This window comes from Coffea arabica, chromosome 10c, assembly GCF_036785885.1.
Source record: "Coffea arabica cultivar ET-39 chromosome 10c, Coffea Arabica ET-39 HiFi, whole genome shotgun sequence".
Classification (NCBI taxonomy): Eukaryota; Viridiplantae; Streptophyta; class Magnoliopsida; order Gentianales; family Rubiaceae; genus Coffea; species Coffea arabica.
The window spans coordinates 48033706-48105794 of NC_092329.1; the positions used below are offsets into that span (position 1 = coordinate 48033706).

The 72089-nt window shown below is 33.9% G+C and overlaps 1 protein-coding gene and 1 pseudogene across 2 annotated transcripts; one reads left to right on the forward strand and one right to left on the reverse strand.

Annotated features, from left to right (window-relative positions):
* The first annotated feature begins 24401 nt into the window (after window positions 1-24401).
* Window positions 24402-29841, forward strand: LOC113713823 (IAA-amino acid hydrolase ILR1-like 6). Of its 2 annotated transcripts, XM_027237612.2 has the most exons (6): window positions 24402-25063; window positions 25894-26019; window positions 28338-28652; window positions 29035-29163; window positions 29269-29388; window positions 29501-29841. In XM_027237612.2, exons 1-6 carry the CDS (start codon window positions 24524-24526, stop codon window positions 29519-29521), a joined length of 1251 nt encoding a protein of 416 aa, XP_027093413.1. In that variant the 5' UTR covers window positions 24402-24523; the 3' UTR covers window positions 29522-29841. The 2 variants fall into 2 exon arrangements, with proteins under 2 accessions (XP_027093413.1, XP_027093412.1); XM_027237611.2 differs by having other exon boundaries at window positions 29269-29841.
* A 21684-nt stretch (window positions 29842-51525) lies between these two features.
* LOC140015978 (MDIS1-interacting receptor like kinase 2-like) lies at window positions 51526-52438 on the reverse strand (annotated as a pseudogene).
* Between the last annotated feature and the right edge of the window lie 19651 nt (window positions 52439-72089).

Genomic DNA, 72089 nt, shown 5'->3' on the forward strand with positions numbered 1-72089 from the left:
CATTCATGAGACTAGTATATCTACTTTCAATAAAGAAAAGAATAAACTTTTATATAAGTCAAAGATTAGAAGCATTACCATGTAATGCTTACACACGTTTAATATGGTCTAAACTTTCATTTATACCCTTATTATAAAGAGTATTTAATTTTTCCTCATATAAAAAATTATGATTTCAATGGTAGTTTTGTCAATTAATTAATTATATTCCTTCCTATTTTAAAATATGAACTTAAGTTATGTTCGTAATTAGCCAATTGAAATTAATTACCAAATAACTAATCACAACATCTTAAATACCCTTTACAAAAACTAATTTTCATGAATAATATTTTCACAAAAGACCATAATTTTGATTACTTGCACACACCTAGAAGGTGTCTTATGCACTAATATAATATTAAGTACCAATCATTTATTGACTTTTGTTTTTCTTTACTTACAATTGATTATTGATTCATTTTGCATGCCCTCAAAACATTAAGTTTTAATTAAAAAAATTACTCATAATTTGGGGATTGCATCGCATATTTCATGAATTCTCACAAAAAATTTATCTACACAAATTGTAACATGAATCAAGTTAGCATAAAGTCGATTTGTTTCGTGTACTTAGAAGGCAATGGATAAGTTGGTTCCTTAAGGAATGGATTTCAAAGTTATTCATAGTGATACTTATTGTTTGATTAAGGTTAATTGGAATGAGTTAATGAATATCGTAGGCTCATTTTGTGATTAACTATTATTTAATTTTGTGATTAACTATTATTTAATAAGGAATCAATATTATCATTATTTACTCACCAATGTAATTGATATTTTTAATTATGTTAACAAATACTAGAAGAAATTGAGGAGGTGAAGAAAATTTAGAAAAAAAGAGTAGTAAGAAGGAAAAAAATGTAAACCTATATGTATATTTTTAGTTATAAAACAATCCATGGTTTCAACGCAAAAAAAAAAAACCATTACTATTAATTATTAAATAATAGTGATAGTGATTGCGAACGACTAATTTAATTTGCATGGTCAACAATCGATGATGATTAATTTATGAACTCAGTCTAATGTATTTCTATATTTACTGTTTAGTCCTTTACAAAGTCTCATGTTTTTTATTTTTTTGCTACATAGTTCACTTACTGTTGCCTGTCGGAGTCGGTTGGCTTAACTTAATTGGACCCATAAAGTTTGGACAATGGTCCCACACTGAGTTATTGTGATTGTAGGAAGGGAAGTTCCCACTTTCCAGTTTCTCCACCATAGACGCAACCTTTGATGGAACACTTTTGTCTCGGTATCTATTCTCGTAATCCTGACTCATGCATGACACAACCTTAATATTCGTAGGATTGGTCTGTTTTATTTTTGAAATCTACAGCAACACATTTTGAAAACATCCCAAAAAAAATCTAACTTATATAATCTCCAATACACCTAATAAAATTAAAAATATATATAATTTCCACCGTTCTTTCTTCTTCCACCTACCACCATCATCCAACACCGCTACTTACCCTCCTTCATCCTCCGTCACTTCTTCCATCCCTCTTCCCCTCTTCTTCTCCGCACCCCATTCCCATCCCACTAATCTCACACGATTAGATCTTGTCGCAGCCAAATCCAGATCTATATAGATCTAGTTGCGACCAAATCTGGTCACGAGAGACCTGTGAGAGGGGAACATGGTGTAGGGCAGAGGAGGGGAATGGAAGGGGGAGAAGGAGGGAAAAAGAGGGAGGGGATAGAGGAGGGAAGGGGAGGGGGTGGTGATGGCAATAGTGGTGGCAGATGGGGGTGGTGGGTGGTTCTAGTAGGGGCACCAAACAAAATTTGTAAACTATTCCAAGAAAATTTTAAAAATATCTCCCAAAATACATTTAGAATGAAAGTTTTTCATATACAATGCTATAGTATAATTTTTAAAAAACACCACCAAAAATATTTAATCCATACAAATCCCGCGAATATAAAGGGTTTATTCAAATTTAAGGTAAATTTAGAATAACTATTCCTGAAAAATCTTGAATTCTTCATTTTTAAGTTTTCATTCATTCAAAATTAATCTATAGAAGGCAATCTTAATTTGCATCATCAGTATATACTCAAAGCAATGCAAAAAGTTATTGCTTTCTTCATCATTGTTCGCGTTTTCCTTAAGCTGATATTACAAAATCTTATATTGTTAAAGTACTAAAAACTAAAACCTTTATACATTCGCATCCAGCTTCGTTCAGAATCAGTATATACTCAAAGCAATGCAATTAGTTATTGCATCATCAGTATATACTCAAAGCAATGCAAATGGTTATTGCTGTCTTCATCATTATTCGCGTTTTCCTTCACTTGATATTACAAATTCTTATGTTGTTAATGTACTAAAAACTAAAACCTGTGTATATTTACAACCAGATTTTGCTATGAGCTATTTGCATGACCTCTTAAGAGCATAATTTTTTTCTTCATTCAGAAATTTTATAGACACATGTAAAATTTACTTAAGCTGAATTATCAAAGGGAATTGTGTTTTTAGAGTTTAAATGCATTAATTTTTCTTTTGAAGAAAACAGATTTATCTTGCATCAAAATCTCAACACTAAACTCTCTAGTAACCACATAAATCCTGACATATGCTATCAGCCCAAGGCCAATGTGGGAAATGTTCACTAGAAATAGTATACAACCAGTGAGCTTAGCTCAATGGCCACCAGGAAGGGATTTAAGTCCCTCCTTGCAAAACAAATTCAAGGGAGGTGCCATAACACCCTCTTGGTCTAGACAGATCTGCATACCTACTATCCCCTGATACATAAGCTTCCGTAAACTCCCCCTTCCTGCGATTAGTTTCTCGAGTTGTTAAAGGTAGGGTTAAATACACTAAGTTCCCCTAATGTTTGGTCAAATTTGCATTTCCCCCTCTAACGTTCTTTTTGTTGCACATTGCCCCATCTATTAAGGTACATTAGTTTGACTGTTAAAAAATGTCAAAATTTTAAATTCAGTGCTTATTTCCATTTTTTTCCAATTCTTCTTCCATGGCCGAAGCATCTTCTATCACCCATATATAGTGCTGCAAATTTTCCTTTCTTTTTTTCGTCTTGGAAAAATCAACAACTAAGCACTCAAAATATTCACTTCTCTTTGAAAAAAAAATGTCACATGAGTTAATGAATTCAACATCTTGCTACTATTCAAGGTATTACTTCTCAAATTGTGAACATCAACAATAGGAGATGAGATCCAAATGTGGAGAAGAATCTCCTATATGTATATTGTCGCCAATTGAAAATTCCAGGAGGAAATAGATTTATTGGTAAACTTACTTGGTATTCTTTTTTGGTAACTATTCATGAGTTCTTTTTTAGCATACGAAATGATTTAGTTTTAGATTTTGCGATAGGTTCCAGGGGCATGTGGTTTCTTGAAGTCATTGGAATCTATTTCTAAGGACATTTTCCTTTTAAAAAAACTCTCCTCTTCATGTATTTTTCCTGCTAATTGTTAATTACGGATATTAATGTCTTTTACCTAACCTTTACTCAAGTGGAGAAAGCACAATAAAAATAATGCTAGGGTTTTTTTTTTTTTTTTTGAAAGCGAAATAACGCTAGGATAGAAAGTGCAAATCGCACCATACTTTAACTGGGGCTTAACGCATTTAACTTTAAAAGCACTAATAAACCGTTGGGTGCAGAAAAATGGGTCCAATAACCTTATCTGCTAATGGCATAAAATGCCACATTCTCCTCGCTTTAATGTTTAAAATGCAACGTTCAGCAACTATTCTGGCTGGTACAAGGGATAACTTTAACACTCATAGAAATTTTCCAAAAGATTCTTTTCAAATGTTAATAGTTTATATCACATCTGAGGTGAAAATGAGGACCAAGTGTCACTCCCCAAATACGGGTCCTTCCACCGGATTTGCAATGTGACATGCCATACCCATAAGACTTTACACCCACAAATATAAAGTATCATGGTCATAGTTTATAAAAAAAGAATTCACTAAAATTTAAAATTTACAAATACTAAACGAATACTTACCATATTTGAATCCATACATTTGCTAAACATCTTACACCATATTTCCAGAGTGAAAACGTCTATTTTTCTATCTCTCTCTTATCTTCTAAACGGGCACGGTTTTGCTTTCTTGATCTGCAAGAAAATAAAGCAATGTGGACTGAGCAATGAATATCCAGTAGATAATACTTACTCCTCTGTCGGATCATGTAATTATATACATGTTGTACACATTTGCAGATTCGATCGTGTAATACCACATGCATACAATAAATAAAAACCTTTTGACATTTTTTCTATATGTTAGATATACATATTTCATTAAGAGTGAATGGCATATATATAAATGGCCTCCGTCCAATGTGGCATTTAGTTCTGCAGGTTCTAGAAGTGACCCCCACCGAACATGGCATGGAAACATATAACATGACATGATTACATTCATAGAAATTTCTTGTAAATTATAAAACATATCAATCATACCATCTCATTTCATAGAATAGATCTCATAAAACGTACCATAGCAAAACCTTTCAAATAGGCATACAATGATCCAATTTGCATATAACAAAGTAGACTTGCATTTAAAATAAATTCATATTTGACATTTTGAAAACACATAGGGGTAAGTACCACCTACCTGAACTTACTCGCTTGAAGATATCTTAGTGTGCCTCAATTTTGTTTCAAATCTATTGTCAATAACATGTATACTGTAATTAGCTCATCTATACTATTCTTAAATTACCTATTTTTGTCCTCAGTTAGCCCTATATTATATGTCTGGACTTTTTATGAAAGTATTTAATAATTTCCAAAAATAAAAAGTTCCTCCTCTTTAGAAAGTTTCCTATTTTGGAGAGTTTCCATTTTTTTTGGAAGGTTTCCCCATTTTAGAAAGTATCTTAATTCAGTTATCTATACAAATTCATTCATTCATTTGTTTGTTTATTTTTGTAGAAAATGGCTCACATTAACTTGGATTTATTTGGCGGGTTCTAGAATTTATTAGATATTATTTAGTTAACATAATGAAATTGGGCTTTATAAAAGTTATCTTGAGTTAGACCAATTAAAATATAAGCCTTGGTAATAAAGCTTGAATTTTTTTCTAACTAAAAGTTGTATTGGGCCTTATGATTAATAATTATATATTAAGTCCACAGTAGAATATTTAAACCATAGCTATTAGGCTTAGTAAAATAAGTATATTCATTTATTTGGAAACTTAGTAGGCCCAAAATTTATTTTTAGCGCAAGTTACCATTATTTTTATTATATTGAGTTCTAAGAATAACAAAAGTTGGTCCACTAGTAATTTGGCCTGAATAGCCTCTGTTATTTAATTCCAACCATGACTATCATAGAGGAGAGCACTAGCTCGCATATATTCGGCTAAAGACATTAGGTCATTATTAAACCTGGCTCGAAACTTAATCTGAAAAGGTGATCGGGTCACCGGTTCAACTGTAAGTTGAGCGATTTAACCATAGATTGCACAATAGTTATGTTATGTAATATAATAATATATTTTAAACTATAAAAATAGTAAAAATTTTTAGTTTGTGGTTCAACTGTCGATTTTTTTTTGTTCACCGATTGAATCATCGAATCGTTAACTGGTCAACGAATTTGTTGCTTAACTAGCCGGTTTAATTAGCAACCCAGTCCGGTCTTATTACCTGTTCACCGAATTGACCAGTTCGACCGTTAAACCAGACCAGGTTTTATAACCACGCATTAGGTAGACAACTAAAAAAAATAAAAGGTTTTCTTTTTTTTTTGGGACCTTAGCAGAATTATCTTCAATCAAGGGCCAACAATAAATTTTCAGAAAAAAAAAAAAAAAAAAAGTTTCAAAGCCATCATCTTCAATTGCCTCGACCTGCGTTTTTCCCTCTCCTCCTAACATCACCAACAACTCTTCATCATTTATTTTGTTCTCAACTGGGACTTAATTCCGGTGCATGTTAGGCATTCAAATTTCATGTCTTCCAATTAAGTAGTGCAAGGTAAAACTCCAATAACCGAGACTCATCAGAACTCTGACGAACCTGAATTTGAGAGCCTTAATGGCATAAGAAATCTAGATACAAACTCTGAGGAAAGTTGTATACATTTATCTAGTCCTAAGTAAATTGTAAATAAAAATAGTCATAAAATTATAGGTTTTCCATCTTACTTGTACCGGTGGAGACGACGATGACTTGAAGTCTTTCGCTATAAATTTCTTCCATGGTCAATTCCTCTTCTTAATTGCACATCCTTTTCCTCTCTAGACTTTCTCAAGTTTTCTCTCTCCTCCCCTCTATTTATTTGATGTTTGACAGATATAGAACTCTAGATTAACTCCGGTTTCCTAATTTTTCTCCCACAATATCTACATGATAATTTGCATAATTGGTGTTTGTCTAGGCAAACAAATAAAACTAGTGCTTAATGCACACCCAATGTGTGTGTAATAAAAAAGTACATAATATTTATGATCATATATTTTAAATAAAGTTTTTATTACTGAAGCAAACTTTAATCTTTTAAATATTTTTTATAAAATAATTGTATATTGGTAGTTATAATATTTAGGGGTAGTTATGTTGAAAACATATACTTAAATAGTTAAAAGGTTAAAAAGTCATAGATAATTAAAGTAAAAGTAGTTTTATAAGGGTAAAAGTAAAAGCCCATAAAGTGACAATAAATGTTAATCCCATTGTTAATCTCAAACCCCTTCTTCAAATTTTATATATAGTATAGATAAGAATATGTTAGGTTGGTTACTTAAGTCACATAGATTGTGATTTAGTTATCAACCTCCACTATCCCTTAGTAGTTGAGATTAGGTAGGGTATTTAATATAAAATCCTAAAGAGATAAATGAAGTATTTACACTATTAGTAAAACAATATTAATTAATAATATTGATTAATTAATTGCTCTTAACAAAGAGGGGGATATAAAAAATGTTCGGGGGGTTTACACCAAGTATGTTTATTAGTTTAATAATCGGAAACTTGAAACTTCAATGGTTATTTTCTTTAAATTCAATGCTGTATTACTTCTTATGCTACGTGTGATCAATTATAAAGAATCGTACGATAGCAAAAAAAAAAAAAAAGGAAGAAAACGAAAAGTATATGAAAGTTAGAAAGTGATAGACAGAAAGAATCTACTCACATTTGTGTAAAGTAGTCTAAAACAGTTAAAGGTCATATTTACTGAATGTGTGCAGGCACTAATTAACTAGATTATTTGAGATTGACTTTTCATTTTCGCCGACAAAAACAAATTACCTCGGTTCTCACATTGTTCAGGATGGAAACAAAAAGCAATCACATGTTTCAAGAACCAGAGATATTGGATCTATTTGAATAGGAGATTATTTTTAAAAAAAATATATATTTGAAATAATACTGTTGAAATAAAGAGATGATTGAAATTTATATTTATGATACAAGCAAAACAAAATTTGAAATTTTTTTGCAATAACCAAACAAACCCTATATTCTTGTAAATGTGACATGTGGGAGGTTCTTTTTTTTTTAGGGGGGGGGGGGGGAAGGTTAATGTAATGTTGTCTACTCTAAAGTAAGATTTATGTATGACTTTTCGTGAATGCAATGTTGATGTAATCTTGTCTACCCTAAAGTAAGATTCATGTATGACGTTAGCAAGTACCACTATTTGAGAATTGAAAAAATGACATGTTTCATCATTTACATTTCGTAAAAATATTTTTTTTGTCCCTCACATTTAAAACAAAGTAAATTGGTTCTTCACATTTAAAAATCCAAGCTTTTACATCCTAGACATAAACTCTCAATTACGAATCAAACCATCTAACAACTCGGTTACAAATTTTGGAGGTAGAATTGGTAAATCACTCGCAAAAACATATTTCCAACAAATAAATTAAAGCAATTAAAAAATCTTAATTAAAACCCATTTACTTCTTCAAAAGAATGAAATAGTGCTAAATCTCTCAAGCACTAAACCCTTAGTGCAACAAAACTGAGGAATATGTCTAAAGGTTTAGTGCTTGAGAGCTTTAGCACTATTTCGTTCTTTTGAAGAAGCAAATAGGTTTTAATTAAGATTTTTTAATTACTTTAATTTATTTGTTGGAAATATGTTTTTGCGAGTGATTTGTCAATTCTACCCCGAAAATTTGTAATCAGGTTGTTAGATGGTTTGATTCACAACTGAGAGTTTATTTCTAAAATGTAAAGGCTTGGTTTTTAAATGTAAAGGACCAATTTGCTTCGTTTTAAATGTGAGGGACGAAAAAAATATTTTTATGAAATGTGAAGGAGGAAACAGATCATTTTCTCTTGAGAATTTACTAAATATTTTATATATAGATTCTGTTTTCTCGATTTGTGAGTTGTCATCCTTGTGTTGGGGCCACAGTAATGTTCTTCGTATTGGTTCAATCTTTTTTGTAAACTAGGGAGTTGAAAAACCGTGCAACCCATGGTTTTGCATATATTATAGTGCCCAAGATTATGTGTAATTATGTTAAGAATGGACTTGAATATATACATGTATGTTTGTTTTTTCAGATTAAATAGTAGGAGAATATATTGGAGGTTTAAAAAGAGTATTGTTTATTGGGAAAACAATTTCAATTTACATTGAATTTATATATATAGTGAATATGGTGTGTTTGAATTAACAAGTATTTAAATTACATAGGAATAGATTTCTAATATAATATTTGGTAAAGAATGATTAAAATAGTGTAATCACACGCTAGAGCATGCATGTATACAGCCACGGATTTAAGGGGGGGCTGGTGGGGGCTTAAGCCCCCCCCCAAGCCGCCGGAAAACCCCCTATATATAGCCTGGGTCCATCACCAAGGCAATGATGTTTGCCCCATACCTGGCACTACCAAGATTGAGAACCTCGATCAGAATATAGGAGCTTTGTCTGTAAAACTGTCCGCAGAGGAAATGGCAGAACTCGAATCTATTACTTCGGCTGGAGTCAAGGGTGAGAGATACGGGCCTGAAATCAGCACTTGGCAAAGTTCTGAAACTCCACCTTTGTCAACCTGGAAGGGCATATGACGAGCAAGTTTGGTTTGATATTTCGTGGACTTTTGTTCAGCTTTAGCTTGGAAGAGCACATGAGTGCAAGTTTGGTTCTATATATATTTCGTGAACTTTTTTTTTGGTTTAGCTGTTTAACGTCTTGTGGAGTAATCACAGGGTACAACATGTGCAGTATTTGAGTTTTGCAGTAATCACGAGGTTCCCGGGTTCTGGACATAATATAATCGAGGGCTCAAGGGCTGGCCCAAATAATTTTACTATAAAGGTGATGCAGTTGTATCTTGAACCAATTGTTCAATTTGTGGTTAGCATGTTAATTTCCTATTTTCTACTTTAATGACGACACTTGCTATTTGAACTTACATGGGATAAATCTATTACTATATAAAAAGCATGATGAGTCTTTAGTGTCCTCGATTCTATAAAAGAACGTAAATCTCAATTTACTTTTAATAAAAAAGGATGAAATTTCAATGTATGCTAACATAACTTTTATCTTTTTTTAATTGAAAATAGTTATATTTATATTGATAATTATATTTTTATTTTTGCACAAGTGACATATTGGAGCATCTTCTCATAATGTGCAACTTAGGTGGTTTGTGATGTTATAAGATATTTAATCAAAGGTTATTTTTTGTCTTAATTTTAGTTATGACTATGTTACATATTTATAAAATAGACATACCTTTATAATTAAAGTTAATATTTGATATTTTAAGATATCATATATTTAAATAAAATAAAAATTATTTTGAACATAACATATTAAGGTAATTTTGTTCGAAAAAATTTTGGCCCCCCAAGGAAAAAATCCTGGCTCCGCCACTGCATGTATAGAAACATTTTGACTAAAAAAAGTGAAAAAAGAATAATTGTGGGAAATTGCATTGATATTTAAAGGAATTATGTTTAATTAGCATGAAAAATTATACTAGTTTATTAAGAATAGGAGTTGGAATGTGCATGATCACAATGACAATTGTACCTAGGAAACAGTCAGCATGAAGTGACAACTCCTAAAAGAAAAAGCGGTACAATAAGATACAATAATATGTTCTACAGAAGAAAGACTTGCGCCAAACAAAAATGACATATTGACACCCTTCTTTAATATTTTCTCTACTTAAAAAAGCTCAGATGATAATTCAAAGGTAGTAATAATTTGCTCAAACTAAATAATTTAACAGAGAAAAGCATTATTATTTAAAAATTATAATAATAACCATCATACTATTTTTAATGAAAATTAATAAAATAACTTACTAAATTAAAAAAAGTGAAAATGAAAGCACATTCAATGAAAATGATATAAAACATAAATTATGGAAAATATTAATTCTTTACATAAAAAGAAACTAATTGTTTGTACGAAGTAATTTAATCAGAAGGATAAACATTTTATGGAAACAATCACACCCTATTTAATGATAATAAGAATAATATAAATTAAACCAAAAACAAACTAATTGTCTGTACCAAATAAATTAATCATAACGATGAACATTTTATCCAAATAATCACAGGACATCTAATTATATAATAAGAATAATATCAATGATAACTTCTTTTTTTTTTAACGTAGACATTAATTCCTTTTACAATAGAATATAATTTAATGACGAGCATAAACATTTATTCAAAACTTTACTAATCAAAGGACAAATTAATTAGATGTCCCACATAGGGCTTGATTCCTTTTAATAGGTAATTTGATGAAAAGGATAAAGATATACTAACGGCATTTAATAATAATGAAAAACACAAATACAAGATAATTAATGAGAAGCATAAATATTTATTCAAACCGTTACGGATGAAATGAGAAATATGTCCTAGACCGAAATCAATTTTTTTGTAGTAGATAATTTAATAAAAAGGATAAACATTTATTGAAGGCTTTTAATAACAAAAAAAACACGAGCATTTAATAATAAACAACAGCATTAGAATACAATACAAGATTTAATATCCCAAAAATAAGGACACAAAAGTCATTTTTAAATGAATTAATACATTTTCTTGAGCCAAGAGCCAACAACTACAATCATTTCTTGCATTTAATAATTTCTACTCAACAACACGCAAATGTATTAGATACAAACCCAACAGACATGCATCCACTAAAAATTGTAATCCTTTATTGATCAACAGCACATCATATAATTATAACCCCTCCCCCCACCAAAAAAAAAAAAAAAAAAAAAAAAGAAGAAGAAGAGGAACAGTAAGAGGACGACGAAAATTAGCTCCACGTTTCCCTTAGCAACTTTGCCTATTAGTTTGGGAAAAAAAGCTTCTGTTTTACTGCAAGATAAAGATTAAGCAGTATCTATTGAATCAAACCAATAACAAAGGCATGGTTAAAAAAAATTAGTGATGATTACACTCTAGTTTTTGCAATTATAAGAATATCTCCTGAGTTTCGATAAAATTACTCTAGTTTTCTTCTCAATTTTTTGGTTTCGAGATTTACCCTTTTTTCTAAGGTGAAAAATGACAGTCAACATGTTGGAGTTTAACACAATAAGTTGTAGCAATAGGACAAGCAAGCACCACCTAGGGAGCCAAGATGTGAAATAATTGCCTAGTCCTACCAACAAAAGTAGATAACTATATAGAGTATTATTTGAAATATTATTTGAAATAATTACTGTAGCATTTTTTGTGATGTGATGTATATGAGATAAAAAGTTGATTGAGAATATAAAAAGATGGGTTGAGAAATGTGTTTATGATGCAAGCGAAATATTATTTAGAATAATACGTGTATCCAAACAAAATCAAACAATCCAAATAGTAAGTTGATAGGTACGTATTTACGAGATTATTACATATGATGGTCCAGGAACCTCACCAGCACCTTACAAGTCACGCAAGCACCGTGTTGGAAAAGTCTCTAATGTACTAGCATTCTTCTACTAATAGTAGTATACAGTAACATCATTGAGCTTGCATTTGTAGTTATCATCAAACTAATAAATTACACGTTCTTTATCCTTTTATCAAGTGCGTGCACACGCGCGCGCACATATATACATACATAGATATATATATATATTAATTAATTATTTTTTTTATATTATCAATGTATATACTGACAAGTTTAGCTGCATGTCACATTATGATATTCATTTACGCCCGCAGGTATATGTACTGACAATATATAAAAGATTCAATCTATGAGGGCAAATATATATATATATATATATATATATATATATATATATATATATATTGTATACCTAAAGTGGCGTTTTTCTTTGGCTAGTGTCGGCACACCAATTCTTGCAAGCAGCACTAATCATGTTGAAAAGATTTGAGTTACAATCGAAATCTTTCAAACCTAGGTACAAACAAAAACTAAATTAACACAACTAGAGTTTATTCAGATTGAGAGTTCATTCAGATTGAGCCTTTCAGGAGTCGTGCAAGTTATCCTTGGCAAGGGCCACATGTTGTCGTAGACAGATCAGCCATGACCCATTCCAACCCTGTTACGCAACAAATATTCAGCAAGATTGGCCTATGGAGTGAGTACAAGTATTGATCAACTGGGGAAGAGGAGCTTTAGATGCAAGGCTAACAAGAGGGATTATTCATTATTGAGTGCATATTTTTTGAAGCAAAAACAAAAACCCAATTTCGTTCTGGAGCTATTTTAACAATTGCTGAAAGGATACAAAGTTTTAAAGAGAAGAATTATTTTCCTGGAATTGAAGTTGACCTCTCTGACAAATGTGAAATTGTTTAAACATTTTTTGATGAATAGGGAATTCCATAATTGCGTCTCCCAATTTGTGGACTCATTCAACGCTTAATAGGGACATTTTTCTTGACAGCAACTACAGCTTAATAGGGACCCACGCGCCTTTGGTGGGACAAAACATCAAAAAGACATAGAAGTAGACGCACAGCAAAAAAAAAATTATTAACACTATGACCAAGAAGCTTATAAATTTATGTAAATAATTTACTATCCAAACACGTTCGAATTCTTCTGCTTTGCATTCCAAGGCAAGGCACGGAATAAAGGCTCAAAAGTATTTTTTTGTCAGTAAAAATTTAAATATTTTCCGTTAATCGGCAAGCCGTTTAGGAAGTAGGGATAATGGTAGAGTTTTGCGAAGAACTCATTTTTTTTTTCATATTTATTTATTCTTTGCTCTAATATTGGTCCTTGTACAATGAGCAACAAGAAGGAAGAAGAATACGAAGACTATTAAGAGAGATAACAAAAAATGAACCACTTGTTTTTTGGTTCAAATTGAGGCACTAAACACGCCATTTAGAAAAAAGGACTGTTCAAAAGGATGGAGTAGTTTCACTCCAGCATGGACGGCTTTCACATACTATTCTTTTGTACGAATGGACATGAAATTGAGCGATCACGACTGTGTAAATCATTAAGTTGTGTTTCCCTTCCTATATGGTCTGGCTTGGAATGGACCTTTCACCAATAGCAGCAGAGTCATTTTTCACATGCCATATTCTTGAGACAAGGCATTAATTTTGCAGAATGTGGAGAGAACAACGTCATGCTCCAAGGCATCTGCAATTGACGCCTGCTTGCCCACTGACACAACACATTACACGCCACCACAAACTTCTGCCGTGGCCGAATTGAGCAAGACATGCATTAATTTGGTCAGATGTCAATGTACTCGCGCGCCGAAAGTTCTACAGGATTTTATACTTTAGGCTTTCTACACTCCCACATGATAAAGGTACGGCAATAATAGAGGGGGTAGACCACTGTAACATTTTAGTATTAGGACACAATATCTGAATGACCCTCAAACTATTAAATTAGTTTATTTTTAGCCTTTTAACTATTAAGTGGATACTTTTGTCTCTCGAATTTGTAAAAGAGTATATTCTTTACCGTTTTGATTAGAGATAATTTGTAAAGGGTATATTCTTTACGTGTATATGAATATCACTCGGTACTTCTAAAATTTTAAAAATATCACAGCTCCCCCTAAAACCATTTCTTTTATAGCAATATCACCTTTGTATCGTTATAATATTCTTATAATAATCACTTAACAAGAGATACTTTTTTTTCCTTTCAATTCTACCTTTTTCTATTTTCTTATATTGAATATTCTACCAATTTAATTATAATATAAGATTTACATATTTTGCCTAAACATTTTCTCTTTCATAATGTTTCGCCTAAAAATTGTTAAAGTACTTTAGATAATTTTGTCAATTCGTAGCTATGATAGTAATCAATAGCCTCATCTCACTGATATGGAAGTTATGTGATATTTCTGAAATTTTAAGGATACCAAGTGATATTATCATAAACCTTGAGGATGGTTTCTAAAATTATATCTAACCAAAAGCGTGGAGAGTATATCCTTTTATAGGTTCAAGGGGCAAAAGCACACATTTAATAGTTGGAGGGTTAAAAGTCAACTTACCATATAATTTGAAAGCCATTCGAATTTTGTGCCCTTACTATTATTATCCATCTCCCGAATTACATATGTTTTAGTTAAAAAAGAATTAAACTTCTATATAAGACATAAAACAAGGATAAACTTTTATCTTATACCTTTAGAGCACGTAATACAAGAATTGAATTATTTATCTTATATCTTAATTTTATTTATTTGTTCAATTTTTCTTTATTGAGTTTTATGAGTTAGGAGAGTGAAATTTACAGAGACAGAATTAGAGGTGAGAGAGGGGCCATTCCCCCTTACCTCCCAAGGTTTAGAAAATTAGATCTTTCTCCTTTAAGAAATTGGAGATTTTCAAAAATATTCTTAATAAGTTTAAACTTTTATCCTGGCTTAATAATATTTTATGTATTATACCTAAGTTCAAACGTGTTACAATTTGCTCCAAGCAAATTTTCTAGTTCTATCTACGAAGAGTGACGTAGATTGCTCTAAAACTTCACATGCACCCAACACCTCAACGTGAAGAAGGCTGTGCACTACTGCAACCTTGTACCATCTATATTTATATAAATTTTAAGAAGGGATTTTTAGAATGATTAAGTCAAATACTTCCAACTCCTTATTCTTTTTTTATATAGAATTTTGATTTTTTTAAATTTGTTACATATCCTTTGATACCTTTTGAGCTCAAAAGGTAAGCACTATCTCCACTTATATAGGAATTTGGTTTGAAATTTATTAATGTGAAGGTAGATCAAGAGGAAACATTACCAAATCTACTAAAAGTAAAAAAGTAAACTAGTGTGAATACCCGTGCTATGCACGGTGTTGACATAATTGAAAAAAATGAAAATAAAAGGATGAATTAAAAAAGGTTAAAAAATTGTACTAACACAATTAAAATATAATATCTGTCTAACAATAGTTTGAAATATGATAGAATGTGTATATTATTAAAAAAATTACCTTTTTTCGGAAGATAGATCCTGAAAAAATAATAGAAAATGAATGATATATGAATAAAAATGAATGTAATTAAATGTTGTTAAAATAAAATACTTACAAATATTATGCATTCGATTTGATAATCTGTATGAAGGTGCGAACACTCTTCACACCAATCAACTTTTAGTACGAAAGTTAAAATTGGTGATTTAATTAATTCTGTTGAATTTTGTGGAATGTGTATTACAAATGAAAATGCACAATCTTTGCATGAATTGATTCGTTGGTTGAACAACCTATCACCACTGTCATGAGAATTAAGTACGTGCGAAATTCAAAATTAGTGTATTTTTTTATATAGTTTATAAATAGCATTATAAAAAATAAACATATATCAAGAAATTCTACCTTCCTTTGTAATTCTCTGAGATAAGAAGCATTACAATCAAATATGAATCGTGCATGTCTGTCTTGTAGATTAAGATGCATGTTATCACTGAAATCTTTGATTTGTATGTTAACATTGTACCCGCTTGACAAATAAAATGTTATATACAATACAAAAAAAATTGTTGAAATTAAAGGTACATGAAATTAATTACCTAACAACAGTGTCGACCATGTCATTACAATATATACACACTATTTTTGAAAAACGACCTTCACATAGTTATCCACAATTTTTGCATAGTTTATAGAACATGTTTTCTATGTTAATGCTCTGAATGTAAGGAAATATTCGAAAATATTTAACTTAGTAAGAATGAAAGAAGGTATAGGTTATGATTATAAATTTAAAAAATTTGTGCAGTAATTAAATTAAATAGAGTAAGTTTACTGTACGCATGATTATATATTCGGATATCCATATTCTCTTTGAATTTTCTATCAACAATGCTTATGATGTTATAAAATTGCTTGACCTCAACCACGTAACTAACTTTCAAGCACATGTATCATTTTCAAACCTACAATTTTTTGAAATACATGTTGATAAGAGTATGAAACAACATTAAAAATTTGATGTAGTGTTATTGATGGAACTCACCAACTGCGCAGGTATCGAGCAAAATCTAAATTGTGATTGATATACAATTTGCTAGCCTCCAATTGTACAATGTGATGGTCTTGCATAGTATGGTTATATTCGCTAAAAAACTATTCAAATTATATAGATTATAAGTAAAAACATTTGATTTACCTCTAGAATTTCGTACGCAAATACCACATGCTAGTAAAATATTATTTTTTTGTAGCAGACTGATATTATAGGATTTGTAGTATATTCAATAATTTGATACTTAAATCACCGATGAGGCAAAGTTTGTCTAAATAAGCTTTACAGTGTCCTAACTCCTTGCAAAAAAAAAAAGCACTAAATAATTCTAATTGGCATCGCAAGTTACGGCAACGTGCCAGTGCCATCTAGGCCTAATTTTTTTTTTTGGTCAAAATCTAGTCCTAATTGGTTCTGCTGTTTCTTGATCATATTGTATGCTTGCGAATTAGAATTGTATTGAAATAGCATGTGAATGAGCATTTGTCTTTAATTAAGGAGTAAAAAGGATTTAAAGTATAAATAACAAACTATAAATGATTTATGAAGTAGATTTTGGGAAAGTTTTAAATATTAAATTTGATTGGTGATAGGGTTGGTTATAACCCCCTACTTTTTATGCATTAAAATAAATACAAAAATCTATAACCCACTACTTATTAAGTTCTTGGGATTTTTTTTAGGGTTAAATATAGTAAGCCCCTTAACTTTACATTTAGCTGCACTTTACCCCTCAACTTTACATTTAGTTGCACATTTGTGATTTTTTTTGAAAACGTGATTGTAATTTGCAAAACTCATTTGCAGGGGTGGTTATAGGGTTACTGTGGTGACAAATATTTCTTAATTATAAAAATGTAACATTGTATTAAAATAGCATACGAATGAGCATTTGTCTTTAATTAAGGAGTAAAAAGGATTTAAAGTATAAATAACAAACTATAAACGGTTTATGAAGTAGATAGTTGGAATGTTTTAAATTTTAAATTTGATTGGTGATAGGGTTGGTTATAACCCACTACTTTTTATGTATTAAAATAAATACAAAAATCTAAAAAAAAGAATGAGAAGTTTGGAAGTCATTGAGAGGATCTCTACTAAAAACCCCTTCTGCAATACATATAGATATAGATAATAATATTCTACCTTTCAACTTAGTAATTCTAACTAAAAGGGAAAATTATATAGAAAATAAAAAAGAAATAATATTCGTTGGTCATGGATTTGAAAAAATCAAGAATGGTACCATTCATGAAACTTAAATTATGAAATCATTAACTAAATAATATTTGGTGTTTTTATACTTTTGTATTGAATTTTTATTTTTTATGTTTTACTCGCCAAATTTACTTTATAATAGTGTAACATTGACAACATGTTAAGTTATATTTTGAATAAAAGTAAAAAAATTAGGACTCTTAGTCCAATAGATGTAAGAAATGCCAATCGCAATCACTACAAAAATGAAAATCCTAACACACACAGAGCATATTATATACACATGTATATATGTAATTCTTATAAGTATATAAGAGAAAACTATAGATTTTTTATAGTGTAATATATATCTTGAATGAAAAATTATGATATTACTTTATTCTGATTAATTAGGTAGAAGAAAGAGGAAGAAGTAGAGGAAAGGTAAATAGAGGAGGTTGGGCATGGAGAATAGAGATTGAGGGCTATCCAAGAGTTTGGGAGAACGATGAGGGGAAAGGGATAGAAATTGAGTGGCGAGAATAGGAAAGTAGAGGTAGCGAGAAGGGCATGGTGTGGAGTTAAAGAGTGATGAAAAAAGTTGAAGAAGGAAAATGAACAACAAGGTTGGGCAAAAAGAGGAGAAAAGAAAAAAGAAAATTGTGAGAATATGACATAGGTGGAAAAAAATTATAGGAAGGATGATACTATGATAGGAGGTGTGAAGGTTATAGGAGGCATCAGATGGCCAGTTAGCAGGTAAGGAGGACGGAAAGAGTAATAGTTTTTAATAGTCCTGAAAACTCTAATAAGATGTCTTACAAAGATTATTTGTAATCTATATTAAAGTCTATGAAAAACACTATTTTATAAACACTCAATATTAAAGTCTATGAAAAACACTATTTTATAAACACTCAACAATTCTAATAGTACAAGATCGGAGATAAAATTTTTCTAAAATCGAGAAAAATGAATTAGTTATAACTTATTTCTTTACATTATAATTTTGATATATGGATATAATATGATATCTTGTGTTGACTATTGCTAAATAGGTTTATAATTACTCTATCATGTAAATCATTATAAATTAAATTATTTTATTCAAATTCTTATCGTATATTGGTAGGCTATAGGTAAACAAATTTTGGTTCCAACTTATTTAAAATATTAAAATTAAGAAAGTCCATTTTGTACTCATGAAGTAAGTTTTTTTTGAACATATTATGCATACGCTTTGAGATTTTTAATCTTTTTCATATACCCTTATCATGTACTACACTGTATAAGTATATACTATTATTTTGAATTGAAATATAAATGCACAGGTTAGAATGCTAATGACTAAAAGCTATGCAATAAGAGACAAAAATACTTAATTATAAGGCCGCTCACTCATATATCTCCTGCTAACTCTTTATATTAGAGTCAAGTGGTACCTTGTGTAAATTTAAGTTTGGAATTTCAATTCCTTAACAAATTTATTAAGATTTTGGATCAATCTCGTCCTCAAAACAACTTAGAACAATCTACATCCATTACAATTTCAAGATGGAGTTTAGAGTGATTAATATGGAGGATTAGCAATCAAAATATTATCTAGGGTCTTAGATCATGCTATACTAAATGAACTTTAACGTGTAATACTATGACTTCTAGATGCGCGTTAGTAAACTCTATATCAGCTGGGGGATGATTGGATTGGATGGTAAAATGAAAGGGATTGTAAATAAAAGATTTTAAATTCAAAACATCCGACTTATAAAAAAAACTTTATATTAGCTCTTTAATAATAAGTAAATAGTACCATTTAGTAAATAAAACTAGCTTACTAAACAAAAGTTGAAGTTTATAGGGTCCTTTTTCCTAAACGCATTTTGATTTATTGATAAATTGCCCAAATAAAATTAAAGATAAACAGGTTAACATGATAATGCATGATAACCATAATAATCTAGGAAACTGCGTCTAGGTTATTCTTTTATAAAAAAATTCTAATTTCCATTTGCACAATAATTTTAGCATTAGTGCATGATTTAAAATGAGTAGAACATGAGCAAATAAAATGTTAAATGCATTGTATCTTGTTGATATATCTTTTACATGTTGGCTAATATATAAACGTGCCTTCTGTACCTGGCAGCTAATGATTCGTTGATATTTTCGTCCACGATAAAAGATTCATAGAAGATCCAGGTTCTCGATAATTGTCAGTTGTCAGGTTCTCGATATATCTTTTATCGTTTGGGGGAAAAAAAAATTGCACAAAACAACGAAAGCACTACCACAATTACAATTAGAAATCACCACGGCTCTAGAACCACAGATTCTGATTTAAAAATCAACAGTTCAAATTCTTTTGAAAGTTGGAACTTGAACCGCCCTTATACAAACGGTTATGGTTACAGTTTTTGAACTTTCAGTTCAAATCCGATTTCAATTTAGATTTTATTCCGGTTACAATTTTAGTTTCTTCCAATTATGTTTCCATTTCTTTTAGTTATGTTTAAACACTTAGGCTCTGTTTGATAAAACTGAATTCTCAATACTGAAACAATTAATTTGCTGAATATTAAGCATTGAAAAGAGATATATGAATATCTGAATCTTAATGCTGAACATATTTATACTGTTTGATAAACATTTATAACTTAATGCTTAATAAGTTAAATTGTACAATTTTGCCCTTCTATCTTTTAATCCAAAAAGAAAATAGAACATATGATTTAATTAGCTTAAAATTGTTAGGTATGAAAATGACAATATTTATTTTTAAATTAAAGTACTATAAAAGAAGAAATATATTATGGAAAAGTCCAAATATCGGTGCAAATATATTTTTAAATCAGAGTTTGATAAGAAAAGTCCAAATATAAGCAAAAGGAAGTTGCAATACAAAAGTTTTAAATTCACACCAAATTATATAGAAATTTAATTATTTCAATGGAAAAATGTTGACGCAAAACAACAAATAATCAATTGGAAATAATGAATTTGAGATCGGTGAGTACGGTAGCAATAAAAAAAATTGGGAGGAAAAAAATAACAAAATTATGAAAGAGTAGAAAGATGGAAAAAGATAAGGAGTAGACAGATGTGAGGAGCATGAAGAAATTGTAAAAAAGTCATTAAATAGGGAGAAAATAGAAGTAGAAAGGCGTTAGAAAGAGAATGTCAGGTTGTTTAATTAGATAAGGATTTTGGATAGAGAATATTAGGTTGTTTAATTAGATAAGGATTTTGAATGTAATTAACAAACAATGATAGATTTGGTAGATAAGATAAAGTAGTTGAAGTAAATCTCTTGATTCTTATCAAATTAAGCATTCAGTTATGATTCTTGTGCTGAAAAAAATATATACAAATTCAGCACTACTTAATAAGTTCAGCAGAAAAATTTTTATTTATCAAACACCCAAAACATTTGAATGTCTGAATGAATTCAGTTTCAGCATTTTTTTATGTTATTAAACAGACACTTATTGTTATAAAATTGATTCTAAAAAAATATGACAATGAATATACGCAAAAAAAGAACTTTATTGAATTATCTTGTGCAAGGAAAATAATTTATCCAACTGAATTTTAATTAGTTATAAGGTCTATGCTTACTAATGAAGTGAAAAAATGGTTTTTGGGTTAAGATTGGGACTGAAGGTGTTGGATGTTGACTATTAATAAAGAATTTTAAACTGGTCAAATAAGTTGAGACAGCAAGTATTATTTTAGGCGGTTTAAATCGGTTTGAAACCGTCGGCTCTGGTTTCGGTTTAAGTTTTTGGTGAACCTGAACTTAAGTCTTTAATCACGGATATGATTCCAATTTTGATTTCGAAAATTTGGTTCCAATTTCAATTCAACAAACTATTGATTCGATTCCGATTTAAACTTGAACTATAACCACCCCTAATTGCAATGATGTAGGTAGTTGAATAATGATTGTAAGATATTAATATAATAACACGCACAAACTCAATAAATATTGTGCCTTATGGGAAATTGTGTTTCATAATTAGTTCTTTCAATGTGATTTCAAATCAACCACATCACCACCCATAAGGAACTATCCCATGATTATCAAAATCCTGCTCCCTATACTAATTTGGGACTTACGCTTGAGATGCCTAGCACTATTAGAATAATACTTCCTTCGTCTCAATTTGATAGTTCTGTTTTCATCTCGTTTGTCCTAAATTGTAGTTCACTTTTCAATTGAAGAATGTAGTTGTATTTTAATTTTCCTAAAATACCCTTATTCAATGTGAGTTATTATTACTATAAACCTACCCCATTTAATGAGAGTTGATTCTTTTTAAACCATCAATTCAAGTTCCCATAAAGTTATACTCTAATTAATATGAGGGTATTTTAGGAAAATAGTTACCTAAATTGATTGTTTCAACAAAATGAACTACTTTTTCTTAAACTGTGTAAAAAAAAATCAGGACTGTCAAAGTGAGACGGAAGAAGCAGTACCCAAACAACTGAATGGGAGCCTCTATAATCACGAGGGGTGTGCAAACTTTAGAAAACAATTAAAAATTCGCCGATCCAATTTAAAACGAATTTCAGTAAAAGGAGGTTCGGCTAAACAAAGTATAGCCAATATATAATGTTTGTTTGGTAAAACAATTACGAGCCAAACTCTCAAAAATTCTTGTAACAGATATCTCGGGCGCGTGTTGAACAAAGGTAGAACATTTGGGGGTTATCAATTGATACAATATGATACATAGTGCGTTACTTGTACTTGATTACTTATTGTTAGACTCTTTTACTACCTGATTAGTTATAACTTGAAATGCGAATTTGGAGTTCTTGTTTATTTGAATGGTTTTTGAGAATTGAAATTATGACTTGGGATTATGAACCTGTTGTTACTGGATAAGTTTTAACTTATCTTTTTTATTATTTGTTATTGTTAGGATTGACGAATTTTAAGCCTTTGACCTTTGAATACGTTCAATGTTTATTGTAATGATGTTTTTTTTTTTTCATATTATACTTTTTGAGCTAAATTGAATGAATTTTGTGAGAAGAAAAAAAAAAAAAGAGATCTGGTTTTGGTACCACAGTTCTTTTGTAGGAAATTGAGATTTTTTTTGCTTACTACTCCCTCCGTCCCACTTTGATAGTCCTGTTTCTTTTTTCACACAGTTTAAGAAAAAGTAGTTAACTTTGTTGGACAAGTAAATTTAGATTGCTATTTTCCTAAAATACCCTCACATTAAATAGAGTACAACTTTATGGGAACTTGAATTGATGGTAAAAAAAGAATCAACTCTCATTAAATGGGGTAGGTTTATAGTAATAACAACTTGTATTGAATAAGGGTATTTTAGGAAAATGAAAATACAACTACATTCTCCAATTGGAAAGTGGACTGCAATTTGGGACAGACAAAAAAGAAAAACAGGACTATCAAAATGGGACGGAGGGAGTATTAATATTTCAAATTTGGGATATTACGGAATTATTAATTGTTTAGGTGAAATCTAGCCACTAATATCCGATTTATCAAATTAAACTTTGGACGATAATTGAATATTGAGAATCAAAATTTTCTTTTATCAAATTCTCGATTACCGGCCAATCAATACCTCCAATAGTCATTCAAATGTGTCACTGCTGATGTGGCCTAATTCGAGCATTCAAACCTATTTTTTCAAAAGAAGAAAAATTAAATTTAGAATTAGCTGTTCAACTAATTAGGATTATACAAGAGTATAGCCCAATCTAAGCGCTAATTGTTGTTTGCTATTGCATCGGCAATCAAATCACAAACGATTCAGCTCCAAAAAGTATCATATAAATGTAAGAGAAAATAATAATAATTATTGATATGTATATATATACGATAAGTTAGGTAAATATTTGGTTTGTTTGGATTTATTTTTCTGAATTTTTTGCAGAAAAATTACTGTGATGATTTGATATTTATGAGATAAAAAAGTGATTAAAAAATATATTTACAAAAAAACAAAGCAATTTTTCTTTGAAAAATAACAATCCAAACACACCCTAAGTATACTAACGGATGCCCGAAGAAAATCCAAAGTACTCTCTCCGTCCCATTTTGATAGTTCTGTTTCTTTTTTCACACAGTTTAAGAAAAAGTAGTTAACTTTATTGGAAAACTAAATTTAGATTGCTATTTTTCTAAAATACCCTCACATTAAATATGGTACAAAAAAGAATTGATTGATGGGAACTTTATGGGAACTTGAATTGATGGTAAAAAAAAAAAATCAATTTTCATTAAATGTGGTAGGTTTATAGTAAAAATTACTTACATTGAATAAGGGTATTTTACAAAAATTAAAATACAACTACATTTTTTAATTGGAAAGTGGACTATAATTTGGGACAGATGAAAAAGGAATACAGGACTATCAAAGTGGGACGGAGGGAGTATTACACTATATTAAATCAAATCACCGATTTTAAATTTAATTAAAAAAAACTCTCTCTTTTGAAGATGCTTTTCAAGTCAAAGTTTCAACCGCTTCTTCCATCCCGTAATGGTGGGTCCCAAATCTACCGCGATTCTACGCCCACTATGACAACAGCATTTTCCCAACAACGAATTCAAACACGTGACTGAGTTGGGCAAATAAAAGTCTTTTTCATTATCCCCACGTGTTCATATTCCAGTACCGCAGGAAACCCACTCCCAACCCCCCTCCCCCCAAATTTATAGTGCTTTATCTCCCAAACTCCCCTGTTTCTCTGACCCTCTTTGCACTTCTTCCTTTCTCAATCCCCTTAAAAAACTCCAACTACTGACTTATTTTACTTCATTTCGTCTCCCTTTCTTGTTTCTGAAGATGTTGAAGCTTAATATTTGTTTTTCCCCGATCTTTTTGTTGTTTGTTTATTGCATGAAAAGCTCATCATCATCAGCAGGAGCAGCAATTGGAGTTGGGATATCCAAGAACTCTCCAAATGATCACGGTGACCTGTCATATTTTGAATCAGCTCCAAAACCATGTTTCAAGAATCTAACCACAATGGAGCTGATTAAATCCCTGAATCAAACGTCTTCAACAAGGCCGCAGAGTTCCTCCTCCTCGTCATCAGAATCAGACTGTACTGTTTGGACTAAAGAGTGCTCTGAGCAGCTTCTCTGGCTTGCAAAACAGCCAGAGAGTGTAGAGTGGATTAAGTCTGTGAGGAGGAAGATCCATCAGAACCCAGAACTTGCTTTTGAGGAATATGAAACTAGTCGGCTCATTCGGGAAGAATTGAAGAAAATGGAGATTACTTACAGGTTCCCTCTAGCTACGACTGGGATTAGAGCCATGATTGGGACTGGCGGACCTCCTTTTGTAGCCATCAGGGCTGATATGGATGCTCTCCCAATTCAGGTACGTTTATTCATCCTCTCGTTTCTGCTTATACATTTTTGTTTTTAAAGAAAATTGGTTTTTTAGGTTTTCTTTAGTTAAACAACTTGCATGTCATTTCTTGTAATTTTCTCTTCTTTAACTCAAACATGTTTTTGACAAAAATCAATGCACATGCTCTGACAAAAGGAACGACACAACCTACCAATTAAGTTAACCACGGTTATTTGAGTTGTACTGAACTTTTTAGCACTTCTATCTTTCATTAAAGATGATAGTCAACTTGATCGGGGGATATTATTGATGAGTCTTGCTACGTGTAAGATTACTTTAACATGATTGTGTAAGTGGTAAAGAACTCATAAAACTTGATTAGGAGATGGCGAGTCTACTAGCTATGTATAAGATCACTTAACATGATTTTTTTTTGTGTAAGTGGTAAAAAACTTGTAAAACTTGAGGAGATAACGAGTCTTAGCATGGCCTGTGTAACTAGCAAGGAACTCCGGAAGGATTTCGAGTTTGCACTCTCATGTCATGAATGATCATAGTCAACTTGGCAAAGGATGACGGAGCAAATCACCACCATTTATATATAGTAGTACGATTTCCCGCCAAAAAGTGGATGCAATCTTATACTGGCTGGTAACAAACAATAAAAATTTGCCAAGCACGAAAGAAGTGCATAATTTATAGTCCACGATGCTGAACAAATGATCATTTCTCTGTTTGCATAAATTTGTGAATCAGTACATATTGGGCAAAAGATACCCTTATACATGACATGTTTTTGTTAGTCAACCAAAGATTACCAAATTTTTGTTTGCTGTTTGGTTTATTTCTGGCCACAGGAAGCCGTTGAATGGGAGTACAAAAGCAAAAATGCCGGCAAGATGCACGCTTGTGGACATGATGCACATGTTGCCATGCTTATTGGTGCGGCAAAGATTTTGAAGGCAAGAGAAAAGTACTTGAAGGTTTGTTTTCCTCATTTAACTTCACAAATTAATTATGTCCATCAACTACATAGTTCTTCTATATATGGTGATCATTGACAGACAGGAAAAAAAAAAAAAAAAAAAAAAACTACACAGTTCTAACTACTCAATTTCTTTCAATCATTATAGACGATTGTTGACTGACATGTTTGCGTTGCAAATCTAAAAATCCTTTGCTTATTTCAAAAGGGATTTTTTTCTTTTAACTGACTCTTCCATCTTTTCCTCCCACCTTGTGATTTTCGGTTAAATTAATATTTTTTTCACTTTAATTATCCTATATGCAAGTTGTAAAGAGCATGAAAAGTGAAAGAACTGCAATGCATCTTTTACAACAATTTGAGGCACTGCACTATCACTTTTCTCTGTATTAAATGGGGGCATAATTTGCTGCCCCTTCTGAATTTGTCATTTGGGTTTAAGGTTTTGGACGATTTTGTTTTAGGCTAAAATGTAGTCCATTGACTAGTTTTTGGCTATCATGGTAGCTTTTGCACTGGGCACCAATGCTTTGTAAATCATGCACTCCAGAGAAAAACAGGTGCCTCTGCTGCATCTTTTTAGAGATTCTGCCTGCGATTTCCTGCTTATTAGTGCTTGCTTATCATCGTCTTTTCCCTTGCTGACTCGCAATTACGCTAAGTGTTATCATACTGTCAATAGCAATTTCATGGCCCAGAAATTTTGTAGCATTTAACGTCCTCGGTATAGACAAAACAGACCAACACCCTCTACCCCCACCTGAAAATGGATGACGAGTCAGTTTAGTTTGCCTGCGGTTTTTTTAAGGTTAGAATTGTCGATAAGGTTTAGATTTCTAAGACACTGACAATGACTGGAAAATGAGTGCAGTGGACCACGGTATTGATACCATTACACCCTTTATTCCCGCCTGAAAATGGTTTAGTTCGTTGGTGGTTTTCTAAGGTTTGAATTGTCTAAGGTTTAGATTTACAAGACACTGACAATGACCGGAAAATAGGTGCAGTGGACCACAGTATTCATACCATTCAAGCAGTTCCAAGTAATTTCTGCGTAGAAGACACGACTTTGATGCAAACTTTTCATACTAGATCTAGACCAGAAATTTAAGAATGAAGGCAAGTGAAGATAAAAGCTGTGAACAGTTATTGGTTATTAAGTTCTGTACTCTTTTAAGACAGTTCATGGATGTCCTTTGATTTTGACGGATTAACAACCTGTGAGGACCAAATATGATGCGTATCTAGGAGAACCTTTTTCCACTGTATGATATCCCTTTTGAAAAATCTCAAATGGCTTTGCACTGATGTGATAAGTGCAAGAGACGTTTGCCAAAAGTTGAGGACAATATTTACCAATCCCTTAACATCCTCCCCAGTTTGTCTGATGGAACTTGTCTTAGCTTGAAAGAGAAAAATGAAAACTACTGTTCTAACAGATTTAGCCCTTGGATTATGGGCCTTTTACAGTGGTACAGTGTATGCACTATCACAACAATTGTATATACGAACATAATAGATGTATACATGAACAACACTGTAAGAAATCAACATTTTTCAGTATGGTAAGTCTCAACAGTTTAATTCAATAAGTACTGAATCTAAACCACGAATTTGACTCTGCCAATATATAGGCCTGTTATTCTTCCTTCCATCTTATTGTAATGACCAGCTGCTACACCTGTCACCGGGGCGGTCCACAAGATGATATAAGATTTGCACAACTGCATAATAACCAGTGAATTCATACGTGGGGTAGATCTAACTGTTCAATTGTATCAAAAAGCAATCTAAGGCATCCGTGGGACCATTGGACTTACAGGTGACAGGAGAAGCCCTGATCCGTAGGGAAAAGTTAATTCTTTTGGGTTGGATATTTTGTTCATTGCACTTTTTTCTTCTCTAATTCACTATTTGGAAACCTGCTCTTTCTTTTTTGCTTTTTTGAGTTGAGAAATTTTAAGAGACATCTCTAAGTCTGTACCAGAGTGTTCGACTTGTAGCTTTGGAGATTCCGATGAATTCATCCTCATATGCATTCTGAAGATGTTCAGTATGTTGTAATATCAAATTCTGCTATATAATTAACTAGATTGGAGTGGGGACTGATTTAGTTTCAAAGTCTTTCGCAGAATGTTTGATACGAAAAATTAGTTGAAACTACTCAAAACTATCAAGTCTTTAAACAGAAGGGATGAGAAGAAACTAGAAATAAACTGAATCCAATGCAAGGAAATCCTCTATCAGTTCATTCGGAAGACAATGATGGAAGACATTTCTACTTGAGCAACATATTAATAATCATAATCTATGCAGGGGACAGTGATACTGATCTTCCAGCCTGCTGAGGAAGCTGGGAATGGAGCAAAGAGAATGATAGGAGATGGGGCAATTGAAGACGTTGAAGCCATATTTGGACTTCATGTATCACATTTGCATCGATCAGGCATCATTGGATCAAGACCTGGACCTCTACTTGCAGGCTGTGGCTTCTTTAGAGCCACAATCAGCGGAAAAGAGGGTCAAGCCGGGAATCCTCATCACTCTGTCGACCCCGTGCTTGCTGCCTCAGCTATTGTAATCAGTTTACAAAACATTGTGTCCCGTGAAGCAAATCCCCTGGACTGTCAGGTGCGCGTGTATACGAAAAAAAAAAAAAAACAAACTTCAACCTACAGTCTACTTTACAGTCCTCAATTTTAGCTATTTGGTAAAAGATACCTTGGTAATTTTATCAAGATAATCAAGTACTTCCACAAAACTCAACAACGCAAGAAATGTTATGTAATGCTGCAGTCATATATCTAAAAAATGGAACAGGAAGATCCCATTAATCATTGTCGGTCAAGTAAACTGGCCATTAGACAACCTGATAACAACGGACTCCTAGAACTTCTCAAAGTAGGAACATGTGGATGAATGGTAAAAATAATCAGATGAGAACATTATTCTGATGACTATGCATAAGATGCACCAGTTGCTGATTGATTTCCGAATGCCTATCAATTTTCAGGTGGTTTCAGTAACGTCCTTTAATGCTGGGGAAGATCTAGATTCTATACCTGATACGGTCATACTTCGGGGCACTTTCAGGGCTTTCTCTAACACAAGCTTCTACCAAATCCTAGCAAGGATTAACCAGGTTTGTCATAAAGCATTGTTACTCAGATCAATTTAGCTTGCTTATGTCTTCTTGTGATCGTCCCAACAAAGAAGCTGATACTTGAATATGCATCATCCGATACAGGTCATTACAGAACAAGCCAGAGTTTTCAGATGCTCAGCAACAGTTGAGTTGTTTGAGAATGAGGATCGGATTTATCCACCAACGGTGAATGAAGAACAGATGCACGAGCACGTGAAGAAGGTCTCTATTGACCTACTAGGTCCTCAAAATTTCATGCTTGTTGAGCCAGTGATGGGTGCTGAAGATTTCTCATTCTACAACCAAGTAATCCCTTCTGCCTTCTTCTTCATAGGAATCAAGAATGAAACTTTAGGATCTATCCACACAGGGCACTCACCACATTTCATGATCGACGAAGACATCCTACCAATAGGTGCCGCAACTCATGCTGCCATCGCAGAAAGATACCTCTACGACCGAAAATTATGAAGTTAAGGAACTCTTAACTTGTGCAATAACTAAAACCTCTATTAACCGAAACTAACATTTTCTTCCTAGGAAATTAGTTAGATGAGTAGAGGGAAAGACGTTCCCCTGGTGGTCCAGATGGATCCATATTTTAATTCTTTGTTATTTGTCAATATTAACATGTTATTAATTCAGAGCAATTATCTGCTTTGTTGATTTCATTAAGAGATGGCTGAGCTCCTAATGCCTTATTTGCATCAACCTTGCAAAGTGGCACACCTTTCACTATTTATAATGGGTATATCTTTTGTTCAATGTCAGTTATCACATCTGTAAATTGAGTAAATTTTATATACAATGACAGTGTATACATTATTACGGTTGGATGCATGACACAATTTAAATTTAAACAAGTTATCATTCATTCAATGATGATAGTGTATACACTGTCAGTATATAAAAGATTAATTCATATAAATTTAATGTTCAAATTTAAATTAAAATGATATGACATGCATTAAATCCATCAGTGTACATATTGAAAGTATAGAAAAGAAAATTTCTTTAATAATAGGAAGATAAGACCAAGAGGGTGACCTTTAGTACTCTTGCAGCTTTGCTTGATCAAATTCTTCTGCCAAGTGTCAACTACCAAAGTTTACTAATAACTTCCAAGCGCAATAGCTTACCAAAAATTTGACTGTTGAAATTTGAGTTCAAATTTACCACCATCTAGCGCTTTATATGTCGTGTGCAATACCATCCATGCCGTTGTAGTGGGAATTTAAGCAAGTTTTAACAACACTAAAACCTTTACAAATTAATAACTTTAGGACCATACGAATTCTATTAATTTAAAGACATATCAATTAGTTGATATATTAATAATTTATTAATTTATCAAGTGTACTAATAATTCAAAGAAACACTCAGTTAATAAATTAAAGCGTTATTTTATTTTATAAAACTATTAAGTATTCTATGAGCATAAGGAGGCTAAAAATCTAAGAAATATAAACCAATTCATATCTACTTTTTTTTTTAAAAATCCATATCTAATTGATTTATAAAAATAATTTAATTCTATTAATGTCCTCAATGTACATATGTAATTGATATCATTCAATTCTAGTAATGTCTTCAATGAGATTAAGATAGATTTAAATTTTAAGAAAAAACTAACAATATACTCATATTTTAGAAAAAATATGATATGTAATTTGGTGAATTATTAACTTATGATATGAATAGGACCAAACGGTTATGTGAGGTTTTAAAAAAATCATTATCTTATTATTTTATCAAAATTATTGATTTAGCTAAGTTGGGACCAAAACAATTATTATTCAATAGATATTATTAATTTATTGAGTATTATTTTATAGAAAATTTATTGTAAACTACCACTAGATGCTAATTAATGCAAAACTACTTCAAACAAAAGGAAAAAAAAGACATCAAAATAGATTTTACATTAATAAAACTACATTTCTTGGGAGAGGGTTGGATTAAGATGATAAGGTGGGAATGATTATAAATAAAATGTCATGGGTATAGGAAGTCCCACGTACCAAAAAAAAAAAAAAAACAGAGAGAAAGAAACTGCATTTCTCAGAATAGGAAAGCAAAATCTTGAAGGTAGGATCCCAAATTTTGGAAAGTTCTAAGGCTATGATCCAAAAATTGGACAATTGTCGTGCTACATTCTTTCCAAGAATTTTTTAGAAAGTTCAATGGCTATGCTAAATTCTTTCTTTTTTTTTTTTACAAGAAAGATAGCCTTCCAAGAATGAATTTTTTGACATGACAATTGGCCGATTGTTGGAACACGAACTTTGAACTTTGTAAATGTCTTTTTTTTTAAAAAATTTTAACTTGTAAATGTTTGGATGCTAACTTCAATATTTTCAAAATAATTAGAGTTAGTTTCACCAATTTTGTAACGTATATTGTTTTACTTTTTTCACTTGTTAATTTTTGAATGCATTAGAATTTCTTAGTAGTGCTTTGCATGCGATACGAACTGCCATAAACGTTGCGCTTGCGCTAATGGATTCTGTGGAAGCTAGAATTGTGTAATCTCTATGAGTTTGTTTCTGGAGAATTAGTCTTTCGATCTCTTTAATTTCATACACAATATACTTACTTTGTCCCCTCATCTTAGCGTTTGATAAAACTGAAATTTGAAAAAAAAAATCTGAACTAATTAAATTATTGAATTATTAAGTACTAAATCTGATACATTTGAACGTATATTACACTAAGTGATAAGTGAATAGTTTATTACTTATTTTTTGGAGCAATTTTTGTCTAGAAAATTTAGTGCTACTTAATTAATTCAAAATTTTCATTTTTGGTTATCAGACGCATCTAAATATGTTAAAATCTAATTTCATTAAATGTTGAAGTGGATTATTAAACAGCACCAGTCTGCCCTATACCATTTGGATCTGGGGCATAAACAATCAATTGTTCCTATGTTTTTCGAAAATGTATCTGTCTGTTGACAAATTCAAAATCACTATGTGAGCACTCTTTAACAGAGTTTTATTACCAAAATAAAACTATTTATCATGAAAAATAAATCTCTGTGAGTTTCAGTACTATACTTGGTGAAAACGTACCGCACAAATTCAAAATTCGTGCTATTGGCCAATTCTTGGCCAAAAAACTAAACTAATGGACCATGCCTCAGATCCATAATGTCTCCACAGTATCGAAAACTAGGGTTAATTCCAAAAGATCTCCAAAAAATATTTTTTCTTACTTTGGCCCCTTGAATATTGAATTGAGTCACTCTAACCCTGTGAAATTGAATACTTCGCAATTCGAGTACCATTGGCATATTTGGCTCCGTATCTGATTGAGTTGATACTGTGAGATGCACAATTTAATGTGGAAAGACTAGATGCCCCCAAATAAGTTACATTGAATGCGTCATGGTAACAATACCTATAAGTATATATAGTGGATCCATATGCATCAAACTATTGTCCGTACGGGCCAAAAAAAAAAAAGATATAAAAGGCAAAATAGACCAAATATGATTTTCAAGTGCCTCATTATTTTTGAAAATGGGAAAAAGTATTTTAGAGATTCCATGTGTACCATTTAGTTTACACAATAGTTTTTGTGTGTATTGATTTGTTAGACTAAGGGATATATTAAGAACATAGTCTATGAGTCTATCTAACATCATTGGGGTGATATGGTCTTTTTCAAAATAGTATATATATCTCAGGTGAGCAATTCAGACAGAAATTAGGCTTGCTATGTTGATTATACTTGATTAGAAAAAAAATTAAGTACCATTTTTTTTGTTTGGGGTGGGGGGGGGTGTGGATTGATCTAATTCAACATTAAGGGGGACAAAGTGAAGAAAAGGTATTTTCTAGGTGGGGCTTTTTAGAATTTACCCTAAAATCTTAAGGGGAGCAAAAAAGACCGTGCATTGTTCCCTTTTTAAGTCAATACGTTATATCTATATCTAGTTCCGAACTCTTTTGGATGAATCTAAATTCGCTTATGTGATAAAGGCCCATTTAGCAAATGAATTTTTTGAATATTTGTCTAAAACTTTAATATAACTTATTGTAGAAGTTATAGAAAATTTTTTTGAAATATGTAAATTTTTGGACATTTTGAAATGTATAATTTAAAATTTTGATAAATTTTTTGAGATTACTGTAATTAAACTCGTTAAAAAACTTGTAGCAGACAAATTTGGCCAAAAACTTATTTGCCAAATAGGGCCAAACTTCAATCATAAATTAAATGCCCCTGGGGATTGGGAATAAAACTTTGATCAAAGTAATATCAGAATCAAATTGCCCTCGCATGCAAAACCTGCAATTTGCATGCAACGTAAGCAGTAGGCTAAAATTGATAAAGGATTACGCCCAGATGAATCATTATACCTACATTTTCAAATAGGAGCACTTCAAAAGAAAACTAATGAAATATACCCAAAAACAAAGACTTTTAGAAAGTAGAAAGTTCATGGTCAAGCAATTGGCCGAGTGTCACGCTCGAAAATCCAGACTTGAAAGGCATTCTCCCTTTTGCTAGCTAGCTCCTTGGAAATTTCTTGCATGGTCGGTCGAGACTGAGGACGATGTTGCAGACATGAAAGTGCAATTTTTGAAATCCCAGTCACTTCATCTTCAACTTTTGTTGTAGGAGTTGAGAGCCGTTGGATTAAAATATCTTTCAGAAAGAAACATGCCACGGGGTATTGTCAGGGACAGAGATGACGATGACGACCACAATGACGACTCAAAAAATATTGAGGAAAGGTCACCTGCAGGTAGGGGTGGGCACGGGTCGGGTACCCGCCCCGAATGACAATTGGCTGACCCGACCCTAATATATCGGGTCGCTATTTTTTTGACCCTAATCCGCTCCGATCGTTCTCGGGTACCCGATCTTCGGATACCCGAAAAAATAGGGGCGGGTCATAGGGTACCCGCCCCTATTTAAAGAATGCAAAATCTTGTATATGAAGAATAGGGGCTCAGTGCATCAAGAATAATAAATTTTGGTAGAAAAGAAATGGAAAACTGACGCAAGTGATGGAAGATTGGCATTCATCGTCAGAATTCAAAAGCTTTATCCTTGAACATTAACCACACTAGAAGATTGTGGCTTTTTCAGTCTCCATCTTCAGGCCAAACTTGCACATGTAACCCAACCAATTATTACCAATGGTCTATTGTATTGAGGTATAAACGGTTCGAAACTCTATTTTTTTTCCTTGACATTTCTGTATATTTACTCTCTCTGATCCATTCATGACAGAAGACGTGACCAAAAGATTGGAGTTCATCTCGCTTGCAGTAAATAAAAGATTGTTTTATTTGTCCCAAAAAAATATGCATTTTCCAGTCTTTCTTTCTTTGAAACGTAAGATGCAGGCAATGTGATGCATATGAATTGTTGGAAGCAATTAGGGTTTGGAATAGCAAGATGCAGCATTCAAGCACTAAGACTACTCAACAAATCAAAGTTTTCAACTTTAAAATGAAAAAGCATAAAAAACAAAAGAACTCAAGGCTCAAGCTATTGAAGGTCGGCATTCTCAAAAAAACAAAAAAATAAACCTCCAGATGAAGGTACAGCTTCTGCTTGAGGCTTGAGAAATCGAAATCCAAAGTCTCTGTTGAATCGTCTGCTTGAGGCTTGCAGGCTTGAGTTCAACTTGAGAAATTGAAGAGATGGAGAAAGGGAGTTTTCGAGAAGGAGAAGGGGAAAGTAAAGTGAAGACTGAAGAGTGTCGGCCATTAAAATGGAATCATTTAGGTCAGGGACCTTAGGGTTAATACTTAATAACTTAAGATATTATACAATTGCCCCTATATTTTTAATATTTATATATTATACCCCTGGGTCGGGTACCCGCGGGTTTTTCTTTTTATGATCCGTATCCGTATCCGAATGTTTAGGGTACCCGACCCTATTTGATCCGTTGGTAGAAATCGGATTGGGTATCCTATTTTTCGGAGCGGGTCGGAGCGGGTCGATCGGGTTTTCGGGTTTTCGGATTTTTTTGCCCACCCCTACCTGCAGGGTGCTTTCCCACCATCACCTCCAGGGCTAGGACGCCAAAGCTGTAAACGTCGCTTTTGGCAGTTAGCTCCATGAAGCAAGCATACTCTACAGTTCATCAGACATGGAAGAGGAAAAATAGTATATTAAGTAGAAAACCACCGGTCCAAAGCCTTGTGGCCACCACCAAAGCATTAAAAGTTTGGTAGGGTAGGAGGCAAGATTTGTCACATTAAAATGACTTTGTTTAAAAAATTCAGGTAGGTTCGTAGTACATCCATCTAGTTCAGTGATGATTTAGTCCCCTTTGGATTATCCTCGGGCCTTCTTAGGTCTGCCACCTCCCCCTAATGTAGGATAGATTAAATTATACAATAGTTATCGTCTCTAGAAAAAAAAAAAAAAAAAGAGTAGAAAACCAAGAAAAGGCTATACTATACATATTGGATTTTCCTCTAAATTGGTGTATATGAAATTTCTTTGCTGCATGTGTCGCGCCCCATTTTTTGAATAAATAAATAAAGATGTTTGATAAGAAAGATAAATGGTTTGAGAAAGATGTTTTTGATTCAATTTTGATTAAAAAATGGTTTTTGTGAGTTGAAAAAGATATGGGTCTCAATGGGACTTGGAAAGCGACGATTTGACCCAAAAAATAGTTTTAAAAAAGGTTTTGAAATGAAAAGTTTGGAGTCGCCACTTGGTAATGATTTAAGGTGTACCAAGTCACCTAAAAATGAGTTTTAAAGTCAAGTAGTAATAAACCCTTTTTAAAACGACTCCTAGTCTACGTAAAACAAAGAAAAAGATTCGGGAGTCACGTTTGACAAAGGGGAAGGCAAGGATAGACTCCAAGGCACCCCTTTGACCTAGCCAAGGCTAGTTGCGTGACTTAACCTTACCTTTCCTAATCTTCTACCCAATGTATGTATCGCACGTTGGATTATGCCTATATGAATGCAAAACGGAAAGGATGCAATCCTAAATTCTACGATGTCTCTCGTGAGGTTTTTGGTCCCAGACCACATGAATTGTGGCGGCCAATAAAGGGAAACCTCATAGAGGTCGATTGATGCAAATGGTGACTCAAGTGCAAGTGTGCAAGTGTATGAAAAGATTCATGTATGAAATGGTGTAAAAACAAAGTGTTTGTGTGCGCATGTGTAAAGAAAGTTCACGTGTGAATTTGGATGAAAATCAAAGTGTTTGTGTGTGCAAATGAATGAAGATAGAATAGTACATATATAAGTGAAACTTGAATTTCATTTGTGAAGTAAAGTAAATAAATGATAAAGATGTAGTGAAAAAAATATGGATTGAGAAATGTAGGAGAAATGTGATTAAAAGAGTATGGAAGTGATAAAAATGAAAGTATGACCCTAGGGGAAAGCAACGAGTCGGGTACGGGGATGACGCCTAATTCTTCGACTTTGATTTTCCCTCGGATTAGAAGGCGAAACTAGCGTGCTAAGGCTATCGAGTAGCCACACTCGCTCGTTTCCCTTATCAAGAGGGGATTTTCACGCAAATGAACCCTAACTAGCATGAGATGCAAGTCCTAAAGTGAAGGGGAAGGGGTTTGAGGAACATGCCAAATGATAAACTAAGAAAAAATGCGTGATATGTGGTGATCATGCACTTAATGAAAAAGGGAAAAAAGAACCTATTGGGTCTAGCATTGGACTAGCCCATTCTATGAATTCCGACTAGCGTTGGACTAGTGGAAACGATAAAAGAAGCCACAACTAGCGTTGGACTAGTGTGGTGACGTACATTCATTCATTCCATTCATCCACACTATAAAAAGCGAGTAGACATGCGAATCACTTATAAACACGTAGCACATAACACTTAGCATGCTTGACTAGATGCAAAGGCCTAATAAAGCGATTAAACACTTAACACGTAGGCATGCAACCATTACATTTGCTAACTAAAACAAAGGGGAAAGGGGAAATGGACCAAATTACTTGCTACGCCCTATCTATTACAAGCCAAGAGGTGTACACATATCCCATTAATAAAAATCAAAAGTAAATGAAATAAATGAAAGGAAATAAGGAGAGGCTAGGAAAGCAAGTAGACATGCAAATTTCAATTAGCACATTAGTTCACATAGGAGAGAAACAAAAGGGGTAAAAGAGATTATACCTCCCCGTTGGTGATACTAAGGAAGTAAACAAACTCAACTTGGCTAGAGTCACCCAAGAAAAGACTAACTTAGGCTTAAAAACCTTAACACCGAATATGAAGAGCCTGTGCGCTGAAGACGACCACTCTCCACGGAAATCGAAAAGGACTTGCTGCTGATTCTGATGAAGACCACGCAAAAATCTGGAAATTTCTGGTCTTCTCTTCCGCCACTTCCTTTGCCGTTTGGCTTTTTGTTTTGCCGTCGTCAACCTCTCAATCTTTCTTCCCCTTGCGGCTGTCAACCCCCCTCAATCTCTCCTCCCCCTTCGCTGTCTCTTACTCCCTATTTTTTAACCGCTGCTCTTTTTTTCTTTTTTAGCCGCCCCCTTCAATCTTGGACTCTTGTTCAGCTTTTTCTTTTCTGTTTGCGCTTCCTACCCCCGATCCTCCCTCAATCTTTTTTCTCTTGCGGCTGTCTTTCCTTTCTCCTATTTATATATGGGTATCTCCAATCCCTAAAACCCAGTCCTCCTTCTGCAATTTGCAGCCAAGGGGCTGCCGAACCTTCCCTTTGCAAGTCGCGGCAGCTCGCATGCCGCGGAGCAATTTTTCCTTCCTTTTTTTTTTTTTTTTTTGCAACAACATTAAAAATAACAGAAATAAATAACAAAAAACACTTTAATTAATATTGGATGAAAACTAAACTAGAAACAACGAAAAATGCAATTTCCAAATTCCTTTTTTTCATTTTCCATTTTCATCGTTTTTTTTCATTTTTTTTCATTTTTTCCAAGAAAGCAAAGAATAAAACAAAAATGATTAAAACATATATATTTTTTGAATGTTTTCCTTTTCCCCTTTTTTCTAAAAACTCTATGCTAATCTTAAACTTAAAAACTAAAACTAAAAACTAAAACTAAAAGTAAATAAAAATAAATAGCAAAAGAAATAGGTCAACTAAAAGGGCAAAAATGAATAAAACTAAAATATCATAACAACTAATAGTGCAAAACACACAATAACGAACTAAAATGCAAGCAATCTAAAATAAAAATCATGAAATAGATGCTACATAAAATTATTCAAAATTTGGTGTCTACAGTTTGCCCCTCTTTGTCTGAGTTTTGAAAAAACTTGAGACAAAGAAGTAGACACCAAATACTTACCTGTGTTATTGGGCTGCAAAAGATTCCAACGAACAAGAATTCTAACACGGGACTGACCCGAACATGAAAAATAAAACGGGACTGACCCGAACAAGAATTGAAAACGGGACTGACCCGAACAAGAATTGAAAAACGGGACTGACCCGAACACAAATTTAAAACGGGACTGACCCGAACAGAAATTAAACGGGACTGACCCGAACAAGAATTTAAACGGGACTGACCCGAACAGAATTTAAACGGGACTGACCCGAACAGGAATTTAAACGGGACTGACCCGAACAGAATTTAAACGGGATAGACCCAGACAAAAAAAATGTAAATGGGATAGACCCAAACAGAAATTTAAATGGGATGAATTGAAGTGAGATGGAGTATTGGTGGGGTTGACCCATGTTTATTGGTGATGCAAATGAAAGAAGCGAAATGAAGTGTTAATGGGACTGATCCACGTTCCAGTGGCTGTGAAAATGAAATGTTCACTGGCGGTACCGACCCACGTTCCAGTGGCTATGAAAATGAAAAACTCACTGGCGGGACAAACCTCAGCTCCAGTGGCTATGAAAATGAAATGTTGGCATGTTTGAAAAAGCTGTATAAAACTTGCTTGGAAAATTATCCAAGATTTGCCCCAGTGTAATGAATTGGTCAGCGGGATAGAACCCAGTTCCGCCGAGGTTGGCGGGATAAAACCCAGTTCCAACGTGATAAGCGGTCAGCGGGATAGAACCCAGTTCTGCCGAGGTTGACGGGATAAAACCCAGTTCCAACGTGATGCAAGCGGTCAGCGGGATAGAACCCAGTTCTGCCGAGATTGGCGGGATAAAACCCAGTTCCTAACGTGATAAACGGTCAGCGGGATAGAACCCAGTTCTGCCGAGGTTGGCGGGATAAAACCCAGCTCCAACGTGATAAGCGGTCAGCGGGATAGAACCCAATTCTGCCGAGGTTGACGGGATAAAACCCAGTTCCAACGTGATGCAAGCGGTCAGCGGGATAGAACCCAGTTCTGCCGAGATTGGCGGGATAAAACCCAGCTCCAACGTGATAAGCGGTCAGCGGGATAGAACCCAGTTCTGTCGAGGTTGGCGGGATAAAACCCAGCTCCAACGTGATAAGCGGTCAGCGGGATAGAACCCAGTTCTGCCGAGGTGAACTTGATTTGATTTTTGACTTTTTGATTTTTTTGATTTTTTGATTTTTTTTTTTTGAGACTTGTCGAAATAATTTGCCCCTGTGTGGGTTGAGTTTTTGCAACCTGAGTCCATAGTTGATTCTGCATTGCCGTGTTGTTGTACCTTTTGATCGAATTTGCTTGCAACATTTTTCGATCTGCCTTTATTCCCTGGAGAACTCTTTCCGGCACCGGTTCCAGTGCGGGGTGTGATTGCATGCAATTTTCTACAAAAGAGAAAAAATAAAGGAAATTGCCACCATCATTTGATCCGTTTTCCTTTGAGAATCGTGTAAACATGAGTTTTTCAATGCCTTTATCAACTTCTGCTGCGGTATCCGATTGAGTTGGATTTCTCACCCTAAGGCTTTTTCGATTTTCAAACCGACCAGGCATGTGCTTTGCCATATTGTGAAGTCCATGTAGCTGGTTTGGCTGAATTTCAACTGTTCCCAAAAGATGACTAAATCCAAGCATACTTTTTGCAATAAACCACGGGGATTGTCATTCACCACAATTCAATGATAAAGAATGAGGTATGCAAGAAAAAATTCACATGTCATGTAAAAATGAATATGCACAAGAATGCACACCTAACAGTTGTGCTTAAATTCTACAAAAATGCCATGAATGCAAATAATTTAAAAAAAATGAGCTTCCTAAGAATGTATTTGCAAAAGAATGTTTTACAAAATGACACGGTTTTAGCCAACGGATGTCATATTTGAATCTCTGAATATCCTTGTTCTGGAATTCAATATTGGCAGAGGTATGACAAAAATGAGGAAAAATCCAAATGGACCAAACCACCAGTTGTTCCTCCTTGTGCTTGCTCATTGCAGAAATCCTACATTGGCGCCCTTTCGGGTCTTCACCAAGGTTGTCCCCACTCCTTTTCTTTTGTTTTATTTTTGTTTTTGTTTTTGTTTTTCTCTTTTCCTTTTCTTTCTCCTTTTCTTTTGAGGTGCCCTTTCGGGTTTTCCCTTAAGGAACAATGGAAAAACTCAACCATAATCGACTCAAGAGTATGAACTGAAGATTGCTGACATCAGTAAAATGCGCTTCCCTTGTAAGATTAGGCGAAGGCATTATGGACATCACTTGCCAGTTGATTAGCAAAATCCCTAATAGAAATGCAGCAAGTGACGAAAGCCAGGACTTTTGGGCTTTCGTAATGAGGTTAGGTGGGGTGTTTTTCAAGAAAAGTTGAGGCTTGAAAGCAGGTCTGATGAAATGTGTGAAATAACCTGAAATTGCATCATTTTGAAATTATCTCCAATTTTTGAACGAAACCGAGGAAAATTTGCCCCAGTTTGATTGGATTTTTCTTTCTTTGTATTTTTTATTGCATTTTCTTCTCTTTTGCATTTTTCTTCAAAACTAAATTTGCCCCAGTATAGGGTTCTTTCTTTTCCTCAGATCTCTTTCAAAGATAAATTTGCTCCAGTGTGGGGTTTTTCTTTTCTTTCTGATCATTTTTCAAAATGAATTTGCCCCAGTGTGGGGTTTGCAATTCTCAGGGGTTGCCAAACGAAAATTATTGTTCTGATAGCTCAAAAGGGACGACTAGGGATGAAATGTTTTGATTGGAAAGGAAGATGGCCTGACTTTTGCCTCGTCTCTTGCATGATTTCCTAAAAGAAACTTTGCATAATCAAATAAAGAACATCTTACACATGTCCGAGTTGATAGGTTGAGAGAATGTCTGTCCTTCCATCTCTCCTTTGAACACCCAATAAGCTTTGTCAATTTGAAGCAAATTTGCCTTCGACTTCGTCTTTCATCGCTTTAGCACTTTGTTTCCTTTTTCAGAAGATCGGTGGCGGATCCTTTTGTTATGAACACAGGTCATGCGTTTTGACAACGTTGGTCATGGCACATAGCATTCAACTGCTTTTCATTAATCAGAATCAATCGTTAATGACACTGCTTTAACCAATCAGCTTACAACCTGGCAGGAAAGGGATTTTCTCAATGAAGGAATTTCTCAATGAAGGCTTTTTTCTTTTTATGAAGGCTTTCTCCATGAAGGGGTCTCTCAAAGAAGAGATTTCTCAATGAATGGATTTTTAATGGAGGGGTTTTCAATGATTTTCTCAATAAAGGCTTTTCCAAGGAAGGGATTTTCAACGAAAGAATTTTTAATGAAGGGATTTTCAATGAAGGGCTACATCAGATTCCAGAACAGTGATATTCAAAGGATCAAATAATTTCATCTTTGGCCATCTCAAAGAATTAACAAAAATTCAGGAAAATAATCAAATAAACAAATAAAACAAATTGTGCATTTCATGAAACTCCAAATCAAAGCAGAAACAAGACAAAACTCAATTGCAAAAGATGCTTTCGTTAAGCTATTCACATATGCAAGAAAAAGTTTTCGTGAATTTTAGTAAATGACAAACCCCTAGATTCATCGAAATTTCCTTTGAGAGGGAGGATAATCAGCCATCCAAATTGTGCAGAGCTCCTTCAGGATTTTCAAATTTCGTCATTGGAGGTGGATGCTTCAAAGGTGTCACTGTGTTTGGGAAAGGGGTTTGTACTTATGTTCGGTCCTTGTTCTGCACTTCTTCTAATCAATATTTCCCCGGCCTCGATCATTTCTTGGACTTTCTGTTTAAGTGCTCTACAATCAGTAGTTGGGTGGCCAGGTGCTCCCGAATGATAGGCACAAGTGTATTGTGGGTTATATCCGCCGGAGATACCATGGTAGGCTGGAGGGGGAATTTCGCCGATTTTACCGGCGGCTTTTAATTGTTCATATAATTGGTCCAAAGGCCTGCCAAGATTGGTGAATGTTCGAGAACGATTTTGAACGTGGGTTTCAGTATGTTGGGAGTAGTTGTAGATGGGTCTGTTTGGTCGGGGAAATTGTTGATTGTAAGGAGGTCGGGGTCGAACTTGTTGGAAGTGAGGTTGAGATATTTGAAAAGGGGCCATAGGCGAGTTGTTGTAATTAGGGCGAGGTCGAGGATAAGTGGTATTGGTGTGGTAAACAGGTTGAGAACTTGAATAGCAAGGGTAAGGGTTTGAGTAGGTATTGTATTGTCTAGGTCTGGGCCTTGGAATAGGGTTTCGTCTCCAGACAAAAGCAGTTTCCCCCTCTTGCTTTTTGAATTGTTGTTTCTTCCCACTATTCCCCTGTCCTTGCAAGGCATCCAACTGGGATTTGAGGGCGGAGACATTAACAATCTTCCCAACCTTCACGAAATCATCGAATTCCTCAAGCTTATTAACAATTGCGGCAAATGAGCATCCAGTCATGCGGAAAATTTCTTCAAAGTATGGCGGATCATGTGCGTTAATGAAAATGCGTATGATTTCGTCCTCCGTCATTGGTGGCTCAACTTTTGCAGCTATTTTCCTCCATCTTTTGGCATAAGTCTTGTGATCCTCGGAGGGTTTTCTCTTCATCCCTTCCAACGTGGTTCGTGTTGGAGCCAGCTCGCAATTATACTCGTACTGCCTCACAAAAGCATTAGATAAGTCAACCCAGGTCTTTGCTTCTTCGGGTTTCAGCTTGGAATACCAGTCGAGTGCATCCCCCTCCAGACTTTCTGGGAATAGCCTCAAAGGCAGATTTTCATCATCTGTTGGCCTACCCAACTTGTTGGCGAACAGTCGGAGGTGTGTCTTGGGATTGCCCGTCCCATCATACTTGTTAAACTTCGGAGTTTTGAACCCCTCAGGCAATTGCACATTCGGGAAAAGGCAAAGCTCATCGTAATCCAGGACTCCTTGCTTGTTCAGCCCCTGACTCTTCCTTATAAATTCATCAAAACGATCAAAGCGCTTAAGCAACTTCATATCAACGGGAGCGGAAGATTCCCCCATTTCTGGCTTGGTTTGAAAAGTATGGTCCGGCAGGAATGGCTCAGCAGCAGTGTGATAGAAAGTATGTAGCTCTGGTGGTATGTTTGAAGTAAGTTGGGGTTGTGGATCTTGCATGTAAGCAGGGAAAAATGAAGGATCAGGAGGGTAAGTGTATGGCAAATGTATGGTGGGATATGTGAAAGTCCCTTCGGTTGGAATAGGGAAAGATGGAGCAACAGTGGCTTGAATTGAAGGTATGACAAATGGCTCTGGCCCAGGCTGCCTGCCGGGCACGGGCTCAGGTTGAACTCCACTGCTGATAAGCTCATCGATTAATTTCCTCTGGGCCGCCATCTCAGTGGTCATCTCACCGAACTTAGTGAGCATCTCAGTCAACTGAACCCCCAAACTTGTGGTCTCAGGCTGGGCGGTAGTAACAAACCTGTCTGATGGTTCCAGTTGCGGACTCATGTTTACACGATTCCTCTGAGCTTGACTACGGGATCGTGTTATGATGGGGCTTCGACGAGAAGCTATGTTTAAATATTACCTGAGAATTTTGAAAGGAATTGCCTTTAGATTCAACCCTTGCTTAGTTATTCCAAAGAAAATAAAGAAAAGGAAAAGAAAAAGGCAAGAGTTAGTAGATATCCAGAAAATTCGGATGCATGTCCTATGGGGGAACCCTTTTTGTGCCAAGGGTAGGCCTAGCATGAAAATGCAATCCTCTAGAGTAGGCACCATACCATACCTGATGGATCTGATCAACTCATTGAGTGAAAGTAATTTTTGCAAAATGAGGTCCACGTCCGAATGGATTGACCACTTCTGATCAATACAAGATTTTTGCAAAAACGCACGGGTTTGACCTTGACAAACTTCCTATCAAAGAGATTGGAATTCGTTGATAAAATTTCTCAGTGAATTACGGGTCAAAACCCCAACTGATCAAATGGCTGGATGCAATGGATGGTTTTCTAAAAAATCGACTAAGTTTTGAAATCCGACATTGAAACCCTAATTGGTCAAATGAAATTGACTGTTTATTAAAAATCGACCGAATTACCCTAAAAAGGGAAACGGGTCAAATGAATTGAGTGAAATTTAAAACTTACTCAAAATTGACCGAATCATCCTAAAAAAGGAACTTGGTCAAATGAATTGAATGAAATTGAGAATTTATTCAAAATTGACCAGATCGCCCTAAAAGGGTAAATTGGTCAAATGAATCGACGATTTATTCAGAATCGACCAGATGACCCTAAAAAGGGTAAATTGGTCAAATGACCCTAAAAATGGTAAATTGGTCAATGAATTGACGATTTGTTCAAAATCGACCGGATGACCCTAAAAAGGGTAAATTGGTCAAATGACCCTAAAAAGGGTAAATTGGTCAAATGAATTGACGATTTATTCAAAATCGACCAGGTGACCCTAAAAAGGGTAAATTGGTCAAATGACCCTAAAAAGGGTAAATTGGTCAAATGAATTGACGATTTATTCCAAATCGACCAGGTGACCCTAAAAAGGGTAAATTGATCAAATGAATGGATGATTTTTCAAAAATTGACCGGATGACCCTAAAAAGGGTAAATTGGTCAAATGAATTGACGATTTATTCCAAATCGACTAGGTGACCCTAAAAAGGGTAAATTGATCAAATGAATGGATGATTTTTCAAAAATTGACCGGATGACCCTAAAAAGGGTAAATTGGTCAAATGAATGGTTTATTCAAAATTGATTTTGAATTGACAAAAATGGATCGATTGAATCGTATGGCCATTGGTGGCTTCAAAAAATTAGTCTATGAGCCTTCTAAAATCACGATTTGGCCTCAATTTATTTATTGTCTCAATAGGGAGGAATTACTTGTGAATTTCTTCAAATTAATGTCCTTTTACGCAAGGGAATTTTACCAATTTTGATAAAATGGCCAAAAAGTGATTATTAGACGCTCATATTCCAAAAATTGCTCTTATGAAGACGATCGGATCCTACCTTACCTTGTGCACTCCCCCTTTGGATGGTACAAAATGTAAACGTGCAAGTCTTTTTGGATTAAGTATCCGAGACACAAGGTGGTTTATTCCTAACACGGGATCCCCTAAATGGCATTCCCTTTCTAGGGTTTAGTGCATGATGCCAGTTATTAAAGCAGGAAAAAAAATGCAATTTGAAATGAAACGTGACCTAAGGAACCCTTTATCTGCCAGGGTAGGCCTAGAATTAACTTATGAGTGCATTATACCAAAACTTTTAAACGTGTAATGTCCTATCTACACGGGTAGGCCATAAAAGAAGATCATGCCAGACCTCTTATTTGCTAATGTTTGTGAATGCAATGGGGCACAAAACCAAGAAAAGTTAGCCCAGTCAGATAAATACATATAACACATTGTAGCAACGAAATCAACACAAGGAAATAAAGCAATAAAAAGGAGAAAGGGGTTGGACCCCTCCCCTCGTGAACAGTGTCCCTAGTTCAGGATAAGGCCGACTCTATCGTAGGCAATTCTATCATGGATGCATGAGGTTAGGGTTCACTAATGCATCTAGACTCGATAGGTCATAGGTCCCCGAGCCTTCAGACTTAGAAACCAAGGGTCATCAATTCCAAGGTTCTTTGTCGGTGGTTCGAGCGATTCCCCAGACATTGCTACGCACACGTCGTGTCACGGCCACATGTCTGAGTGAATCTATAAAAAATCCTCAATCTTCGACTAAAAGCTATAGGCTATTAACCCAAAGCTTAAAGCGGAAGATTAAGTGACCCCTCGGATCGTGCTACGCACACGTCGTGTCACGATCACACGTCCAAGTAGGTCGCCTAAAATCCTAACAGGGTGGAGTGGCGTGACAAGCCACTAAAAGAAAATAAAAGGGATAAAAGAAGTAAAGCGTATGCTCGTATGCTAGTGCTCGTTTGGAGGGGAGGGGTCAAGAACCAACGCGAGGCTCTAGGGTGACCCATACCTCCCAAAATGCAATGCAAGCGCGAGATAACAAATAAACATTCATTCAAACATACATTCGTGAATCGAGGGATTGATTTGATTACGTACATAAGACAAAAGGTCCTAAAAATGAAAAATGCAATCCTAATATCCACATGCCATTCATAGAAAGGGTAGAAAGAGGAAACGAATGGTTAAGTCAAAATGCTTGGACCCACTTAGGAAGTCCCCAGTGGAGTCGCCAACTGTCGCGCCCCATTTTTTGAATAAATAAATAAAGATGTTTGATAAGAAAGATAAATGGTTTGAGAAAGATGTTTTTGATTCAATTTTGATTAAAAAATGGTTTTTGTGAGTTGAAAAAGATATGGGTCTCAATGGGACTTGGAAAGCGACGATTTGACCCTAAAAATAGTTTTAAAAAAGGTTTTGAAATGAAAAGTTTGGAGTCGCCACTTGGTAATGATTTAAGGTGTACCAAGTCACCTAAAAATGAGTTTTAAAGTCAAGTAGTAATAAACCCTTTTTAAAACGACTCCTAGTCTACGTAAAACAAAGAAAAAGGTTCGGGAGTCACGTTTGACAAAGGGGAAGGCAAGGATAGACTCCAAGGCACCCCTTTGACCTAGCCAAGGCTAGTTGCGTGACTTAACCTTACCTTTCCTAATCTTCTACCCAATATATGTATCGCACGTTGGATTATGCCTATATGAATGCAAAACGGAAAGGATGCAATCCTAAATTCTACGATGTCTCTCGTGAGGTTTTTGGTCCCAGACCACATGAATTGTGGCGGCCAATAAAGGGAAACCTCATAGAGGTCGATTGATGCAAATGGTGACTCAAGTGCAAGTGTGCAAGTGTATGAAAAGATTCATGTATGAAATGGTGTAAAAACAAAGTGTTTGTGTGCGCATGTGTAAAGAAAGTTCACGTGTGAATTTGGATGAAAATCAAAGTGTTTGTGTGTGCAAATGAATGAAGATAGAATAGTACATATATAAGTGAAACTTGAATTTCATTTGTGAAGTAAAGTAAATAAATGATAAAGATGTAGTGAAAAAAATATGGATTGAGAAATGTAAGAGAAATGTGATTAAAAGAGTATGGAAGTGATAAAAATGAAAGTATGACCCTAGGGGAATGCAACGAGTCGGGTACGGGGATGACGCCTAATTCTTCGACTTTGATTTTCCCTCGGATTAGAAGGCGAAACTAGCGTGCTAAGGCTATCGAGTAGCCACACTCGCTCGTTTCCCTTATCAAGAGGGGATTTTCACGCAAATGAACCCTAACTAGCATGAGATGCAAGTCCTAAAGTGAAGGGGAAGGGGTTTGAGGAACATGCCAAATGATAAACTAAAAAAAAATGCGTGATATGTGGTGATCATGCACTTAATGAAAAAGGGAAAAAAGAAACTATTGGGTCTAGCATTGGACTAGCCCATTCTATGAATTCCGACTAGCGTTGGACTAGTGGAAACGATAAAAGAAGCCACAACTAGCGTTGGACTAGTGTGGTGACGTACATTCATTCATTCCATTCATCCACACTATAAAAAGCGAGTAGACATGCGAATCACTTATAAACACGTAGCACATAACACTTAGCATGCTTGACTAGATGCAAGGGCCTAATAAAGCGATTAAACACTTAACACGTAGGCATGCAACCATTACATTTGCTAACTAAAACAAAGGGGAAAGGGGAAATGGACCAAATTACTTGCTACGCCCTATCTATTACAAGCCAAGAGGTGTACACATATCCCATTAATAAAAATCAAAAGTAAATGAAATAAATGAAAGGAAATAAGGAGAGGCTAGGAAAGCAAGTAGACATGCAAATTTCAATTAGCACATTAGTTCACATAGGAGAGAAACAAAAGGGGTAAAAGAGATTATACCTCCCCGTTGGTGATACTAAGGAAGTAAACAAACTCAACTTGGCTAGAGTCACCCAAGAAAAGACTAACTTAGGCTTAAAAACCTTAACACCGAATATGAAGAGCCTGTGCGCTGAAGACGACCACTCTCCACGGAAATCGAAAAGGACTTGCTGCTGATTCTGATGAAGACCACGCAAAAATCTGGAAATTTCTGGTCTTCTCTTCCGCCACTTCCTTTGCCGTTTGGCTTTTTGTTTTGCCGTCGTCAACCTCTCAATCTTTCTTCCCCTTGCGGCTGTCAACCCCCCTCAATCTCTCCTCCCCCTTCGCTGTCTCTTACTCCCTATTTTTTAACCGCTGCTCTTTTTTTCTTTTTTAGCCGCCCCCTTCAATCTTGGACTCTTGTTCAGCTTTTTCTTTTCTGTTTGCGCTTCCTACCCCCGATCCTCCCTCAATCTTTTTTCTCTTGCGGCTGTCTTTCCTTTCTCCTATTTATATATGGGTATCTCCAATCCCTAAAACCCAGTCCTCCTTCTGCAATTTGCAGCCAAGGGGCTGCCGAACCTTCCCTTTGCAAGTCGCGGCAGCTCGCATGCCGCGGAGCAATTTTTCCTTCCTTTTTTTTTTTTTTTTTTGCAACAACATTAAAAATAACAGAAATAAATAACAAAAAACACTTTAATTAATATTGGATGAAAACTAAACTAGAAACAACGAAAAATGCAATTTCCAAATTCCTTTTTTTCATTTTCCATTTTCATCGTTTTTTTTCGTTTTTTTTCATTTTTTCCAAGAAAGCAAAGAATAAAACAAAAATGATTAAAACATATATATTTTTTGAATGTTTTCCTTTTCCCCTTTTTTCTAAAAACTCTATGCTAATCTTAAACTTAAAAACTAAAACTAAAAACTAAAACTAAAAGTAAATAAAAATAAATAGCAAAAGAAATAGGTCAACTAAAAGGGCAAAAATGAATAAAACTAAAATATCATAACAACTAATAGTGCAAAACACACAATAACGAACTAAAATGCAAGCAATCTAAAATAAAAATCATGAAATAGATGCTACATAAAATTATTCAAAATTTGGTGTCTACAGCATGTATATCTTACATATATAAAGCACGAATCGCTTGTGAACAGTGCAGAATGGATCGGTTATGCCGTTATTTTTGTGAGCTTGAGGGGTTTTTTGGTCTTTTGCTGATGGGTGGCAGTAGCTCTGCTGGCATTTTGCTTCTGTCCGCTGGCTCTCTTGGAGTGGTGAGTGGACCGGTTATCCAGTAATTTTCACCAACTTGAGGGCATTTGGTATTGTTGGTGGGGCAAGAAAACGTTTACTTTCCTTCTTCAGGTGTGGTTTCCTTTTGCGAACAAAATTCGTAAATATCAGGCTGGCTTCTGGTTAACTGTCCGATTGTATGAAACATATTACGTTCAAATTAGCACCATCAAATTAAAATTAACTCCTCTTACTAACAAAAAAAATTAAATTAACTTCGCTTGCGAAGTCTATTGCATGGAAATTAAGACCGCTTCACAAATTAAGATCAGTGGTAAGTGGGCGATGTAACCTTGCACTTTGCTGCAAGCTGCTGCCCGGTTGTTTCTTTAGTTAAAATAGTTAGAGGGTCTTCCTGTTTTGAAAAAATATATACATAAGGGTCCCATGTAAACATTTTTTTTTTTTTTTTGCAAAAGGATAAACTTTCTTCATAAAAAAGTATAATTTAACAAATGGATTATAGTTTTTGAACTTTTACAGTAGACCCAACTTTTTTCTTTTCGGACATGAAAAAATGATTCAATAAATACATATTTTCTAACCTTAAACACGAGTTTATTACCCCATTTGGTAGAATAGTTCCACCAGTTATTTCTTAGCATTTTATTCTAACTTATCCTTAAACACAAGTTGATTTGGAATTCACCATTTAAAGTTTTCAACTATCTCTTGATTTTGAATACCACTTTTATTTAAAAAGAAAAATAAAAGAGAAACTCACCTATTTTAGCACATGATTTAAGAACACAAAATAACCTATAATTTTGCAGCTTATGATACAGATTACCAAAAAAAAAATCATCAACCAAGTAAGAGAAAGAAACATCAAATAAGTAAGAATTATAAATCCAAAGAACCTAGAAAGTAGAAAAGAAAAATTTTAAGTTCAAAAAATTATTAGATATTGTATATATCTAAGCCATTATCTTAGTGAAAATTCAAAGAGGTTCTTCCATGCTCTTCGTACTCACCACATAAAGTGTTGCCTCCCATACAAATTATCAAAACCAAAATCATCAAAATCTCCAAAAAAAAATAAAATAAAGAGAGATAGACAGCCTAAAAAAAGAAAGAACGAAAGAAAAATAAGAAAATATGCATATTCACCCTTGCAAGTTAAAATTGTTCAATATTGAGAGTCCAGATTCATTTTCAATAAATGATGTCCTGTCCAAAGAAACCATTGTTGCTCCCGCCATTCTTGAACACTTTTAATCTATCAATCAAACAATCATCTGAATTGCAACAAAAAGAATAGGATCCAATATGAAATCCTGATTAGGAGACATGTATAGCCATATGCCTTTTAGTTCTACCTAATTTTAGGCATTACTTACTGATTAATGCTACATTAAGAATGTTAAACAATCATGCCTTTTAGATTTGCTTAATTTTAGGCATTACTTACTGATTAATGCTATATTAAGAATGTAAGATAACCTGATTTTAAAGTCATGTTTATTTGTGTAATTAGGAAAAAACACACACTCACACACATGTGACATGACTACTATATCTAACAAAGAAAAAAAAACACAAATATAACAGCAAAATAATGAATCTCAGCTACCTGACGCCTGGCGTCAGGGCTTAAAAACTAGTATAACATACAATCAGTATACTAACTTGGAAATTGCTACCAGTTAGTGTGGCAAAAACTATTATATGCTAGTATAAATGTACTTGAAAGGACATAAATTATGGCAAATGTACTTGTAACTCAAATCAAAAGGACCTAGTCAAGGAGCAACCATGTGAACTTTAATATGGTTTTTGCCACTGTTCAACTTATAAACTCAATTTTGACTTGCTAATTTACATATCCTCGTGTACTTTCGCATACTATATATAGCCAAACACCTTTAGCGGGAATAGAAAAAAAAACTCGGAATTCAACTTAGTCTCTAGCCTTTTTCCCTTCCACATTGTTGATTGACTAATCGTCAAGACAGAGAGTTAAAAAGAGTACTTGGAGGTGCATATCCATGTGTACCAACGAATGAAGTCAGATTGGAGGAGTCAAGGCTCAGGAATCTTGCCGTGCCAAAGTCCGAAATATGAGCATTTTCTTGAGAATCTAACGAAACATTCTTGCTTGATATGTCCCTGCGAACCATTGGAGGTGAAAAATCATGGTGCATATAGCATAAGCCTTTTGCAACATCTTTCACAATATTAACCCTTTTGGACCATGGAAGTTTCAATGCTTTTTCATCAGTTTCCAACATGTTATAAAGGCTTCCCCCTTCTAGGAACTCATACGCCAAGAATGAGTGTCTTGAATGACTGCAAAAACCATACAGCTTCATAATGCTGCGATGTCGTAATTTTGTTTAATGCATCAATTTCATTGCTAAAGCTTTTTGCAACGTTGAATGCACCACTTTCTAGTGCATGAATCTTCTTCACTGCAACAGTCTTCCCATCTGGCAATTCTGCCTTGTAAACACTTCCATGCCCCCCGCGTCCAATGCAATGGTTTGGACTAAGGTCCTCTGTTGCTTCAATAATGTTTTGATATGCCATCTTCCCATCAAAGCTCGAAATGGATAACAAATTTTGTATAGATCCTGAAGGCTTATTTTCCATGATTTTTTTACAAGAATTCAGACGGAAGAAAATGCCAACAACAGTCATGATCAGAAAAATCATAGCTGCCACTATAGCAAGAATAACCAAAAGAAGTTTCCTTTTGCTTCTGCTCCTCCTAGAATCCTCCTTTTTCCTTGGTGAAAGGCATGGATTTAATCTAAAAGTCTTAGCACATAAAGTTTTATTGTTTCTTAAGGCTCCAAAAGAAGCCTTTTGAAACTCTGGAATGTTGGGAAGAGGACCCTCTACTTGGTAGTAGGACATATAGGTAGAGATCAAACTAAAACACATCAAAGCTTGAGGGGATTGGTTCCTGATGTCTCATTGTGTGAAAGATTCATCTTCTCTATGCTTGGCAACCATCCAAACTGTTCTGGTATTTTACCAATCAGCATGTTATTACTCAGATCAACAGTTTCTAAGGGAGGTATAAAGCCTAGTTGAGAAGGAATACTTCCTCTAAGCTTTTTTTGACTTAAATTCAAGTCCCCTAGTTGCATACAATCTCTCAACTGCTCCGGAATTTTGCCGGTAAGATCATTGGTTGACAAGCTAAGTTTGGCAAGTCGAGAAAACTTGCCAATTTCTAAGGGAATGTTGCCTGAAAGATTGTTCTCATTCAACTTAAGCTCTAGCATTAAAGTCAAATTGCCCAAACTTCTCGGAATCCCCCCAAATAATTGATTTGAAGAAAGATCAAGTCTCTGAAGTTGAAATACCTCTCCAAGCTCAGTTGTTATTTTGCCAGTAATGTTGCTGCCGGAAATCTTTAAGCTTGTTAACTTTTTGAAGTTACTCCAGTTTGAAGGAAATTTGCCATAAAACTCATTGTAGCTTAAGTCAATGTAATCAGAATTTGGATATATCCCAAAATCTTCTGATTGACTTCCAACAAATTTATTTCTTTCAATTCGGGTCCTTTGCAAACTAGTGCAGTTTCTCAAGCTTTTGAGAATGTTCATATATTTTTGTGTAAATGACCATGAAGATTGTAATTACCCAGTGACAACACTAGTTTGTTCGAGGACAAACTCGCCTTGGTAAGGGAATGCAACTGTCCCATTTCTGAGTTTCAAAACTGTGAGTCTAGTCAAGTTGCCAATAGAAGAAGGAATAAAACCAGAGAGCTCATTTTCATGAAGATACAGCATTTCTAGAAGCCTTAAGTTTCCAGCAGAGGAAGGAATTGAACCTTTGAGCTCATTACATCCTAGATCAAGAAAAACCACATTCTTTAGAAACCCAAACTCCCCCAGAATTGAGCCATTTATATGGTTGATTCTAATGCTAAATATCTAACATTTATCAATTTCCCTGTTTCAGTTGGAATTTCTCCAGACAGATGATTATTTAAGAAATTAAGTTACCGGAGCATAGAAAGGCTACCGATGTTGGAAGGAATAGTCCCGTGAAATGAATTGTTTATAAGGTTAAAGTCCATGAGATAGGGAAAGCATGAAAAATTGAGACTCTGAAGCTCACCAGTTATACCACAATTTGCAATATGTTTGGTTTCAACTCTTCCAGCTTTGTTGCATTCAATTCCAGGCCAATTGCAATGGTTGCTACCAGCTCATGATGATAGGCATGACTGATTTTTTCATCGAAGCTGGATTTCCATGCCGCAAGAGCTGCTATTTAATTTCTAACTTCTGCAATTTCTTCTGCATTTATGTGAAAACATTCATGCAATGAGAGGACAGAAGATGCATCCAAATACCAATTTCAAAAAGAAGTTCATTGGCTGTTAGGTAGATTTATAGATGTGAAGAAGCTTAATTTAGTTTAGTTCTGGAGGGCTTTAATGCAATGAGAAGCCTATTTCTACATCCGGAAGATTTCTTAGTATTAGTCTGATGCATTCTCATCGCGTTTTATTGTAAAATTTTTTATGCTCAAAACGAAAATTCTAAAAGGCTATTTTGTAAGTTTCAAACTATTTGAAAACCAGTATAACTACAACATAACAGGTATATAGTTAATATCTACTAATTGAATATACAATATAATTGATAGTATTTAAAAAAGCCATGAATATACTAGTTAGTGAGAAAGATTACATCATTAAACATTATATGCATGAACATAACTATTTAGCCATTTTATATTTCTTTTTTTCTTCATATATTTTTAGAAGTGACCATTCACTCTACTTTAGTGAAAGAGAAAATTAAAGATCATTTACTTTAGTTATCTTCTATTATTTGATATCAATGGGGCACCATGTAATTTTTTTTTAAAACTAGCTAGTGAGGAAACATTATAAAATAACTGATTTTCTCGAAGGACTTTTAGGAAATTTTGGTGGCTAATGGGCTCCCATTTTCAATCCGCCACTGCCTAACTTGTAGTTATTGTAGGGAGGCACAAATATCTTAAAATGACCAGGAAAAAAGTGAGTGAGTGAGAATCATAAAATAAATGGCAAATTACATTTTACGCCCTTGTGATTTAGTATTTTTTTTTACATAATATCTCTATGGTTTCAAAAATTATACGTAACCCGCTCATAGTTTGAATTAAAATGTCAAAGTGACGGAAATGATCATTCGTAACAGAATCACCCAAAATGTTAAAAATATCCTTATGTAAAGTTGAAAATTATTTATTTACCAAGGAGAGTTATATGTATATTTTGAAAACCATAAGGGGGTTATATGATAAAGTATTAAATTATAAGGGGGTTATATGGTAAAATATAAAATCATACGGGGTTAGTGTGTCATGTATTTATAAGGGTAATTTCGATATTTTTAAAGATTTCGTTATGAATGATCATTTCCGTCACTTTGATACTTTAATTCAAATTATAAGGAAGTTATATATAGTTTTTGAAACTATAGGAGGGCCATGTGAAAAATCACTAAACTACAAGGGAGTAAAGTGTAATTTGCCCTAAAATGAACCTTATTTAGCGCTGGATTGCCTTGACCCCTTTGCATATTTTTCTCCTCCCAAGCTTTTATGTATCCAAGATCATCATCGAACTGGTGTCACTTATAAAGTGATATCCGTTAGGGTGGTTGTCTAAATTTAACCTTTGGTGAAAATTATCACCTATTAAACTCAAAATCTATATGATAATTATTAAGAAATAAATTAACAGAAAAAATTGCGGAAGCGCATCTTGATCCATGTTGACAAACTTGATACTTGAATACCTAGAAATTTTGGAGTGGCCTTCCAGATCAGCAAGTATTCGTCAGTTCTTGAGAGAGTCTTTTAGTTTCTTTTTAGTATCTTTCCTAATGATGAGATATCAGAAAAGAGTTATTTTGTCGGCACTAAAAAATATAACAATAAGAGTACGCGTGATCTGGGAATCATAACCCTATTTATAGATAACATTCCTGTTACCCTTTGGATCTCTATTTCAACCCATCATAGAAATAGGAAATACCCTTAAATCTCTATACATTAAAACCCCACATTCTATTAGATACATTAAATCCAAACCATAGTGATCATTTTAATTGGACTTAACCTTATTTGACAGCTTGCATCACATAATTATTCATATGTAAATCCAATATTGGATTAAGGATCCAACAATCTCTCACTTAGATTACATGTGTAACGTTATAATTATGTTTTGCAATAAATCGTATAAGCTCAATTTCGCTATCATTATTAAAATGTATCTGTAACCAATTCGATCCATCAATCACACCAACATAAGATTAAAGCGGCTTTTGTTATAATTTCGTAACTCGACCCATCAATGGTCATATATATTGATACAATTGAATGACATGAATCATGATGTGGATGTGTAGCATGAAAATTTCATGTAATGTGATCATAACATGCCTATTTCCAATTGTTCACTTTAAATTTCACGAGATCAAACCATACTAAAGTCAGAGTGTACATAAATCCAAACTTTATTTATGTATAAGATATTTTTAAATCATTAATAATCGAAAAGTATTACAAGAGTATTTAAAATAACAAACTCCCATTAAAACTGTACATTATTTAATAACATGACACCTATACGAGTAGTATGCTCATGAAACATTTTGGGTGGCAATCCCGTAGTAAATGGATCCACAACCATGGAGTTTATTCGATATGCTCTATCAATAACTGTCCACTCTGTACTATTTCTTTAACAGTCAGGAACTTGATATCTATATGTTTAGATTTCGTCGAGATCCTATTATTTTTGGAATATAGGACTGCTAACTTATTGTCACAAAATAATTTGAGTGGTCTTTCAATACTATCCATTACATGAATCCTGTGACGAAATTTAGCAGTCAAATTTCATGATTAGTTGTCTCATAACAAGTTATAAACTCTACAGCCATAGTAGAAGATGCTATGAGGGACTGTTTAACACTCTTCCAGGATATGACATCTTCAGCCAACAAATAAATATAGCCTGACGTTAATTTCTTAGTATTTTGGCATCCAGCATAATCGAAATTAGTATATCCAATGATCTCTAACTTATCTGATATCTGATACGTTAACATGTAATCTTTTATTTTCTGTAAATATTGCAAGACTTGTTTGATTGCTTTCCAATGATCTAATTCAAAATTACTTAAATATCTACCTAACATTCCAATAATGTACACAATATTCAGACGCGTACAAAATTGAGCATACATCAAATTCCCTACCGCTGACGCGTAAGGAATCTTTTACATATCTTTTTTCTCGAAAGCATTTTTAGGACATTATTCAAGATTAAATTTGTCTTCTTTAGTTACAGGGTGTTACCTGATTTATAATTTTACATGTTATACCTTTTAAGAACCCTTTCGATATAAGCTTTTTATAATAGTTCTAAAATATCTCAAGAGCGATCCCGTGTATCTGTACGCCTAACACAAAAGATGTATCACCAAAATCTTTCATTTCAAAATTTTTAATTAGAAATTTCTTGATTTCATGCAATAAATCCATATTTTTGTTGGCAAATAAATTGTGATCAACATACAATACCAGAAAAATATACTTGTCCCTACAGAACTTATGGTATATAAATCACTTGATGAAATTTGAAATACCATTATTGAGACGCTTGTTTGAACCCATAGATAAATTTTTTTAATTTGTAAATCATATTCTTTAGATCTCTTGATACAAAATTTTCTGATTGCACCATATAAATGGTCTCATCAATGTTACCATTGATAAACGTTATCTTTACATCCACCTAATGTAACTCAAAATCGAAATGCCCCACTAATGCCATAATAATTCTAAAAGAATCCTTTGAAGAGATCAGAGAGAAGATTTCTTTATAGTCGATACCTTCCTTTTATATAAATCTCTTGGCGACAAGACGAATTTTGTATCTTTTCACATTACCTTTCAAATCTTTTTTAATTTTAAATATCCATTTACAACCAATAGATTTCGTTTTTTCTGGCAATGGGACAAGATCCCAAACATTATTGTCTTTCATAGATTTAATCTTCTCATTCATGGCATCGATCCACTTTTGAAAATTTAAACTTTTCATAACTTGACGAAAGTTGATTGGATCATTTTCTATTAATTCAGTGTCATCCTCATGTTCTTGAAGAAAAATAATATAATCATCTGACACTGCACTTCTTCTTTTTGTAGTGAATCTTTTTAAGGGAATTGGTTCTTGGAGAGAGAGAGTTTGTTCTTTTATAACAGTTTGTTTTTCGACATTGTCTTAATTTGTCATATCATGATCAAATTCAGAAATAAGATCTTGAACAAGATCAATGACACTTGTGAGAATAATAATATATTCTTTTTTAAAGACAATGTTTCTTATTATATTTTCTCCCTTAAATTCAACATACTCAAAGAATCGGTCATTTCTTATTTCAAAAATTGATTTAGTCGTGAGATCATAAAACTTGTAACTCCTAGATTTTTCAGAGAAATAATAACTAACTGTTTTTTAATCCAGTTTCTTTTCATTTGGCCTGTAAGACCTTACCTCAACTGGACACCCCCAAACATGTAAATGCTTCAAATTGAATTTTTTTCCTATCCAAAACTCATAAGGGGTTTTGATAGTTGCTTTAGTTAAAATTCTGTTAAGGATATATGCTGCAGTCTTAAGTGCTTCTTCTCAGAATGACTCCGGTAAGATAGAATGACATATCACACTCCTTACCATATCTTTAAGTGTTCTATTTCGTCTTTCAACTACACCATTCATAGTGAATGATCCCGACATAGCGTACTGTGAGACGTTACTGCATTCTTTTAGGTATTTAGCAAATGGTTCTGAACGTTATTCAATTGAACCATCATATCTATCATAGTATTCACCACCACGGTCAGATCTGACACTTTTAATTCTTTTGTTGAGTTGATTCTCAACTTCAGCTTTAAAATTTTTAAGGGTAAAATACATAAAACCCCCCTGTGATTTACCTATTGTACATAAAACTTCCTTATTATTTAAAAACCCACACATAACCTCCTTATACGTTGGATTTCTTTGGAACTTGGATGAAAAGCATCCAAATTAACGGAGTTTCTGATACACGAGTGTATTAAGTGAGTTTCAAGTGACATTATCAAGAACAATTCAGTATTTTGCAGTATTTTGTCATTTCCTTTTTTATTTCCTTTCCTTTTTTTGGTTTATTTTCCTTCTCCATTTCTTCCCTGCTTACTACCAAACTGGTCAATAACATCAAAATGATCAATGACACCGGTGAATACCAATCATTATCAGTACCACCACCGATCACCAGTAGCTCTACCATCGCCACCAATCACCAGCAACTCTACCACCAATCATCACTAATTTCAACGCTCAATGATCCCAAAATAAAATCAAAAAATTTTCAATTAGATAGAGGGCAAAATAACAACAAAATTCTCGGCTAATTGATCAGAATATAGGTAAAAAAAAAAACTGTCGGACAACTATGCATCTGACAGGGTGGGAGTATAAATCTATGACCTGACACCCCAATTTAAAAAAAAAAAAATTTTAAAAATTGGCAGCCGGCACCTGACAAAATTTTGTGTCATTGAGTTATCAGGTGCCGGCACCTGACAGATTCAGTTTTTTTTTTTTAAAGCTGTGCACCAGACAGCTTTTTAAAGCCATGCACCCCTCGTCCATGCAATTTCCTGTCTTCTGATTGCTAAGACCCGCCAGAGCTTTTGTATTTACGTGCTTCTTAGCTGGTGGAATCTCAGCTTAGCATCCCGTGGTGCCTAGCTACGGAAAAACAAACAAAAGCTATCTCAGCTTAGCACCCTGTGGTGGCTAGCTACGGACAGAAACAAAAGCTGCAATCACGTGGGCTTGCTCCAGCGTCGTGAACTCTGACTGTCTATATAAACGAACCAAACTTCACCCTTCACCCCGCACCTCATTTCTCATTTCCTTATTTCTGAGCTCTCCCAATTCTATTTGCATCATCCCTCTCACTTCTCACTCAGCTTCTCGGCCAAAGTTCCTCCAGAGCCGAAAGACATTTGTTGTGTTTGCGATTTGCCTTCCCTATTGGTGTCTCAGATTTGCCTTGTCAAGGATTGTCCCTCTCGGTGTCTCTGGCCATAGCTTTGTTCGCGGGCAGAATTGGTGAGCCTATTGTTAATGTATTTTTGCTAAGGCGTTCGTGTTAATTAATTACGATACCGCCGTGCTAATTAATTACGGTGCTTTTGTTTAGGTCGCCGTACTGACTACTAACGGTGTTGACAAGACAATCAATTTTTTAAATACAACTAGTTCGAAAGAGGTTAGTGATCTGTCTTATATAAAAATTGTTATAACTGTTATATTATGTTACTCAATTGGTGATAAATATTTTATATTGTTGTTATATTATGTTATTAATATTTTTTATTAAATAAATATTTAATTTATTATAGAATAGTTGTATACAAATAATGTAATTTACTTTTTACGTAAGTTAGCTAATATTAGTTTAATAATATGGTACATGCTTAGTTGAATTAGTTTAGTGATAAAATTAGTTTAAGTAGTTTAATTAGTTGTTTAAATTTATTTAATGGATGAATTAAATTAGTTTAACTGAAATACATAAAATTAGCATAACTTAATTAACGATATTAGTGTTATTAGTTTAATACAATTTACTTTATTATGAAAATTAGTTGATAATTAGTTTATGTAATTTAGTATATGATTAGTTTAATTAGTTTAGTGGATTAATTAGTTTAATTAAGTGTGGAATTCGTTGAATTTAAGAGGTTCAATTAGGGGTGAATTTAGATGTATTCGGCAAGGTTAGTTTATGTTATTTAGTATATGTTTTTAGTTTAATTAGTTTAAATGAATTTTGATTAAATGAATTAGTTTATGTTATTTAGTATATGATTAGTTTAATTAGTTTAGTGGATTAATTAGTTTAATTAATTGTGGAATTCGTTGAATTTAAGAGGTTCAATTAGGGGTGAATTTAGATGTATTCGGCAAGGTTAGTTTATGTTATTTAGTATATGTTATTAGTTTAATTAGTTTAAATGAATTTTGTTTAAATGAATTTAAATGAATTAGTTTATGTTATTTAGTATATGATTAGTTTAATTAGCCAATAGGATATATTAGTTTAATTAATTGAATGAATTAATTTTAAGAGGTTCGATTAAATGAATTTAGATGTACTTGGCGAGGTTAATTAATTGAATGGATTAATTGAACGAATTTGTGCAATTGAGTTTTGATTAAGATAGCCATTTAGTCGGGGCAATTTAAGTAATTGAAATAATACCTATGCTAATAAAATAAATACATAAAATTAATGTAATTAGCATAGCAAAATTTCATAGCTAGTGATATTAGTTTAATGCTATTCACTTTATTTGTTAAGTTAGTTGATAATTAGTTTATGTTATTTAGTAAACAATTATTTTAATTAGTTTACTGGATTAATTAGTTTAATTAGTTGTGAAATTAGTTAAATTAAAGAGGTTCGATGAAATGCATTTAATTAAGGTGATGAATTAGGATTCTGTTGTTATTTATTAAATATTCATTTGTTTATTATAAATGATTTAATTATTTAATTATAATGCATTATTTGTTGTTATTTGTTGTTATTTAATTACACTTTATTTGTTGCTATTTGTTATACTGTTTGTTATTATTTGTTATTATTTAATTACGCTTTATTTGCTGTTATTTGTTATATTATTTGCTGTTATTTAATTACACTTGATTTGTTGTTATTCGTTATACTATTAGTTATTATTCGTTATTATTTAATTACACTTTATTTGTTGTTATTTGTTATACTATTTGTTATCATTCGTTATTATTTAATTACACTTTATTTGTTGTTATTTGTTATTATTTGTTACAGTTATAGAATCGCAATTATTTATTATTTGTTATTAAATTATATATATTTGATTCAATTAAATAATTATTCAAATAAGTATATTAATGGTGTTTTAAAATGCTATCAACACTCGTCTCTAATAGGTATAACATGTCAAGTGATAATTGTTTGGTGATTCAAGTATATTGGGGAGGAAAAATTATATACGAAGGAGGGTCAATTTCATATGATCCCCCTATACCGAAACAAGTATTGTTCCTTCCAGAGATGGTAGGTTATGATGATTTGGTAGACCAAATATACAATCTTTTGGGTTTAGATCGGAAGCGCTATAAGATTAGTTTGATATATCGGAGTTGCCTTCCAAATGGCAAGTTTGGTGCAATGCCTTTGGTGAATGACAATGGAGTTGCCGGACTATACTACTTACAATCTGGTAGTAGACTTGCAACCGAAATATATGTGGAGGTTGAGGAGGTCTTTCATTTACAAGAGGATGATTCTCAAATTTTAGATGTTGTAAGTGCTAATGTTGATAGAGGTGGTAGTAGTTCAGAACACATATCTTTATTCCAGTCAGGCGGCTTTTTTGAGAGTCAAATGACCCAATTAGATGTAGGTGATGTTCAACCAAGGCATAAAGGGCGAAGAAGGGGTAATGGTCGGCGGAGTAATAATGATCCTTCAAGTACAAGTGGTCAACCAATAGAGCACACCTCATCATTTCAAACTCGATGTACGGATATTGAATCATCTCCGATGTTTGATGCTCTACCATCTACTGACATTCAGTTTGTAGATGTTGACATGGACTCCGAACCGGAGCCCAATCTTAGTGGTTCCGATGAAAAGAACCACCAACATGATACCGATCGACAGGATGGGTATTCAAATCTTCCAACTACGACCCATGTCATCATGGGTCGCAATGCTCCTTGGATAACTCGTGAGGGACTGCAACTGCGTTATGAAGCTGGTGTCGATGCAGCATTGAATTATGACCCCCTTGATGTTGGGCGAGTTGAGAAGTTAAAGCTGTGGAATGAACACACCAAAGATTTAGAATTAGGTCAACTGTTCGAAACAAAGGAGCATGTCAAGAGAGCTGTGAAATTGTGGTCCATAAAGGAGAATAGGGAGTTCAAAGTTCGTGAGAGCACGCCAACAACTTGGTATGTTCGTTGTCGGGATCGTAACTCTGTACCCCCGTGTAATTGGCAGCTTCGTGCAACCCTGCGTAGCTCGCACAACATGTGGATGATTGTCACACTTGCTGATGCTCATACATGCATCCGTGTCTGTTATAATAATGACCATCGTGGATTGAGTAGCGACATAATTGCCGAACATATTATTCCCCACATTATGAATGGTCCAATGTATAAAATCAAGGAAATTCAAACATCGGTGAAACAGGAGTTTCATTGCGATGTGTCTTACAAGAAAGCTTGGTATGCTAGACGCCGTGCCATTGATATATTATATGGGGATTGGCCGACATCCATATCACAGTTGCCAACCTACATTCAGGAGTTACAACGGTCCAATCCGGGTACGGTAGTTGTGTGGGACCATCATCCATCGAGTACCCCTTCCAATATTATTTTTGATTATATATTTTGGGCATTTGCACCTGCCATCCAAGGCTTTCGCCATCTGAAACCGGTCATATGTGTGGATGGTACCTTTTTGAAAGGACCTTATCGAGGAAAAGTTCTTGTCGCCATAGGTTTTGATGCTAATGGTTCAATGTTTCCCCTGGCATATGCTCTAGTTGATGAGGAGAATAATCGGAGTTGGCCTTGGTTCATGAGACTGTTACGCATTCACGTGTGTGGTGACATGCAGAATATATGTATTATTTCTGATCGTCATCATGACATCATTAATACAATGCGTACACTCGAAGAGTGGCAGGAGCCATTAGGGGTGCACCGATTCTGTTTGATTCATATTCGGAGCAATTTCTTACAAAAATTCAAGAATGAAAGGTAAATTGTCGCTTAACCCTTAAAAATTAAATATATTTTCATGTTCCACCCATCATAGGTTAATTAATCCCCTTTTGACGTTATTTTACGATGTCTGTTAGGCTTAAAAACTTGATGTACGGCGCGGGTGTGGCGAATCAGACACGTAAGTATGAGAACTTCATGAATGTGATTTTCTCCATAAATATGGAGGCATATGCATGGCTAACGGGTGGATCAGTTCGACCCGAGCAATGGGCTCTGTGCAAAGATGGGGGATATCTTGGGGCCACATATCCACAAATATGATCGAGTGTTTTAACAATCTCTTGAGGGACGCTCGGTTGCTGCCAATTACTGCGTGTATAAGATTCACATTCAATCAAACTGTTGATTTGTTCGTGAAGAATCACAAGGTTGCATGGGATGAGGTACACCGTCTCCCACAGAAATCTTGGGATAAATATGTCAAAAATGAACAAAAAGGGCAGGCCCATGCAGTTCAAGTGTTCGATCATAGGAGGGGTATTTACTGCATCACGACTGCCTATCGACAAAGCCATCAAGGAGGTAATGCGCAAACCGTTGACATTGGAAATCGCACGTGCACATGTGGAAAATGGAGAGAATTGCGCTTTCCATGTTCACATGCCATAGCTGCGAGTTTTAGGTGTGGCATCTCCCCATTGACGCTTGTCGCTCATGAACACACATTTTTCGCTTATCAAGCTACATTCATCGGTAATTTTGAACCGCTACGGGATCCAAAATATTGGTCTGTAGCGGAATTACAGCTGAATATCATAGGAGGGAGATTGAAACAAAAGATGCCAGGGCCATTGAGAAATTCTAGGATCAGAAATCAGATGGATAGAAGATGCCCTGATGCACCACGTCGATGCAGTAACTGTTTACAGCCGGCTCACACAACCCCTAACTGTCCGTATGCCGGTTACTTTCATAAATAATGTTGTCCTCTATTGTTGTAGAAGTGTTTTGGTGTGAACTAAAACCATATGAACTCCTATTTGGTGTAAAACTCTGTCATTTTATTGTAATAAAATTGCATTTGATATGTTATCTTGTCGCAATGATTTGTTAATTGTACCACATATCTTTCTTTATGTGATTTTTGTCTTAAAACAGGATTTCAAATGGAGCGATGGCATTCGACCACAGCACCCCCCCATCCAGGACCATTGGATGGGAGTGTTTTATATTTACAATCGGAACATAGGTCCGCTGCGATTTTTCAAGGGACAAGTGTGGATTTAGATGTTCGGCGCTGTGATAGGAGGTTATTTCAACCTCTGATACATTTGGATGATCGGATTGCTCAATACATCGATGCCGCAGGCTTTTATGGTATTTGCAGAACCGGTTACCTCACAGTAGATCATGACCTTATAAATGTACTTGTGGAACGTTGGAGGCAAGAGACACATACTTTTCACCTCCCAGTTATGGGAGAGGCGACAGTAACTCTGCAGGATGTGGAGGTTTTGTGAGATTTTCGGGTTGATGGTTTGCCGGTAACATTAGTGCACCGTAGACGTAACTTGGTGAAGCGGAAGCAGTTGATTTATGATATTTTGGGATATTGGCCAGAAGATAACATGCTCAATCACAATCGTCTAAATCTTACTTCTATATCCCGACGGTTGAGTACACCGTTGCCTGCAGATGCTTCAGATGTTATGGTTCGTCAGTATGCCCGCATGTACATCCTGATTCTATTGGATGGATTGTTATTTGCTGATTCATGTCAGAATCTCGTGAGTTTGAATTGGTTAGACTATGTCCGTGATTTGGATGCCATGAGGCAATACAGCTGGGGGGCTGCGACGTTGGCCTGTTTATATTCACGAATGTGCCACGCATCTTGTGTTGGAACAATAACAACTGGAGGTCCGTACTTGTTACTACAACTTTGGGCGTGGGAGCGGATTCCTGTGATTCGACCTGATGTACTCCCGTATTCTGAAATTGGGAATTTTCCGAGAGGAGGAAGATGGGCAGCCGAACGAACAGGGGTTGACCCTTCTAGTCAGTCTGGCATGCATTATCGGGAGCAGTTAGCCTTATTACGCATGGATCAGGTATTTGTCTCTTATATCTAAATAAATTATTTATAATAATAATATCACAAAGAGCCGATCCACAATCTAAATAACTGTTATGATATCAGTTTATTTGGATGCCGTATACCGATGATATACTGGCACGACTATCTGATTACTGCAAACGGGGAGCGCACATATGGCGGGCAAGAGTCTCTCTTATATTCTGGTACATCGTCGAATTTCATTTTCCTGATCGTGTCATGCGTCAATTTGGGATGAGGCAGGAAATTCCGAAACCAGTTGACACTAATCAGGGTGGTTTACACCAATTGGATCTTTCTGGTTATCCGGGAAGAAATTGGGCTGATTTTCATAAGGGCTGGATAGCATACTGGAATGCGCGTGCAACTGCAGAGGTACCTGGTGTGCCCATAGATACATTCAGGCCTTCCAATAAGTATCTCGAGTGGTATCATAATCACACAATTCTGTACATTACGCCTCCTATCCAGTAGCATGTACAGTATGGGCAAATGTTGCATGGAGTTTCTGGCCAGTTTGAGTATTTGGTAAGTTATTCCTATATACCAATTTAATTAATTTACTATTCAACAATGATTAAAAAGGATTGTTGCCTTTTTTTGTATATGTCAGATGGGTACTATGCAGCACGTTGGCCAGCGATCGCGTGATGCACTACAGCTTGAGGACACTAACGGTCGCTTTCATTCCCATTATGCAACCATTGTTGATCGAGCATATGGATCAATGCAATACCTCCAGCGTTTTGATCGCATGGTTGTTGGTGATTTTAATTCTTTCAGTCATAATCCTCCTGTGTCGCAAGAAATTCCACAGCCCAATCGTGTGCGGCGTGTCCCTATACAAGGTGGACCATCATCTAGTAGAAGTCGACGGCACAGGCATGACTTGCAAGACGAAGTCATCAGGGAGCAGACCATTCAACACACCGAGGTGCCGGATATCAATGCTATGTCAACTACATAGAATATATCGGTTTTTAGCCCTCAAGTGACATCTTTCCCGTACTCATCGCATATTGGTCTAGATGCCACGCCTTTGCCACAGTTTTTACCTTTTGGTGCACATCCCACGCCCTCTTCATATTGTTCTGCCTTCGGTGGACAATATCCATCCTCATCGCACGAGCCTCTAGTTGGAGACACTACCACTGCAGCGGTGTCATCTTCTTCTTCTGAACTACATCCAATATTCAATTTTCTTAGTGGAGTGGGTGGTACATCTCCTATTTCAGAGCTTCCTGATTATTATAGTTTTGGACAGCCTATGACCGTACCTACGTCGATTCAGCCAGTATGTGCTACTGGATACGGTCATTCGGGAGATTTTGTCACGTATCGCTCTCAGAACGATTGTGATAGCAGTACGACTGCAGACACGGTTGAGGAGGAGGACGCAAGACTTGATGAAGCTTCCATAGATGTTGCCCCTCCAATCGATACACAACAGGAGCCAATAGTTCTGCGGGAACGTTGCAGATGACAACCCAAAAGATTTTGCTGTCCGTCCACAACACCAGGTGATAAAGGCAAGGGCAAAAGGCGCACCGGGCGTTGATGTGATCATTTTCAGTACATGTTTGTTAAATATCAAATATTATAATATGGGGATTTAGTGTTATTTTAGCCTTTTATTATTTGAATGCTTATTGTTATTTTTATATTTAACCATTTCACCATGTCACACTATGCATTTTTCTTTCTTTTTTTCGTCCTTTTTTCTTTTTATATTGCACAATAAATTTATATTTATAAAATTATAGTGAACATTTAAAAGTTACATAATAATTCTAACAAAATGAATGGGATATTTTGTTTGAAAAACCTTTTCTTAGTTTAACATCCTATAAGAGTAATTAGTGATTTTTCACAAATCTATTTTCATCTTTTTCTTACGTTTCAACTTTGAAATGAAAATTAATTAACTTAAAAGACTAAAAGATTTAGTACTTCAGGTCGACCTAGCTTTTTATTAAGCTTTTTATATAAATATTTATGTATATTTATAATATACATTTATATTATGTATAATATATAATATAATACAATACATTTATAATACATTTATACATTTATATTAATATACATAATAATATTTTTACATTTATACATAATATTAATACATGTATACATTTATATTAATTATACTAATACATTTCTACATACTAGTAATATATATTTATAATATATTAATTTATACATTTATATAATATTCATTTATAATTTATACATTTTTAATAATATACACTTATACATTTAAATATACATTTATATTATGTATTATATATAATATAATACATTTATACATTTATATTAATATACATAATATTAATTTTGCATTTATACATAATATCAATACATATATACATTTATATTAATTATATAAATACATTTCTACATAATATTAATATATATTTATAATATATCAATTTATACATTTATAATATTCATTTATAATTTATACATTTATAATAATATACACTTATAATTTATAATATATTTATAATATTCATTTATAATTTATAATAATATACACTTATACATTTATAAATATATTTAGATTTTGTATTATATATAATATAATACATTTATATATTTTTATATGAATATATAAATATTTATTTATAAATATCTATAAATGTATTATAAATGCATATTTATATAAAAATATAAAATTTATAATTTATACATTTATATAATATTCATTTATAATTTATACATTTATAATAATATACATCTATACATTTGTAAATATAAATGTATTATAAATGCATAAATGTATATTTATATAAAAATATAAAAATTATAATATTCTAAAAATACTCAAAAATATGTTTCAAAAATACCTCTAAAAATAATCCAAAAAAATCTATAGTAAAAGTTTTTCATATAGTTTTTAAAAAATAACCCCAAAAACAACTAATCCAAACGGACTTGTTTTTCATATTCAAAATGCTACAATTGTGTTTTTGAAAAACAAACCCAAAAACAGCTAATCCAAACGGAGCCGTTGTTAGAAGCTAAAGTGAAAAATGATATATATTCTAAGGAAATTAATTATGATTAACGCCTATTTCTTATGCTCAATTTGTAACAGGTCCAAATCATCAAAAGTAGCATCCTCCAGCCTGATCATCAAGATTAAAAAATTTCACTTTAAAATTGCTCCTAAATACTTAATAAATGCTTTTGATACTTTTTCATTGGTATTATTTTTTCATTGTCCAAAAGTTGAGCCCCTTTTCAAAAAGTTACTCGACTCTCGCGGATGTTAAGAGTTGCCTTGAACCATTCATATTTCTCCCTTGCCACCCCATGCTGTTCTTTCCCCTATGGGTTCACCAAAAAACCCTAAGTGGTGAATTTTGTTTCAACCCTAGCAATTCTAATGGAAATGTTGCAGTCACGTACGCTAAGAATTGAAAGAGTGAATTTTGCTGACCGGTATTTTTTTTTTTTTTTGGTTTTTAAGAAAAGTTGTCAGGTACCGGGCTGACACACATTCTTTGGCAGAGCCCGGCACCCATAGATTTATACATCTCCCGTGTCAGATCCGTAAGTGTTTGAATTTTTTTTCCAACCAATAATCTAAGGAATTAGCCAAAATTCTCAATCTAATTGTCTCAAAATATTAACAAAAAATTCTCAATCAATGATCCTAACCTAACACCAAAAGCCTTCAACATATCAATCACATAGTGGCTCTGCTATCAATTTCAAATTAATCCCAAATTCAATAGAAACATGAATAACAAAATTAGATCTGACGATGGCCATTTGTCGGTGGTGTCAGTTGAAGGACGGATGGAAGGAAAGGAAAAGGGAAGCAAAAAAAGAAAAATTAACTGGCGGGCAAGGAGGAGAAATCGAGGTCCATTGCCTTCATGTAATTGGAGAGTGAAGACCCGCTTGGCTTGCTTGGAATACTGAGAGACAGAGCCTCCTAATCAACTGCGATGGGGCCGAGACCTTCGAACGATTGGTGATGAAGATACAGACAAAAGAGCCGATTTTGGTGCCTAAGAAACTAATGATTCAGAGGACAAAAAGACTAAGCAATCCAAGTCTCCAAAAAAAGTTGCTGCTTATATTTGGGTTCTTAATTTTACAAAATAACACATGAAAAAGTCATGAGTTTAGATCAGCGGTGATAGAGATGCTGCTGAAAATGAAGATGGCGAGATGGTGATAGCGAGATGATGGCAGCAATGAAAAGGTGGTGTTGGCTGGATTGATGGGACAAGGAAAAGAAAGGAAAATCAAAGGGGAAAGGGAAAATAGAAAAATGTTCTGAAAAAAAGAAAGAAATAAAAGCCCAGAATGTTCTGACATTTCCTTGAAGAAGATGATACTTCTTATAAAATTTCAAATGAGCCCCTTAGTTCTACCTTTGTTTCAAATGAAGGAAGAAAGTTTTTAAAACTTTAATTGAGCCATAAGTTAAACTTTGATTTAGTTTGAAAATAGGGTTAATATAGGAAATTTACATCTTTCCGTCAATTTGGATGATTTCTGTCCATTATCCAAAGAAGTCCAAAGTATAGGGAGGTTATGTGTGGGTTTTTAAATAATGAGAAAGTTTTATGTACAATAAGTAAATCGCAGGGGGGTTTTATTTATTTTACCCAATTTTTAAACACATCCAATGACTGTGATTTTTCTGAAATAAAATATATGTAACTATATCTTGAAAAATCATTTATGAACGTTATAAAATATAATTGACCATTCCAAACAGATTTAGGAAATGGTCCACAAATATCTGTATGTATAAGTTTTAAGACGTCTAAGGACTTATTGGATTCAAATCTCATCTTATTGGTTTGTTTCCCCTTTATACAACTAATACAATCATTAAATTTTTGTAAAATTTAAGGGGTCGAAAATTTCATTTGACACAAGTTTTTTCATTATCTGTTTAGAGATATGTCCCAATCTTTTGTGCCATAATGCAACCGAATTTTCGTTGGTTAATTTTCTTTTTATTCCTCTAGTACTCAAATGCAGAGATTCATTAAATGAGACAATTGTATCAATTAAATATAGATTATCGTAATCCATTAAAGATCCAAAATCAACTAATTTTGAATCATGAAACAATTTAAATTTTTCATTTCTAAATGAACAAAAATAACCAAATTTCTCCAAAACAGAAATAGAAATCAAATTCCGTCAAAAAGACGGTACAACAAATGTCTCATTGAAATCCAAATAAAGTCTGGTGTTTAACAATAATCTAAAAATTTCAATTGCCTCAACTTGAACTATTTTGCCATCGTCCACGTAGATATATCTTTTATTATCATTAGGCTTTCGACAATTCAGACAACCCTACATAGACACACTGATGTGAATTGTTGCACCAGAATATAATCACCATGTGTGTCTAGATACCAAATTAAATTAACCTCAGAATAAATCAAATTAAGAAGCATACCATTTTTAGTACGCCAAGCGTGATAGTTGGTGCAATGTTTCTTTTTATGCTCTTCAACTCCACAGAAGAAACAATTATTCTTTCCCTGATCAATTGATTTCTTTTGTTGTTTCTTTTGTGGTGCTGTACCTACAGCTTCTTTATTTTTTTTCTCTTAAGTCCCTTACTTTTATCATTAGTGGTTGACACTAGATGAGCACTTTCTGTTTGATCTTACTTCAACATTTTCTCTTCCTCCACACAGTGTGAGATGAGTTCATTTAAAGACCAAATCTCGTTTTGACAGTTGTAGCTCACCTTAAACTGACTAAACTGTGTAGGAAGAGATATTAAAATCAAATGCACTAGTAATTCTTCATAGAGTTTCAATTTAAGTGCATTCAATTTAGTAAGATGAGACATCTCCATAATGTACTCTCTAATATTACTTTTACCACTTTATTTCATTGAAACTAGGCATGTCAAGAGCATACTAACTTCAATTTTTTTGTTCTTGACAAACCCTTTTTCAATGTTTTGAAAGAATTCTTTAGCGGTTACTGTCATTTCTGACATTGTTTATTTGAATACTTTTGGAACGGCCCCTTTTAATGGTTATCAAATACAAGTGATTCGATCTCTCATACCTGTCATTATTTCTCTTTTCATCAGAGGTACTTTGATCTATAAGAGGTGGGAGAGAATCATCCCTTAACGCTACGTCAAGATCCATTATTCCAAGTACTATCAAGAGATTTTTTTTCAGAACTTGAAATTTGTATCATTCAACATAGGAATATTATTGATATTGGTAGTAATATTTGTAAGATCATTTGTAACTGAACAAAAAACATAAAATAATTAAAACTACGCTCACATAAATCAAATAATAATAAATTCAAATAATGGTAACCCTATCCCAAGATACCGATGTTTCATTAATATTTTATCTTTGGACAAAAATATTAATTTCTAAGTGATATTTTGATGCAGTAATAAATACTGACAATAATAACATGTCAAATAATAAATATTCCTTTGGGTCAATTTATAATTCACATGTAAAAAAAAATCAAGTAATCATCACGTATTTATTACTACAAGTGCACATGCAATTTTATTAGATATTGATCTTCTTTGGGCCGATCAATAT

Coding starts and splice junctions, on each gene's coding strand:
- LOC113713823 (XM_027237611.2), top strand. CDS start 24,524: ATGTTGAAGCTTAATATTTGTTTTTCCCCGATCTTTTTGTTGTTTGTT. Junction 26,020..28,337: donor CAAGAGAAAAGTACTTGAAG/GTTTGTTTTCCT, acceptor TAATCTATGCAG/GGGACAGTGATACTGATCTT. Junction 29,164..29,268: donor TCCTAGCAAGGATTAACCAG/GTTTGTCATAAA, acceptor CATCCGATACAG/GTCATTACAGAACAAGCCAG.